Genomic DNA, 70729 nt, shown 5'->3' on the forward strand with positions numbered 1-70729 from the left:
CGGCAGACTGACAACGTTGATGACTAAAAACCAACAAAGTGGCGAGGGCGACCCCGGCTTTCAATTAGCCGCTGCTGCTGTAGTGTAAATAACTGGAGCACTGATGGAATCTGTGGCTTTGTTTACTGCAGGATTGTCAGAGAGAAATCCTGGCGTGGTGAGTCACACTGCATTTAAGAGTGTGCAGAGTAAGAGAGGACACAGAGGAGGAGGAGGAGGAGGAGGAGGAGGAGGAGGAGGAGGGGATCGGCCAGGAAAAATAAAGCGCTATCTCACTGATGGGAGCACAGATTCCTGTCTGGAGTAAATTACCAGCCGCCGTGGAGGGAAGCGCCCTGTGTAGGCCGAGCTTGTGATGTGAAATCGCTCCCGCAGCTCCGGAGTCCCACAGGGACGCGAGCAGGGCAGCCAGCAAACGAGTGGGCAAACAAACAGCGCACGGAGTGACACAAAGTGTACACGGCGCGAACAACCCGGGCCGGAGGTTAAAGCGGCAGGAGGGATGGAGTCTCCGGGGTGGCAGGGAGTGAGCAAGAAGCAAGAGTGTGTTTCACAGACGGAGAAAGACACAGATGGAGGCTCTGCAGTGATGCCATGATGTTACAGAGAGAACACGGCGCTCCTGCTTCAGCCATTCTTCCTTTGATCAGGCAAAATTAAATATTAAGGTTTCACATTTCACCCGAGCTGTTAATGATGATGATGATGATGATGATGATGATGATAATGATGATGATGATGATGATGATGATAATTGAACCTCAATTTTATCTTGTTGTCTTTCTACTTGTATATAAATTGTCAATTTTCCATTCCACATTTTCTGGTTAAAGTTGTCACAAATTCAACTGAATAGCTGAATACTTTTATTTCTTGGCTCTTTTCCCTCAGACTCGGTTTATTGATCTCGTCATGCAGTTTGGATTTAACCTTTATTCTTTGCCAGTCACTGAATCTTCCCACATCTTTGTACCGATCCGCTTGCTATGGCAACTTTATTTAGGTCTTTCATGTTTTATTATGGACTCATGTGATGCACAGCTAATTCTACTTTGACCTTTACAAACAAGAGATTGTGCATTTACGATTAGAGTTACAGGGCATAAACCAAGCATTAAAGTCTTATACAAGTCATAGACATATGGTAGTGAAGCTTTTTACCCACCACATATTAAACATTCTGAATGTGATAAAACCATAGTCATCACCAGAAATTGATCGATAGAAGATCAATCAGATTCTGCCTATACTCTTACAGGATTGTGTGTTTGACATGTTATCTAAGTGAAAGCATCATATTGGAAATGCATTTTGCTTTTTTGTGGCAAAGTTCAGCCAAATCCACAATGGAGCTTTCTGTTATTGTATCTCAACCAAAAAGACCTTGAAATTAAGCCAAACCTAAGTGACGAGCCGGTTTAAACACCTTTTCTTTTAAAGAAAATCAATTTTCCCATTTCTGCAAACCTTTCTGTGTCCTCCAGTGAGGCGGCTTTTTTTTTTTTGACAAGATCTCTGCCAAATTTTGCTCTTTATGGCTCTTTTGACTTTCTTCTGAAAACTATTCAAGCACATCAGGGCTGCAGGTTGATATTTGCTTTTAAGGTAAGCGACTCACTCAACAGGAACGTTTATGAATCATTCTGCAGTCGTTTATTAGTGTTTAGAAGACATGGGGAGGTTTTCTTGTTGCCTAACTGCATGTGGACGTTAACATGATCTTAACATGATAGAGCTGCAGCATGTGTTTGTGTCCCCCTATGAAGAATGAATCTGTGTTTAAACTGCAGCTCCTTCTGTGTTTGCTGCGCAGGGTTTGTTTGCCTTCACGGTCTTGATTGACTTGTAGCCTAAAGGTACGTTGTGAGTTTCTGTGAGCCTGAGACTAACCACACATTTGCAACGGAACTCATCGTCATCATCATCATTAAGCGTAATTTACATTTTGATTAAAGAAATTACCGAGTGCCTGGCTGCACTGGAAGATCTCTGCTCTGTGTATTTGATTTCAAGCCACTTAGTGACAGTGAGCGAAGGGAAAATGAAATGATGAAACCGTGATTGAAAATGTACTGAATGTGAGTTCAAGGAGACTTTGCTGGATTTAGTTTTGTATTTGCGTCACAGAGTTATCGTCACGGATGATTGTATTTAACTGAAATGAATGTTTGCTCTAAGTTAACTTTCTAAAGAGACGTGTCTTAAGATTTGCTGCGTTTACTGGCACGGCACTTGGATCATGTAAACAGAATTATTCGTTTGGGAACAGCATGAACTAAAGGACAAGGGCAACGATGATGAAAGTGAACAGGTTATAATCTTGATCTCTCCTTTCTGACAAACGTTTGATTCCAACCGTTGCCTTTGGGCTGCGTGTCAACACGTCAGATCTGAGTGGGCTTGAGTGGAGTCGTTGTCAGCTCTGATCAAGTGGTGCGTCTTAATAATGGTGTGAAGGCGAGCGGGAACTGAAGTGCAGCTGGATACGGAGCTGACATCAGGCGCTCTCTCTCTCTCGCTCTCTCTCTCTCTCTCTCTCTCTCCAGTCGCATCCGTTCAGGTTGACCACATTCTGGATTGGATGTTATTATCTCCAGGTTCCTTTCGGTTCCGCGGTGCTTGCCCACGTGTAAGGCATTGCTTTCGACTCCATGTTGGTTCTCTCCTCTCAGGATCATCTCACCACATTCATTTGGGCAACAATAAAGACTTGAGGTTTCCAGTCATGTTCGAAGCCCACTGGGACAGAAACTGAGCTGTATTCAGACCCGGTCTCTTGGTGATGGTGCCAAATTGTAAGCAGTATTGCAAATTAGTTGCAGATGAATGGATAAGTTTAGACTGCTGTGGTCGCTGAGTGTGCAGTGGGTACAGAATGAAGTGCCAATCTAAATGAGATCATGTCGTGCTTTGCCATCCGAGCGAAGGAAATATGCCTCCTGCAGCAGGGAAATGCAGAAACACGCTTGTCTCTGGAATGATCTCGCTGCTCGTGCTTCCTTTAATTATCAGTAAGAAACCTCTATCGGAGTGATAATAAGGACTCCAGGAGGAGGCTGTGTCTATAGGAATGGATACCTCTGCCTCTGGAGCTCCCACAGGGCGAGTCAGGTGAGCAGAGACGTAGGAGAGGAACCAATGCTGAAATCCCATCCTCCAGATTCAATAACAAACTGCACATACTGGAATTCAAGAAAGCTTGGAAATCCCATTTTGAGACTGTTTGATCTTTTTCTTTATCTAAGTGAAGTAAATCTGATCAAACACCATCTGCACTAAAGTGTGACTGCTTTTTCTGTTAGGGAAGTTATCAAGTCTATTCCCAGCCACAAATGTCCAGAAACAAGTGAGATATTGAAAAGAAATGAACACCATCCTGTCCATTTGCAAACCCTTGGTACGACCCAGCAGAGGGTTCACAATACTGGGTGTTAATGCAGCACAGTGGCCCTAGATGACAAGCATGAGACTCGTTCACTGAAAAGCAAGGTAGTGCTCCACCACCTCCAGACACACTGACACAAAACTCTGATGGTGTCAGGAAATGGTGACAAAATTTAATTGCTTCTGCGACCCAAAGTCCAGAAACCGCTGCTCATTATCTGTGTGAAGGCTGAGCAGAGATGCTACGATTGTAAGGTGATTGTTTCTGTCCTGTTTTAATGATCACAAAAATCCTCAAATAATTGGCTAGAATAGTTAGTAAATCTACATCCAAGTCCCTTTGAATACAAGTGTGAAGTCATTTGGTCATTTTGAAGAAGAAGAGAAAAGGGGAAGATTGTGATCTTATGGGAGAATTTTCTAGAACCAAACAATGTGAACATTTCTCAAATTAATTTTCTTTTCAAGAAAGCCCTTTGCATTTTCTTGAACTTACACATTTTTCTTTGTTCCCTGAAGTTTTTCCTCTATTCAAAAACAAAATACTCCTTTCTTCTTTCACATGTTTTTGTAGAACCCCAATTTTTCTAAAAAAGAAATATTCAGACAACTGCTAATGAATCAGCACGGCTTTTAAGGTGGTAAATAAAAACAAAATGCAATTAAAAGCATAATGACATAAAGCACTTCAAACTCCTGGTGTTAATATGGAAGGTTTGATAGGTTTCATTTATGAAGTTTTTTTTTGGAGTGGGTGAGTTGTTGGTTTGTGATAAGCACTCTATTAAATCTCTACTTCAGCTCTCAACAAGAATCTTAATCTTAGAAAACCAACAGACTTGGCAGAAATGTCAAGATTTTTACAAACTAAAATGTGCAGTTCTGTATCAAATCACATCAAATGTATTCACATAGCCCAACATCACACACACCGTGTCTTAAAGGGCTTCACAGGCACAGGAGGAAAGAAAGATTCCCTCTCCACCAAATGCCAGGTGTGCATTAGGAACCACAAGTGCGAAATCCAATAATACAACAAAAAAAACACAAGAATACAGCAAAGGATGAATAATAATAGTAGTAACATGAGTCCTCTGAGAGGCTGAGGGACAGAGAGTACTTGCGGGAATCTTGATGCCTGGGCAGCAGTCCAGGCAGATGGGGCACGTGTGTGTGTGTGTGTGTGTGGTTGGGGGTTTTTACTGTAAGTTGCAACTGAAATTCAAAATCAAAGTGATATATGGCCAGAGACCTCAGAGGTTTAATGGATTTTGTAAATATTCTGGATCACCTCACATGTTTAACTGTAAGTCAGTTGTTGTTGCTGGGAGATGGTGGAATGTTTAACTTCTTGCCCTGGAGGACTGTGTTTGTATCTGTGTGGATTCAATTAGTCTCTCCGGTCACAGCCTGCCACAGAAAAGGTCAAATAAATCACCGGCTTGCTTCTTCAGGAAGAACCTCACGTCCTCCTTCCTTCCACACCGACTCTGATCCTCCCTCTGTATAAATACTTTGCTTCATCGGGGCTCAATCTCTGGCTCCAGTCTCTTTAAATCAGCCTTTGAAACACACAAAGTGATCGTGTGCAAAGGTCCTTTTCTCATCAGATTAACTGCTGCTCCACCTCAAACTCCTAAAACACTGAAATGTTGTAAGACACAAAATGGGAAGTTGTAATGCTGCTTCCTGTGTGCATGGAGTGTTCATACAGTTAGAAAACAGCCCTTGAAGAAGTACTGTCCTCAATTTCATGAGTGGTTGTTTAATCCTGGAGTTCGGCAGCACATGAGTTATCTCTCTGTGGTGCCAAATGTCTTTTGTCCCCTTTGGTCCGGGCAGCCGGTGCAGCTGAGGACAGCAGGGATACTCTGGAGCTTTTACACCCTGGAACTGGCAACAGTAGCACTACAATGATCGCATTCACTTTTTATCTAATTTGTTGTTTGGCCCACACGGGCGACCCCACGAACCCATTTGTGATCAATTTGACTAATGGAATAATCAATTAGTCTGAAGCAGTGAACACTCATTGTGTAAAAATAGTCTATTGATGGCTGTGTTTGGAGGTGAAAACACACTCATATTACTCTGCAGTCAAAGCAGCTTCTGCATCGGGCCTCAGGCTGCACATCAATACACTAATATCATAACTCTCACAGGAAACCTGCTGATTATGATGCATCTGCAGCCTTCAAAACTCTGGAGTCTAAGAAACTTGCAATTTTACTTTTCAGACAACAGGAATTTCATTATCCACTTAAGATGTTATATTGTAAAAATAACCCTTTACTGGGCAGAGCCACTACTTTTGCTCATGAAGAGCGCTCCATTTTTCTGCCAATTTTGCAAGTTTTCGTAATCGTTTTGGCCATCCTAACAGTTCTACAAACTTTATGAAGACAGAAAAACGTTATGAGGGAGAAGTTGAACTGAAAGGAGGATAATTATCCCAATCATTCTACTTGTTTATCATCATATTTATTGAAATCATCATCATCTAGTAAAAGCAACGGAAATAAATTCCACAAATATATATTTGAGGATTTCAATTTGTATTCCTTTTTGTTTCCTCTAGTTCTAGAAAGGTCGGGATAAGAAGCGTTGGGAAAAACTTGGGTGACAAATTTAGCTTGTGAAAAATCTTGAATCTTTGAAAAAAAGAGTAATTTAATTATTTTTTCTTACAGCAATGTTCAAATATTTATTTCAAGAATTTCTTCCCTCTTGCGTTTTTAGATACTTTGGAATCAAGAACTTTCCAGAAACGAGGGGAGGGGCTTCGTGTGTCAATCAAACCTTTCCCCAAACACCAAAATTCCGGAAAGACAACAATCAACAAACAAAAGCAGAGGTCTGAGGGTTAAGGATTGTAATTTAAATGCAATGCAGTGCTATTAGAATATGATTTAACCAAACATCAGCCTGTAACATTATGTTGCTTTTGTGTCCATTGCTTTTAAAAACTAAAAATCTCAGAAGTAAACTATGTGCAAACAGATATTGGATAAGAGGCCATTGTGAACAAAAGATAGAGACACCGTGTGTGAATGCAGCCCAACAATCAACAGATTCCATTTCATTACACAACACAGACAACAAGTCAAGGGCAAGTGTCTGCCTGTCTGAGGCTTTCTGAGTGATGAAGACGGAGCAAATCAACAGGTTTTAAAGCTACGACTGCTTGAATGTGAATGAAAAGCTGAACGCTTTTAGTCGGATGAGAAGGACACCTACACCACATCGTATAGCATCAAAGTGCTTCGGTTCAACCATTTAGATTATTAAGCTCTGGGGGCTCAAATGTTTGAAAAGGAGGTGAGGGTTATTCTTTCAAAAATGTCAATTAGAAAAATAAATAAAACTTGAGGAAAATTCTTTAAAAAAAACGGAAGGAAATAAATCTTTACGAAATTGTTGTTCTTGGTTCTAACAACGTGTAAATTCAGGAAACATTTCTACCATAAGAATCTTGCAAAAATGGATTGATTGGTCTTTAAACATTTGAACAGACCAGCAGTAGACTTGGCAGGCTCGTCCAGATGACTGAATGATTGTCTGCCATGTTCAGCAGTGCATTTTTGGTGCAAACTTCAAGCCAGTTACAGGCACTTTGATTGGTTCATGAAGGTGTTGGATGAATGAAGAAACCGCAAGTCAGGAGGTCAAAACACTGAACAAAAAGCCACCGTGTTAACAGCCGTGATGGAAAACTGCCTTTTGTCTTGGATTCTTGAAGACACTGAATCCGTCCATTATAATGAGGTCATCCTTTGTAGATGAAGGCTTATTGTAAACTAATCAATGAGAGAATGAAACACTCAGCATGGTTAACAGGCCCGGATAACAAGAACTCCAATGTTGTTCTTAAAGTCTTTAGCAAATCCCTAATTAGAGTGAAATGGAGGTTAAGAAAGCGTCTGTTGCACTATATAGCAATACAACAGAAGAAGAAGAGTCAATCCCCCTCCCCTGCCCCCCTCGGCGGCTTCTTTTCTCCACTCGGCTTGGAGCCATCCGCCGAGGTAATTAACTTCACTGACATGTTGTGAGTTCTCGCCTCGCGCCTCACGCTGGATGTGCAGATAGTCTGATTGAAAAACTCCCATTTAGGTTTCAATCTTGAAATTAGCCACAGCCGACAACATTGCTATGGTAATATTTGCTGATAATCACGCTAATTTTACACTTGGCAGGAGATAATAGTGGCAGCTTATCCCCGGCAACGGGTGCTAATTGCTAAACTTGTTCTGAAAATACCTGCTGAAGCAAACATTGAGATTCTAGGGGGGAAAAACACTGGAGTATTAGCAAAGTTAAACAAGGGAGAGGATTAATTCAGTCCTACAGTTCAAACTTTGCCAACAATACTAATTCTCTGCTGCACAAACCTCCATGGCTGTGGGAGAAGAAGTACTCCAATCTGTTTACTTACTCAGGCTGATCACAAAGGAAGAATCCTCGCTTTAAGCAAAGGTGCTGAACTGAAGGAAGTGTTGGCAGTAAAATGCACATGGATACCAAAATAACTTCATATGTCTGAAACCTGGAGACTTCAGAACAAAACAAGGTGCTGAAATCCTTTTAGTTGCTACTGCATTTGAATATTCTTAATTGTCCGCCTGTGATTATCATTGAACAATCCCCAAGGTTCCCTGACAATATGTTCTCTGCTTATTACACAGCTGCTTACTAAAGGAAGAAATCATTCCACACACAAATGAATTTGTCACTAATTACAAGCTCAGACAGCTGAGAGTCGTCCACTGTGTTCCTCTCCACAAAATACATTCTAGAACATCGACAACAGATTAAAAAGTTTAAATACTGATAAAGACAAAATCTACAGAGTGAATTCGCCATTTTTTTAAATGTACAAAAATCTACAATACATGGGGAAGAATATAAATCAAAAAATAAATCTGAGTCTAAAGTGGGTGTTGTTATTTGCAAAACAAAGACAATTCACTTGAAAGTAGAAAAAGCTGCTGTCAGACTCCAGAGGGTTAAAGGCGCCTGGTTAGCGATCATCATTAAACTAATTCTGCCAAATTGCGTCTCAAGTTGAGAAAGGTTGAGAAACTTCCTCTGACTTTGCTGCTAGATGGAAGCCCGAGCGCCACGTTTTTTAATTTACGGCGTATTTTGGCCTCCAGGTGAAACGATTTAAGAGCCATTTCCTTTCCTGTCAGTAACGTCGCTGGGAGGCGGGAGTGAGCTTTGGGACGAGGTGACTTCAGGTAATGAAAGAAGAATTTATGTTCTGGGAGACTTTAAGGAAAGTCAAATTCCCCAAATGAATGAATGCAGCAGGTTAGCTTGTATCTACTGTGTGTTGTTTCTTATATACCTGCAGTGACACCTTTATGGAGGAGTTAATGTCTCTAAATTAAATGTTTGCCTAATGTTTCTCTGTCATAACCAGTAAAGGTGAAGTGTGTCGAACAAGGTCAGTCTTACGAAACACAAGGTTGTTCCTGATAGAAACAAATCTAGTCGGACCAACGCTGCCCTGAAAGCCTCGTGTTTGATTACGTCTACTTCCAAAAACATGTGGGTGTGTCCTCCTGTAGTGGCTCCTCCCACTCCCTGCCAGAATCCTTATCTGTGTCGTATTTCATCAGGATGGCTCGGAGAGGAACTCAGATTGTCAGACCGCCTTTTGATTGCAAAGTTGATAGAGCGCGATCACGCCGTTAGAAATTGGCGATCAATCATTTGTTCATTTGTCACATTTAAGCCACAAGCGTTAAAGGGTTACACACAGAGCTGAAAGTCACAGCTCGAGGGCACCAAACTGGTGGGAGATGTTGCAATAAAAGCTTTGACAACAAATCAGCGGGTGAAATATGGCTGCAGTGATAAATATGATGTTATAAAGCGTGGGTGCAGGCTGATGGTTACAGATGAACCCTCACGCCCGTAAAGACACGCAGTCGGTTAAAGGGCTATAAAGCATTTCCACGGCCGCACACAGACAGCATCTGTCGGTGCAAAACCGTTATTCTGCTCCTCTAAACGCAACAAACATTCATTATTAAATAAGCCCTGGCGAAGTGCTCTAACCCGGGCTGAACTCATTACTGCACTCAGCCCCGCAAACACCGAGCGCCACAGCCACAGAGACAAGAAATACGCCTTTGTCCCACGCCGTAATCACCCGTGTCAGAGTGATATAAAACTCCATATAAAAATGGAATTGCTGAAGATTAAAGAAGATGACTGTGACGTTGCCCTACATCATCTCCTTTGGGTGAGGATTGCTCGCCGCCATTAGTATAATTGGAAGCTTGTTGGAATTCAACGCAAGCATTTTATTGGTCGGTGAAGGCGTCGTGTGCTCGCTTGCGTCCTTGCGTGTTGTCAAAAGAGCAGAATCAAACTTTAAACCTACACGTCACAAGGTTCCACCTGTTCACATCAACGTAAACACTGTGAGTACATTCACAGCAGTAAGAATGTGACCCAGGCTTTGTTTGGACTTCAACTGGACTGAGTTTACCTGAGGGGAACACCTGTAGCAGCTGTCAGAAAGTTCATTGGTTTGCATTAAAGCAGGTTTTTCCTTTACTTAAGTCAAATTATTTGATGACGCCACAACGCACTGTTCAGTTCAATACCGACTGGACAAATATTCCTGAATCTCTATGAGGACTACAATGTTTTTAACACTTTGAGTACTTTAATCTAGATACAATCCACCTCTCTCCTGGAATGCTTATGTTTTAAGTTCATTCATGAAAAAGCGATAAGTATCCCACTAATTACTCCTCAGGTGACATTAGCACCATGTGGTTATGTACTTCAATTTGTATGACATTTTCCTTTCATATAGACCTGGAGCCCTTCACAGCACTCTGGCATGTGCACATAATATTTCCCCTGCTTAATGGACAGAATAATGGTGTGTTTGCACCCACGGCGCTCCTTTTCCAATGAGTGGTGACAAAAAAGGCTTTACAAGCACTCACTGCTGTTATCGACATGTTTACCCCCTCTTTATTTTCCTCCTATTTTCACTTTCAGTTATTGTCGTTTTTATCCCAAACACAAATCTGTCCCACCAATTTTGTTACACTCTGGTCGAAAACATGTTTGCTTCTCTGCTTTACACGCTCCACAGCCTTCGACATCCAGCAGCAGCCGTTTCCCGTGGGGATCTGCCATTCATGTTGCTCCCTCTGAATGTCAACAAGCACAAGTAGTTTGTAGGAAGTATGTACACAATCACACACATGCCGTGTGGGGAGGGGGTTTTTGTTTTTTTCTGTTTGCATCGCTGGCAGTGCAGTCGGACCTTGGTCAGTATGTACACATAGAAACTATAAATGTAAATGTTTTCTAGGCTGCAGTTTGCGTGTATATTTTGCTTAACTGAAGCTAAGTTTGTGTTTATTAAAGAGGAGGGCTTTTTAAAATGTAGATGTGTTATTTAGATAAGTACAGATAAGATAACAGATTCAGATACAGAGATCTCATTTCAATGCAATCTGTGATGATCAACACGTCTCAGTCACGCTCTCTCACTCATGTTCAGTCAGCAGCTGGTTGTCAGCAAGATATTAAGATACTTCTGATTTTTACTTAAATAAAAAAAATAGATTTTGATGGACGAGTGTGTGAAAATGAAAATGAAAATGTTCTACCACATCAATCGATTTGCAGTAAATGTTGCCTCTTGAGAAATTTCAATGATGGGTTGGTTCATTATTTGGTTGACTAATGTAAAGGCTTTAAGCGAGAACATCCTGCCAATAGAACCCCCCCCCCCCCCCCCAAACTCTGTTTTCAGCATGGTTCTTAGTAAGGGAAGCTTATTCCAGGAAAATGCTGGTTAAATCCTCAGACTGAAAGAGAAACACTCACACTCGCAACAGATGCATCATGGAACAAAGCATCTAAGCACTTCACTGCTCCACTGAGCTGCTAAGTGGCCGAGGCAGACAAACACAAGGGTTACGCCAGAAAAGCGTAATAAAAATTCGGACTCAATCAACTTTTGATCAATAAGGGCTTAATAGAAAAAGTTTCCCTTTATTTCCATAACTAACAAACAAAAGCAACACAAAAGTAGTGCGATATATATCTAAGGTCCATGGAGAGAAAGTCTGTGGGTTCAGAGCTAAACTGGAGAATTTGGAGAATCCATCGGGCAGCTCTGTGAAACATTTAGAGATAAAAGCGTCGAGCCAGATCTTTGGAAGCTTTGAACCTTTCTCTCAGGATGATTACCTTTGTAGTGTGAAACATATCAGGGCCGTGGTCACCAGGGTTCATCAACCTGTTCAAAGTCACATTCAACACCTTTCAAGTGCAAATATTCAGACAAATGTTGGTGTAACTGTGGACCAAAGTTTGTCATTTTGAATAAAGGCCCATACCTGTACGAGGATCCGTGAGTGTAGGTTTGGGCACAATTTAACATTTTGACAAAAACGTCACTGTAACCATGGAACAAAGTGGTCAATCTCAAACATGACATCTTGATGGCACCAGGATGGATTCCTGCACATTTGGGGAAAATTAAAATTTTGGTTAAATTCCCCCAAGATGTCAGTGTAACCATGGACCACATTGGACATTTTAGTAAAACGGCTTTATCTTGGACAAAAATAGAGCAGGAGTGCAAGAACTTCAAACAGAACACACACACACACACACACACACACTAAAAAGTGAATTATCTAACCAGATGCTGATTTGTTTTTATAAAGAAAATGCAACTACAATTTCATTTTAATCAATTTTGAAGCACTTTATTTAAAATGTTTGCATTTTTCAAACCTTGGAAACACCACATTAGAGTCCTTCTCTACATTTCCTTCACTTGGTTCCTTGCTTCCCTTCCTCTTTCTGACTGCATTGACAAACAGAGTAGAGTGTTTGTGTAACCTAACCTCTAACACAGCTGCTTTGTAAATGAAAAACATAAAAGTGGCATAGTTCTGTTAATTTCCTGAAGATCTTACATTTTGTAATATTGCTGGCATAGCACTTAGGTCCCTTTACTTACATCTCCATCATCTCAGTAGATTTTCTGTACATTTCTAAAGTAAACTGAGCAGTCATCCATTGTCCGGCCCCTCTGGTTTCCTTCTGGAGCCCAGGAGCCTAAAGTATAATTAAGGTTTCTCCTCCACCAGGCTTCATATTTCACACAAACACACTTTGTGCAGTAATAAGTGCTGACACACACAGAGCACAGGCCGGAGACGCTGAGGCCGCTTTGTTGGGGGGCCCACAGCAGACTTTAGCCCCGGGACCCCTCAGCCCATTAATCCAACACACACTTCCACCTCTTTACATTGATCAGCTGTGGCACGGGACAGCTCTCTCTCTTCACCGCGTGACGGCGACGGCGACGGCGGCAGAGGAGGTTGCCAGGTGACGGCGGCCCCGGCGCTGAAGGTGGCCGAGCTGTCAGAACAACACGCTGTCTGGTTGCTGCTCAGAGAAACGGCTGCTTCCGTGCCCCGGGAGCAAAGAGTGGCGGGTGCAATCCCTCAGCACTTTACCTGCGCAATGCATTCTGGGTAGTGTGTAGTAGAGAGTAGGCTTTTGTAGATCTTGCAGGGGGGGCAGACCTGTGAAGAACACACCATCCTTACATTAACTCAGTTTCCAAGAAATGCTTCTCCATCCTGTTCCCTCACACACACACACACACACACACACACACACACACACACACACACACACACACACACACAGGCTGCAGTTAGGCCTTGTTTTTGCTGGTTATGACTGTAACACTAATATTTCACATATATGGCAGATGGCTGCAACCTAAAAAGCTTCAACCAGGGATTCAGCCTCCTGCAAGCCTGACAGTCTGAGTAACACACACACACACACACACACACACACACACACACACACACACACACACACACAAGGGATCGCAAAACGGGATTTCCCCCCACACACAAACACAACCAAAACACAAGTGTCACTCATCCGGGGTAGAAATGGCAGCGGCGTTCCCGTTAATGATCTGTTTTGCTCTCTCTCTCTCTCCCTCCCTCTCTCTCTCTCTCTCCCTCTCTCTCTCTCTCCCTCCCTCTCTCTCTCTCTCTCCCTCCCTCTCTCTCTCTCTCCCTCTCTCGCTCTCTCTCTCTCCCTCCCTCTCTCTCTCTCTCTCCCTCCCTCTCTCTCTCTCCCCCTCTCTCTCTCTCTCTCTCCCCCTCTCTTTCCCTCTCTCTCTCTCTCTCTCTCTCTCTCCCCTAACAAAACTTAATATTTACATTTTCTTCCATTCTTTAGAGCTCAAGCAGCCGCCGGTTTGTAGGGCGACAACTTCTAAACTAAAGCACCGCCTTTTATCGCCACATCGAGCGAGCGAGACGCCTCGGAAGATCCTTCAGGCTCACTAGAAGCTTCCAGCACAGATCCATAATAAAACTGTGTGTGTCTGTGTGTGTGTGTGTGTGTGTGTGTCTGTGTCTGTGTGTCTGTGTGTGTGTGTGTGTGTGTGTGTGTGTGTGTCCCCTCACCATGTTGGTCTCCAGGCTGCACGTCGGCCGCGTCCCACTCGTAATTCTCATCCACTGACAGCTTCCTGCTGGAGACGGCACAAGACACACACACACACACTCCATAATGAATATAAACACAGATATGAGTGTCGGCGCGCACACACACTCACACACACTCACACACACACACACACACACACACACACACACACACACACACACACACACACACTCACACACACACACACACACACACACACACACACACTCTCAAACACACACTCTCTCAAACACACACTCACACACACTCACACACACTCATTAGCGGATTTCATTTGAAACCTAATTCATTTCCCTGCCGCTCTCTGTTTCTTGCTGTCAAAGCTGAAATCTATTTATGATCTTAATTGCAGTTTTTCAGCATAATATTTTTAAATATTTGCACATCAGGACTGAAAGTGTTCGCCTCTGATCTCTGTTATGACATCAGGGGGCCGCGATTGTTTATGTCTGTCACTCTGCCTCCTTCTCTCCTTCTCTCCTTTCTTCCCTCATTCCCTCTCTCTGCCTCTTTCATCTCCTCTCCTATCTGTCCTCTGTCTCCTCCTGCACTCACATCTTAAACTCTTCAGTCTCACTGCGCACAAACTTCACTAGCTTCCTTCATACCTTTGGCTCAGTTTCCTTTTGTGCAGGCGTGCGTCCTCTGTCCTCTCCTCTGTCCTCTCCTCTGTCCTCTCGTCCAGTGTGGTGGACATGCAGAGGGACATGCGCCCGCTGGCCGGCTCCATGCTGCCCAGGCCGCTGCTGGCGTAGCTGCTGTAGTTGCTCCCCGACTCCAACACCTCCACCTGATCTCTGTGGGCGTCGGCCTGCGAGCGTCTGGCGGCGTCCGTACTCTGGTAGGCGGTCGGCCACTTGGGGGCAAAGACGGTCGTCTCTCTTTTGAGCTCGTAGTGGAGAGGAACATCTGGGTTTGATGGAGGTGAAGGTTTCACAGAGGGAGGTTGTTGTTCTCCATCCTGGGCTCCAGGGGACCCGGGACCAGCCGGAGCACGGGCGGGGCTCTTAAGGATCTTTGCGGCGCCGTGCGGCCTCCGGAACAGAGTGTCCGAGTGCTGATTGGAGTAGGAGCAGTTCTCCTCGCTCAGAGATTCTATCCAAGCGTCCGGCGGCAGGAAGCCGTTCTGTCTCCGCCCCCTGAAGTCCAGACTCAGACTGCGCTGCTTACAGTCCCAGAGTTTAGAGCTCTGGGTTCTGGATTCTGCCCCTGAAGGACCGGACAAAGACGCCGACCTGTCACCGCCCCCCCGAGCTGCGGGACCGTTGAAGCTCCTGGTTTGTTCACGCCAGCCTGTGTGTCTGAGCGGGCGGCCATCTTGAACGTGAGAGGCGATCCTGTGGTGCAGCATCGGCTTCTTCACACACGACTCAGACTCGGGCTCGTCCACGCTCATCTCCCGGTGTGTGTGGCTGTGATTGTCCCTCTCTGCCTCTGAAGACGTTTCTGGGCGCTCGGTGCTTTGGAGCGGCGGCGGCGGCGTTGAACGGTTGCCGTGGCAAAAATGGTTCCGTCTGCACGCCTGAGAGCAGGAATCATACGTTTGCATTTCAAAGACGGGGGCAGACAGTCCGCGCTGCTTTGAGGAGAGACGAGGCAGAGTCCATCCGTCCGTTACAAACACGCCGGCCCCCTCGTGGCGGCGGGGGGTCTGTCTGCTGCCTGACTGAACAGGAAGCTGGACGTGGAGATTACAGCGAGAGGAGGGGCTCACGGGCGGAGAGGAGCAGAAAGGATCCAGGGCGAGAGGAGCGACCGGAGCAGGAGACTCCCACTGGATAGAGGAAGACCCGGAAGTCCGCTTGTCGCCGTGGGAGAAGCTGAGCGGCAAGGTGCTGCTCTGACATCGCCACACGCGCTCCTCCTCACTGATCTCCCTCATCTTCCTCCTCACCTGGCCCACGCTGCTCCTCTCCAGCGTGAACCTCCTCAGCTCCCTCTCCAGCCGCTCCCTCTCCCGGGCCAGCGTCAGGCAGCGGCTCAGGTTGCCTCGCTCGCGGTCGTGCTCCATCTGAAGCACCAGGCTGCTGGCGGTGGTGGAGGGGGGCGGGACCAGGCGCTTCAGGAGGGGGAAGGCGGGGCTCTCGGGCCGAGGGCCGCTCGCCACGCTGAGGACGCTCGCCGTGCGCAGGCTGCAGACGTCGGTGTAACACTCGTAGTCCAGGGAGCGCTGACGCAGGTGAGGCAGCTGCTGGGCCGTGGACCGATCCGGACTGGGACAGAAAGCTTCCGCCGCTTTACTCGGAGACAGATCCACAGACAGGACGTACGCCGCCGGCTTCCTGTCCGAGCGCAGAGACGCAGACCTGCGGACGTCGGCGTGTTTGGAGAAGCTGTCCCTCAGGCTCTCTCTCTCGTCGAGGTCGGAGCCCAGCGGGGAGAAGCGTCCGTCCGGGCCGCGGGAGATCAACTCCAGGTGCGACCCCGCCGCCGCCGCCCTGATGGGCGTGGACTCGGCCCTGGTGAGGCGGCCTCTGCTGTAGCTGGACGGGAGGTGCGTCCGGCGATACTGCTGCTCGGTGTGGCCGCCCTTACTCGAGGAGGAGCAGTCGGTCTGCGAGGAGGAGGAGGTGGTGGCGGTGTGGGTGGAGGAAGAGGAGGTGGTGGGATACAGAGTCCGGGTGTGGAGGAGGCTTTGCTTCAACAAACTGTCTGGACTGTTGCTGCCTGACGTCCTCCTGAAAGACAGAGAGGAGGAGGAGGAGGAGGAGGAGGAGGAGGAGGGGGGAGGAAGAAGCAGCGTAGGCGGAACAGGCAGAGAAATAGAGACCAAGGAGAACAGAGTGAGCAGGAGGTAAAGACGAGTTAGCGTAGAAGCTAGCTGAAGCATGAGTCTGGTTGAGGAGATACTCACACTGACGGGGGGCATTTGTAGACGGTGGGCCGGCGCTCTGAAAGAAGGGAGGAAGAGGGACAAGATGGAATCAGAGTCCATTAGGAGAGCAGAAGACTGAAGACATAATGGAGCCTCTTAAAGGGCCGGGAGCACAGAGCCTTCATCTATCAGCCGCTAATGAGCAATGACCCTAATTAGCCAAGAATGTAAATGACATCAATAACTCCTACAAGGGAGAAGAGGAGGAGGAGACGAGGCCCAGCTGAACGCCCGCCAGTGTGTTATTGAATAAATGATGACGCGTGATGGCGTCCATCAGAGTGAGAGGAGCAGCGCCTTACCGTCCTTCTCTCCCCGCCGCTGCTGCCGCCGCCGCTCCCTCCTGCGGTGGAGGAGGCAGGCCCACACCAGCAGCAGCACCAGAGCCACACACACCAGGGCCGCCGCGCTCAGCACGCCCGCCAGTAACGGCGTGGAGGTGGAGTCCAGGAGGCGGGACCTGGACGGGTACATGGCCAGCCCTGTGAAGTCAAGGGTTAAAAATGAATAAAAGTCATGTTTCTGGGTTCATTTCCTGTTTTGTCCTTTAACTTCCTGTGATCCTGTGAGCACAGCGTTCAGGTCAGGGGAGAGAAGAAGAAGAAGCCCCCCAACACACACACACACACACACTACATTACTAGACATTACGCAACACCTCATGCACATTCAGGGCGCCGCTGCTTCCTGTCCGATCTGACCACGTCCACACACTGACTCCCTCACATGAGAGGAGCGAGACAGACGGATTCCTAATTGGGCCTAAAGACGGACAAAGTGACTTCACGTCAGGAGGCAGACGGATCAAACATGGCCGCTTTCACGCCGCTTGCATCAGGCCGCCGCTCTGAAGTGAGGATGATTAAAGATGACATCGACCTTCAGGTGAGACGCTGCTTCAGTAGAACAACATGTGTGTGTGCGTGTGAGCTCGCTGTGACACGGCCTGCGTCTGCTCCTCCGCCGGTCAGAGCGTCGGCCGTGTGCGCGTTGACGACGACGGCGGCTACGATCCCGGGGCCGCTGGGATTTTCTGATCCCTCTGTTTGATCTCGCCGCGGCCGCGTCTGATGAAATATTCATGTCACTTTAGAATCAGACAGACTGAGAGAGAGCGAGTCCCGCTGCAGACCGGCTTCAGAAGTTATGAGGGCGGAGCTAACTCTGTCACTCAGGCTCGGCGTGGACGGCGTCCCCCGGGGGGCCGCGCTCTCATTCTGGCTCACGTTGGAATACAGAGAGCGGGAGAGAAGAACGGGGGGAGCAAGAGAGAAGGAAAATACAAGACGGCAGAAATGAGAGGGGGAGAGGGAGAGGAAGAGGGGCAGGGAGGAAGAGGAGGAGAGGGGGAGGGGGCAAGGTTGTTCTCTAACACCTACCTATTGTGGAGACATTGACTGATGGACTGGGCTCGCTCAGCAACTCCCCTCGACGAGATAGCAGCCGCAGCTCGTACACGCAATCCTGCCATACACACACACACGCGCACACACACACACACACACACACACGCACAGGGGGAAGAACGGAGGATGAAACCACACTTTGTCACACAGATCTGTGCCTGTAATGCTAATGAAGCTCATCTGGATCGGTCCGGGCCGTACGGCGGGGGGGGGGGGGGGAGACAGGAGAGTGAGACAGGAGAGTGATGGCTGCCATGTCTGTTGCATAATGAAGACGCTTCCACAGTAACAACATGGAGGTGCAGCCTGGCTAAGAGGCGCTCTGCTCTGTGATGAAGCCCCGCCCCCTTCTTACCCTGTGCAGACCCGGCACCACCGTCTGGCTGCTGTTGGCCCCGACGCCCTCGTCCAGATTCACCCACTCCCCTCCGTCGTTGCGGGACTGGAGGAGGAAGCCAGACACGGGGGGCCGCTGAGGGTCGGGGCGGGGCCACTTCAGGACCACGCCCTCTGAGCCCACACTGGCTGACAGCCACGCAGGGGGCGTCGGCTTACCTCCCCACGCTGGAAGATCTGAGGGGGGATAGAATGAAAGACCTTCATCTTCCTCGGGCAGGAGAAACAACATCAGAGAGGAGTGTGTGTGTGTGTGTGTGTGTGTCCTCAGCCGCTTGACACTGACCTGAGGTCCTGATGTTGGCGATGTGGCTGAAGGGTCCCATGCCCGCCTTGTTCTTGGACAGGACGCTGAGCTGGTATTCCGTGTCGGGGCTCAGGCCCGTCACCAGCACGGCGGTGCCCGAGGCCACGGGCACAGAGAACCAGCCCTGCTCCGGCCCGCCGCCCGCCACCGAGACATTCTTCCACCTGCAGAGACGGGGGAGAGAAAAGGGTGAGAAGAAAAGAGCGGAGGGGCATGCTGGGAGTGAAGCAGGTTTATTCATCTTCATCTTCATCTTCGGCTCCAGATTCTCTGCTACAAACGCCACCGTTGTCTCTTCTTCTACAAAGGAAACTACAATGAAGGAGATTTAAGTGCAGCTGAAGTTCTCAGTCTATTTCACGTGACGTCATTCTAATCAGCGACCCGACGCTCTCAAGTCCTTCAAGTCTTGAGTGCTTCAAGTCTTCATCAAACTGGGTCGCCTTAACCAAGGAGGAGTCTGAGTGAACCTGACTGATCTGCACTCTGTTTTCTGAGATTCAGCTGCTGGACAAATGGGAGCAGACTGAATAAGCCTCAGAATAGAGAGGGTTAAGTGCAGCGGCAATGTTCTCTTGATTTAAAGTTGAATGAAGAGTCGGAGTGAGAGCAAAGTGGCTTTCTATCAGCAGAAACAGGTCCGGGGCTTTTCCTGCCTCATTTCTTTTACGAGTGTCCGTGTTTACACGCAGACCCTGAAGGCAGCGGGCTGAACCGTGATGCTACACCAGGGTCCCATGAGACCCTGGTCTTCAGTCACGCCTTTCATTTGCTTCTGATTGAACTTGAACAGGTTTGCAGGTGAGAGTCGTCGGGTGTTGTCCTGCATCTTTGGGTTTGCGTGCTGAGGAGCGACGGCACCTAAAGGCGAGCCGACCGGGCGGCAGCGGCGGCGAGAGGCAGCCTGAGCCGTAGGAGGTTGTGTATACTGACTGACTGATCTATTTTAAATATGTTTTTGATGTCATTTATATTTCTGTACACGCTGCTCATAGCTCCAGCGTTGACCCAGATTGGTCTGGAGGGATTAAGCCTCGGCTCTTCATCATTTCAGGAGCGCTCGCTGACGTGAACTGGTTAATAAGTCACTGAAGGAAGAACAGGCGGAGTTCCTATTGAGTGGCTTCCTCTGGCTGTCATACATGCTGGCCATATGTAACTCCTTCACCTGAGTCTTTAAGGCACGCACACACACACACACACACACACACACAGGGAACGCTCTCCTTCCTGTCCCACCTGACATTCCCACTGTGTTGTCTGGCCACGTTTCTGCTGCCGGCGTATTTTATCCTCGCTGCCACGAGGCGATAACAGATAAATGAATTCCCCATCCCAGAGATCAATAGAATAAAAACCAACGCGGTAGACGGCTGCCATGGTTACAGCCCGGGGAGAAGGAAGCGGAGGGCTTTTCACCCACCAAACTGAAAACGTCTGCGGCGATCCTCCATCAAAGCCCGCCTCCCACGACACGTTGGCCTGCGTCGCCCCGGGGGAGACGGAGAGCGAGGTCGCGGCGTGGGGACTCGTTCCTGTAACGGAGGGAACAAACAGGAAGTCAGCCAGCACTTCAAACCTCCTCACAAAGCTGAGTGTCACTCTGACGAAGCAGGTCTCCTCACCCAACACAAAGACGCTGGTGCCGGCCTTCACTGAGGCCACGCGGTTGGAGGCGCTGCACTCCCACGCCCCCTGGTGGTCCTTAGTGAGAGGCTGCAGCACCAGAGAGCCGTTAGCCGCTACGGAGTAAGACGGGCGATGAACGGGCGGGTCCACCTGCCAGGGAAACAAAGGTCACTGACTCTGAAGCTCCACTCCCACATGATCCAGGCTCCTGGTTTAGGTTTGTTTGCTTTAGATTTGTGAAAGCAGCGACGAGTGAAATGATCAGATCTGAAGTTTAGCTAAGAAACAAGCTAACCCTGTGTTTCTGTCTACATGTGACTTTGATAGAAACCTACACAGTAAATATAATAAATAAATATAATATAACTTATGGACCTTGAACAGATACTTGAGTGATCGCTCTGTCTTAGTTTAGGAGATCAATAATCAATAATGTGGGACTTTCTGAGCAGTGAGTGTTTTGGTTTGAAGGCTCCTCTGTAGCGTCCTCTGTCTCTGCTACCATCTAGTGGCAACTTAGTGTTAATGCAGGCTGAGCAGTCTGAATGTTTGTCTACGGGTTAGAAATCATGTTTAAAATGTAATGTGTGTGTGTGTGTGTATGAGCCTTCCTTAAAGCGCCCCGAACACTTCATATTAACCCTCGCCGCGCTGACTCACCTTCGTCCAGGTCAGCAGGGTCGTCGGGTCGCCGTTGCCTTGACACGGGACGACGAGGGTCCTGCCAACTTCCTGTTGGTACCGCGTCTCTGGGGTGACGCTGAAGGAGGGGGGGGCCTGCAAAGAATCACAGCAACACAGCTGAATGGACGACACACACACACACACACACACACACACACGCTGCAGATTTTTAAAACTGGATTAGCGGCGCTTTGAGCCAGATTATCTTAATAACAAAAGGATTAGTCACACAATTAACTCCTCATTTGTGTGCAGCCATTGTAGTGAGAAGAAGTTGACTTCTATCAGTGCCAGAGAATGGAAAGGTCAACGAAATGTCCTCCCTGTCAAGTTTGGTGACGGCTGAATTGAGTCTAATTAAAACACAGGCACAGAGGAGCGTAGAGGAGCATAGAGGGACGGATGGGAGCATAGAGGGACGGATGGGAGCATAGAGGGACGGATGGGAGCTCTCTGGACGCTCAGGAGCTTTACAGACGGGACTGATTCTGCCTCTGTCGTCGTCTCTCTGCTCATCAACAGGCTCAGGCAACGAGTCACGGAATGATCCATCCGTATAGGCCACGCCCCCTTTTGTGCCTGCCTAGATTGCGCAGCGTTTAGAATTACAGAATCTTGCCGGAACGAGCCGGAAACAAGTGTGATCTGTGTTTTTCTGATGTTCATTAGCGCTTTGGAAAGGTTAACTTGTTTCCCACGCAGCCTTTAAGAGGCCACCTGGCTCTCACACACACACACACACACACACACACTCACCTTCAGCAGCACTCTGGTTGGCTGCGATGAGCCCATGCTGCCGTAGCTGTTGTACGGCGTGCACGTGTACACGCCCGCCGCCGCGTCGTTGACTGTGGCCATGAACACGGAGCCCTCTGATGTTAGCCTCCATCCTGGATACTGGAGAGAGAGGAAGAACGTTACAAGGGAAAGGAAAGGAAAGGACAGGATGGGCAAACAATGGACATAACACACACACACACACACACACACAAATAAGGTTTTGACATCTGCCATCCACCTGTTATGTAAAAAGTGCTGATTGATCTTCTCCCTGCCTCTCGTGAACGTTCACATTTTTTATTTCCTCCTCGAGTGACAAAAGTCCTCTGAAGAAGTTTTGCATTTGAACATTCTCGACTCATTTCTCCATTAAGGCAGAGCAGAAGTATCACGTTGTGCTTCAAATGCACAAAAGGGTTCTCTCTGGATTTAATGAAGTCAAAACTGCTATTATCCTCACCAAAATCAGGCTGTGAGGAGCTATTACAGTGGATCTGTGAGCTCATTATACTCAGGCTGGAATTGGAATAATTGGCAGAACAACATTCCGATTCCTGTCCCGCACTGCGTGAATCTCTCACATTTCCTGTGGCGCTGCCTCAGCCCCTGCGTGTCCGTCCTGTTAAAGATGAGTCTAGCGTGTCAGTGAGAGTCTGGAGGGGCGGGGCAGGGGGGGTTGAGTACACGGGGCCGTGCTTCCAGGCGGCGGCGCTCTGGCTCGTCGGCAGATAACAGAGGTGATTGATGAACATTTCGCTTTACAAATCCAGCAGCCAGTTTCTGGAGTGCCTGTTTGTTTACCTTCCAATGCGTCTCAGCTGAAGGTCCAATTTAAGGTTTGGAGAGCCTTGTTTACATAATCCAGTGATCTCTCCCTGCGTTGGCATATTGCTGCCCCCTACTGGCGCTGTGTGGAACTGCATGAAGACGCTGCTAACCCAACGAACCAGACTACAGAGTGAAGCGATCTGAAACGTCACACCTCAAGGTTCTGATTGGCGCTCTGAGCTTTGCTGCTAGCAACGAGGACGGGCGGCGAGCAGGACAATGAACAAGCGTCTGTGTGTCGGTGGCTTGTGTAGCGACTTCTTGGAAATGTCTCAGAGCTCAGCGGCGTCCGTGTCTTCGTCCTTGACGTGATAACAAAGACGACGTTCAGTGCCGCTAAGACTTACAGGTCTATGACAGAAGAGGATGATGAAGATGTTTGAGCCAAAGTGAAATCAGTGTTCGCAGGCTTGTGTGTGTGTGTGTGTGTGTGTGTGCTCCCTCCCTGTCCTCCTCATCTTTTTATGGTTTCTACAGCCATGCATCTCTGCAGTGGAGTGGGAGTGATGTTAAAGGAAGCGGAGGGGTCAGAGGTCAGGCAGGAGCTCCCCGGGGTGGAGCTTCAAAAGCTTTTAGCCTGAGCTCGCTGTCACTGTCCATTAAGACACACATGAGCGAGCGGCTGTCACTCAAGGCTCTAATGTGGGGAACGACGACCCGAGCGTTTGAACCCAGGAGCGACGTCTCGTGATGGCGGAGCTTCAGGTAAAGAGACGAGGAGGAGAACGAGGCGTGCTGGGGGAGTCGCCATTACCAAAGCCAGATCCAGAGGCTCGCCGTCCTTCCTCCAATCCACGCGGAGCAGCGGGGGCTCGGCCCGGGCGGGGCAGGCGACCAGGCCGCTCAGACCGGTGGGCAGGTAGGATTCCTCAGGCATGTGGAGCGCCTGAGCAGGATCTGAGCAGAGGGAAGAACACACACTCTGGTACTTCTTCCTCTTTCACACTTTTCTTGTTTCCATTCCAATCACATCTGGATATCTAAGTGTGTAAACCAGATTATGAGAGTGATGGAGTGCTGGACTTGTGTAAGTAACCTACGCATCACTGTGAGTTTGGCGGAGGCGGACGGCGGCGTCAGGAGCCCGTTGGTCGGCACGCACGTGTAGTTCCCAGAATCCAGCGGGGTGAGGCTGGAGATGAGCAGAGTCCCGTCCACCACGATCTTCACCCGGGTCTTCAGAGACCTTAAGGGGAGAGAAACAACAATCTCTGTTAATCTGTAAGCGAAAGAGAGAGAGTGAAGTCATCCCTCTGACTTCCCTCTGACTCACTCTCTGCTTCCAGGCGTTAGACCAGTCCCGTATTCTGCACCGCCTCCCCCCTCCCCCCTCGAGGCCGTCGGTGTGACCAACAAACTTTATGAGACTTTGTTAAATCGGCGACGCCAAACCTAATCTGATGCATCTCCCTGATCCTGCTGCTTATCCCACACTTCCTCCATTGTGTCCTATCTCCTTTATTGATCTCTGTTATCGCTTTGTGGAAGCACTCAGTGCACAAAAAGCACCATAAAGAATAACTTTTGATTTGATTTGATGGAGATTTAACAACCGCCCCTTCCTCTGTGAAGATTACAGCTGAGGAAAGAGAAGGCTGAGTATTACACACACACACACACACACACACACACACACACACACACACACACACACACACACACACACTTACTCCATGTGATAGACGTTCTTGCCGTCTTTCAGCCACAGGTAGGTCATGTTGCGGGGGTCGGCCTCAGCCTGGCATTGCAGCTGTGCATTCTGGGACATGTTGAGAGAGGCGCTCTTAGGGGGGACGACGATGACCGGCGGACCTAACGAGGCACACACACACACACACACACACACTGTAACTTGAAGTCCTAACGTGCACACACACTTCAGAACTGTGTTAAACTCACACACTCACATTTCCCTGCTTATCGACACATGCAAAGAGATAATGAAGGAGGTGCAACACACACACACACACCATCAAGTCCCACACACACACACAGAGGCTGCTGTAGACCCCATGTATGGAGACGGAGGGAGTAAGAATGCGGTGGAGCTCAGTTTGATTTGTTTCGATACTCTGTTATATGACGCAACAGGGAGAAACAGAAAGGGGAATGATGGGAGCTTGAAGCGAGACACACACACACACACACACACACACATCAGAGAGGGCAGTAACTCGGCAAACAGAGAGGCAGGGAGACGGCAAACAGAGAGCGCGCTGACCTTTGATCTCCAGCTTGGTCTCATGAGTCACGTTTCCCTCAGAGTTGGAGGCGTGGCAGCTGTACACACCTGACGACCGCCTGCTCGCCGCTCGCACCGACAAAGTGCCTCCCTGCTGAACCTGACAGGCAGACAGACAGGTGGAGCAGAAGACAGGTGAACATATGAACAGACAGGGAGACAGGGAGAGAGACAAACAAACGGATGGACAGATAACAGATAGTCAAACAGACAGACAGACAGACAGACAGACAGACAGACAGACAGACAGACAGTTTGATGTGTTCTTCCATACTCACATGATACACACAGACACACACACACACTCACACACATATATAGTGTATATATATCAACCTCATCATTTCCTGTGTCAATCACTCTGCCATCCTTCAACCAGGTCACAGTTGGAGTGGGGTTGCCACGGGCAACGCAAGCCAGAGAGACGGGACTTCCCACCAGCGTCTCCACGACGGCGGGCGGGGCTTTGGTGAAGGTGGGCGGAGCTACACAGCAACAGGTCAGGTAAATGAATATTGTGAATATTTCATCGGACAAATCAAATCCATCTTTCTCCCTCTCCCTCCCCCCTCTCTCTCTCTCTATCTTTCTCTCCCTCCCCCCCCTCTCTCTCTCTATCTTTCTCTCCCTCCCCCCTCTCTCTCTCTATCTTTCTCTCTCTCTCTCCCTCTCCCTCCCTCCCTCCCCCCTCTACCTCTCCTCTCTCCCTCGCCCTCTCTCTCCCTCTCTCTCCTTCCCTCTCTCACGAGGTCACAGCTGTTTGCCGCTCACTTACCACAGTAAGAGATGAAGGCACAAACATAAACACACATTGACTTCATGGTCACATTCACTCCTACAGGGAGGGACTTGTTTGTTTGTGCTCTGCTGACTCATCACACCTGCTTCAACCACCGTGTGACGCAAAAGCTACACGACAAAAACAACAAACAACAAACAACAACCGGCCGCATCTTTTACTCTGAAAACGCTTTTCAACGCCTGTAAACACATCCAGGGTCTTCAAGCACTAATGAGTGATCTGAGTCTGTGACTCTTACAGGTGTGTGTGTGTGTGTGTGTGTGTGTGTGTGTGTGCGTCTGTGTGTGTGTCTGTGTGTGTGTGTCTGTGTGTGTGTGTCTGTGTATGTGTGTGTCTCTGTGTGTGTGTGTGTGTGTGTGTGTGTGTCTGTGTGTGTGTGTCTCTGTGTGTGTGTGTGTGTGTGTGTGTGTGTGTCTGTGTCTGTGTCTGTGTGTGTGTGTGTGTGTGTGTGTGTGTGAGCGTGTGTGTCTGTCTGTCTGTGTGTGTCTCTGTGTGTGTATGTGTCTCTGTCTCTGTGTGTCTGTGTGTGTGTGTGTGTGTGTGTCTGTCTGTGTGTGTGTGTGTGTGTGTGTGTGTGTGTGGTCACGTTTGAAGCCATATCCCCAACACACAGAGGTAATCTATCAGAGTGATCCCCCTCACCTGACTCACACACTCACACACACACACACACACACACACACACACACACACACACACACACACACACACACAGACTTTCTCTGAGTGTGTGGCCTGGCTCTGTTTTGTCCCGGCACGTTTAGATTCCTACGCTTCACTCTTTTATCAAAAGCAGACAAACTTCAAAGCGCCGCAAACAAAAATGTTGCATATTTCATATTCAGATTTATGATTAAAGCTTTGAGTCGTGCAGAGATAAACGTTAGTCAGCTTTAACTTCCTCCTCACCCGGCTGAGCAGGAAGTCACCTGATCCACGTACACACCAGAAGAAAGTTCAATAAAAAGTTTAAAGACGTTTACAGAGCAAAGCAGCTGATTAGGATTCAGCTGCTTTGCCCTGAGATCAGCTTCAGGCTTGTTACCGTAGCAACAGAGGGAGTTTAGGTTGAGGGTATTAGTTAATTGTAGTTTTCATGAAGGTGAAGAGCATGAATACATTTATGTAAACTGTACAGCAGGTGGCAGTAAGCAGCTGTAAGTGACACGTGAGAAGAGGAGGAGGATGAGATCAAGAACAATAGAGTGAAGAATGAGGAAGAGGAGGGTTTTGTTCATTCTACTGGATGGTGTTTCATTCATCTGAAAGGTGTTTAGGATGTTTCTATACGATCCCACACAGGGCTGAACCTCAGTGAGCCTCACCGTGCACACTGAGCAGCGTCCAGGTGCTGTTGTGCGGCTCGGCGGCGGCGGCGGCTTTATCGTCCATTGAGAAGATTCGACACTCGTACGATCCCTGATCCTCCAGCTGCAGGCCCTCCAGCTTCAGGGCCGCCGTCCGCACCAGAGACACTCGACCTGCGGAACACAGGGAGGGCAAGAGAGAGAGAGAGAGAGAGAGAGAGAGAGAGAGAGAGAGAGAGAGAGAGAGAGAGAGAGAGAGAGAGAGAGAATAAGGAGGTGTGGAGGGCATTTCAATGGAGTTGGGTTGATTCAGACCCTTGGCATGGTGCGAATGTGTGTGTGTGTGTGTGTGTGTGTGTGTGTGTGTGTGTGTGTGTGTGTGTGAATCACAGCACTGCGGGGAGAGAACATAATCCTCCAGCCTCTCCTGCCATCATAAACACACACACGCACACGCACGCACACGCACGCACACACACACACACACACACACACACACACACACACACACACACACACACACACAGATACAAACAGAAGCTGGCACGCATGCGCACATCAAACCCCGGCACAACTTTGAAATGCGATCTCCTGGTTGCCAGGTGACAGCTCCCCGGAGCGCCAAGTGCTCGCCAGATCAACCTTTTATCTTCTGCTGTCTCTCACACACACCCACCAGACACACACACACACACACACACACACACACATACCCGTCACTCTCTGCCAGTCTGCACATCTCGCTCTTCAAAAGGGGAGAATATCCACCAAAGTGACGAAGAGGAAGCCTCAGTCGGGCACTTTAGCCCTGAAGACGTAGAAAAGGCAAACAGGTATCTGGCTGCAGTGCACACACACACACACACACACACACAAACACACACACACACACGCCTGTTTGCCACTTGTTTGCCTGTAAGCTCTGATGTAATCATTAACCGCAGCGTGTGTCCCTGCCGGAGGAAGAGGAGGGAGGGGGGGGGGACAGTTTTGCCAATCAAAGAGGGAAGCAGGAAGTTGGACTTGGGAATGCTGCCAGGCGATAACGTTTCTCTGTTTACTTTTCCAAGCCACAAAACGGGGCTAAATCCACACGGGAGAGAATGGAAAGGAGATGGAGATGAGCAGAATACACACCGACGTACGCACAGGGGCCAGGGTGTGTCACAACCTGACCTCTGACCCCTGGCAACGGTGTGTGTCCACCGCCCCGCCCGCTCCTGTTTACTGGCTGTGTGTGTGATATGGGTCAGAGCCGCACCTGAGAGGAAAGGTTTGGCCGGGATGTGTTACTGGAAAGCACCGGGGGGAGGGAGGGAGGAGGAGAGAGAGGGAGGGGGCGGGGCTGTGTAGAAGGATGACCTCATGCCACCACTGCCCGCAATTGGAAAAAGCACGAGGGCAAACGAGGGGCAGATTTGAATTTGAAACAGATTTGAGAGGTAAATTGTGTGTGTGTGTGTGTGTGTGTGTGTGTGTGTGTGTGTGTGTGTGTGTGTGTGTGTGTGTCTGCGAGGGGAGGGAGGGCGGCAGAGGAGCTGAGAGAGAGCGGCAGTCAACACGAGCTGCAGAGCGCTCAGCGTGCAAATCAACCAGGAGCAGAATTCAATTTAGGTAAATTTCCCCTTCATTTAGAAACATAAAGAGAAAACTCTTCCTCTCTCCATCGCAGCGTTTCCCTCGCTAGTGGCCGGAGACGGCGAGGAGGCACAGGACAGGAAGTGGGGACTGACAAAATAAAGCTTTAATTATGCACCAGAATCCCTCAACATATACAACAAAGTCAATCTGTGTATCTAAACACACACAAACCACACAGACACACACCGACTACACACTATTGGATACTTTCAAATAAAAACAGAAATGTGACGCATGACGCAGGGAAAATGATACTGACAACAGGTACAAGCCCCGCCCCCTGCCAGCCGCTGTGACCAATCACAGCCCAGAGCCCCTCCTCCCTCCACTGTGCTCTTACCTCCTCACCCCCTCTCCCCAGCTAACACACACACACACACGCACACACACACACACACACACACACGCGCGCACACACACACACACACACACACACACACACACACACACACACACACACACACACACACACACACACACACACACACACACACACACACACACACACACACACACACACACACACACACAGACCCTTCAGTGTGCTCTCGGGTGACAGAGAAACAGAAAACCGTTCTGCGAGAGAAAACGGCGCCATGACGCAACGCCACACTCACCAAATGAAAAGCTCCATCGCCAAATGAAAGATCTGGGTCTGTGAAAAGGCCGAGCGCTCCTTCACAATAGAACGGAAGATCAAATGCGCCGCTCGACGAGTTCGGCGTGTCGGGCTGGAAGGCCGTTTCTAATCTCTTCGGCAGTTTTAACACAGAACGTTTCCGTGACCTCTGACTGACAGAAACGCCGCTTGAACTACATTTCATCGCCGCTGTGAAATGACCATGAAAGTCCAGTTAGCGACCGAGGGAGGAAGGGTTTGTCTGTTTCACAGGCGCCTTCCAAGCTCACGGGCTCAGAACGTTACAAAGAACAGTCAATCACCGTGAGAGAGACAATTTAAAACACACACAGACTTCGGATGACGGTGATTTGAAGGTCCAGCTGACGGACGGATGTGTTGATGGATGCAGTTCCATAGACTGGGAGCTCCAGAACCCAACGGTCCTGAGCGGTCCAGAGGGAAACCCAGAGGAGTCCGGCAGAGCAGGTTGGAAGGGAGAGAGAGAGAGAGGGATTGTAGAGCTGCAGGAGTTCAGAGAGATGGAGGGAGCAAGATGAAGGGCTTTGATGTCAAACCCCCCAACTGGACAGGGAGCCAGTGAAGCTGAAAGAGGACGGGGGTGATGAAGAGAGGCTGGGTGAGGGGTCTGAATGATCTGGAGGCTGCCAAGGAGTTGATTTGACAGCGTTGGTCAATCCCTGATGTTATGGTTTGGGCTGTGAGCTCGAGGGGCAGTCGGGTATCGGTTGGATAAGCCCGCCCCCCCTCTCCCCGCGCCGCTTTTCGCTCTGCTGAGGTTTGACCGCGCAAGGGCTCCAAAGCTGAACGATGTCGTCTCTCGCTTATCAGAGGAACTCCCGCTGTATAGGAAGCCAGTAATCCGCCGCCCGGAGGGGAGGAGTGCCGCGTTGAGCTGCTTCAGCCGGGGATGTAAAGTGTTATTTCTGCACTCAATCTGGTCCCGCTGATGGCGATGCGAGTTACGCGCCCGGCAGCTCGCCAACGTCGAATTTATACAGCTGTGTTTACATATAATAGACTCAGCAGATGTGTGTGTGTGCGGAGGGGAGCGAGGGGCTTTGTGTTGTGTTCACAAAGCTGACTGTAATCCTTTGATCTTTACCGCTCGATTACAACAAATACATTAAAACCTCTTTGTGCGCCCTCGGGGGACTTCAGCAGGGATGTGTCACCTCTCCTGCTCGCTGTAAGGCGGCGGCGTGTGCGCGGTCACGTGTCGAACATTATTGATGGAGGTCGCTCGCAATTAGAGACCTTCCATTTTTATCCATTAAGGCCGCAAAGAGGGAGAGGAAACCTTGAAGGACAATGAAGAACAAGCAGAGTAGAGAGGAGAGGAGAGGAGAGGTGGGGGCGGTGTGCTTACAGTTTAACTACTCTCGCTCTGCTAAATAACAAACGTACAACTTTGAAATTGCAAACAAACGGCCGCCACAGAGCAAAGAGGAAACTCTGAGGTTCTGAGTTGACGAGAGCTTTGGGGGGAAAATGGCGTCCAGGCTGATAAATGTTTACATAAAACTGAAAAGACTGCTTCTGTCACAGTCCTGCTCTCGTTCTATCTTAGGACTTGTACTTGTATTTAATGCTGTGGTGTTGTCACTTACACTTCATTGACTTAGGTAAAGGATTTAAATAGCTCGTCTACATGTGCGATTGGTTACCAGCGGTAGCAATCCGTGTGTAAAGACCTGCTAAGAACAGTTGGACATCGGGTCTGAGCCTGAAGCCAAAGCTGAAACCTGAGAGACGGACGCAGCCCGGAGAGGTGAAATCCACACCGACAACTTCCAAAGCAAGAGTCCGTTTCCCATGGAGCACCTGTCGCCTCTAACAGCAAGTACCTGTGAGAAAGCTCGACCTCGCCACCTCGATTGGACAATGAAGCTTTTTCCAAACCTTTTGTGGGTCTAACGAACAGTTTGTGTTTGTCACCAGAGAAGCCGGTGATTAGCGTACTTCCCCCTCGCCGTGATGTTCAGAGCAGGATGGTTTACCACGGGCCTGAGTCTGAACAACCTAAAGTGTGTTGTGGTGGGACAAAGGCTAGACAAGCGTGAGGGTTTGACAGCAGCAGCGGCGGAAGTGCAGAGCCACAGCGAGGGGAGTTTGAAGGATCCTCTTCAGAAGCAGTGACAAAACCCTTGTGCGCTGCGTTCTCCTACTTGTTTAGTTGTTTTTTTCCACGAGCGCGGTGCTGTAATGAAAGTCTGCCCTGATGTCGCTTACGATAACTCATCAGCCAAGGTTCATCCTGACTTTACTGCTATGCAAATGGGAGCGTGTCCAATTTCCTGCTCTGGTCAGGGAGTGGCATCCCGCTGGAATGAGAGAGAGGCCTCGGCTCTGAGGTCAAAGTAGTTTCTGATCCTTTTGCAAACACACACACACACACACACACACACACACACACACACACCCTGGTGCACCGATTGTTCGTCTCTGTAGTATGGATAGTCTATAGATTGCCCTGTTACACAAACACAATGAATGAATCACATGAATTTCTCTCTATGGCACTGAGTCTATCAATCCTATTATAACCCCTGTTCTATGAGAGATGCCAGCTAAGATCAACCAGCAGCAAAGTTGAAAGAGTTTGGAGAGAAAGTCATTATCTCTTTATTTTAAAAAAAACATCATGGTTTGATGCTTTCTGGCGGCAGCACTTCAGTATGGACAAAACTCTTGCAGAAATTCTAAAAGGTCTTCGTAAAAAAAGGTTCAGAAGGTTCAGAAGGTTGAGTTTGTCTCAGTGGAACAAAAAAAAAAACACAGCGGTGTCAGGAGGAAGATGTGAGCCACCCATACATGCCAGCCTTTGTCTACATTAGCCCCATTGTTTATGGCTTTAAAGGATAACAGACGCCACACAAAAGCTAACCCAGCTCCACTGAGGATCCTTTTCTCCACAGGCTCCCTTTGTTCCCCGGGCTGTGGGCAGGAGGTGAACAATAGGTGATGATGCAATGTGAGAGTTTGAGCTTCTTTTTAAAAAAAGAAGAGTAGCTCGCAGTGAAAGGCCAGAGAGGTGCGGCTCTGCATCCACGCTGACAGACAGACAGACAGACAGACAGACACCAAACACCGATACCCTTTACGTTCTCTCAGCAAACTGAAACTGAGCCATGACGCCAACGTTTTCAAAAACCTGTAAACCTTTTTTTTTAGTCTGGGATTCAAAATTCCTCCTTTCTTCCTGGTTGTTGTTGTGATCAAGTCTGATTCTTTCTAAATGGGCTCCATATGCAGGAGTGAACATCTTCTTATCCCGGTCCAGTAACGTGTACGTCAAACTCAATGACAATACAAATTCTCTCCTCGCCACCGTTATCTGGGAACGCAGGGCCGCCGCAGCAGCTCAAGCGTCCTGCATTCCGAGACAAACAAAGCTGAAGAGCCACCAGACCCTGCGTCTAATTTCCTAGCGATCGGCAGACTTGAGGAGCGTACAAGAAGCGATTACGCCCACCGAATGTATTAACCTGAGACATTTCCTCTGACTCTAATCTCACATCACATTGGATTCACTCCTCACACAGAGAGAGTGTGTAGACCCAGAGTGTGTCAACCTGCCCGTGCTAATTGAAAGTGAAATGTGGAAACTTATTTTCCTCCGTGAGGCGGTGGTATCTCCCTCAGTGCAGAGATGTGTCAACACAAGCCGCAGACCTAGCACAGATTCCACCAATTGTCAACAGTAACGTTGGCGCTTACAAAGTCTGAGCAGATTGCAGTTTGTTTGTCAATGATAAAAATGTAAATTCCCCCTCAATGTGAAGATTTTTAAGCAGAATTGACAGAAAATGCCTTAGCCAGGTTCTTGGGTTTGATATGCAGATGAGTACAGAAGGCACAGAACCAGCAGCAGCAGCAAGCAGGAGTGTGTGTGTGTGAAGGCTGGAGAATATGAGTTTGATCAAGGCGTCCTACATAAAAAGGTTGGAAATATAAAGAAGCTACAGCTGCAACTATCAGTCAGTGTTTGTTTAAACTGGTGCAAGATATTGATCAGAATCTCTCAGATCCGACTGGGTTCAAAATGTTTGTGTTGTTTGTTTGAAAAACGTCTCAAAAAGCTCAAAAGGATTCGAGTTACCTTCATAAGGAACAACAAAACAAAAGAAACAGTCACATTTCAGAAGCTGCTACAAGCAAATATGGGTCATAGTTTCTTGCGTTGGTTCTAACGAATGTGCGCTCACCCTCATACTGCGGATTCACACGAGGGGCTTGGGAGCGAAATTTGATGAGGACGGGGAAGTCGGTGCCCCGGCGCACCCATTCCACCACATTCAGGGCCGCAGATACGGAGTCGGGAGGGAAAGCGCCGCAGTCCAGCTCCACCGTGCCCCCCATCTTTCCTCGCACCTCTGGACCGCCACCTTGGCTGATGGCTGTGGGTCAGGAGCAGAACAAAAGAAATGAAAAGCAGTTTGGTCTTAAATAGGATGAAATAAAAAAAAAGGCCTCATTATTCTGGAGAATGAAGTGTAAACGTCAGGGGACAGGTGAGCAGAAGTGACACTGAGGGGTTTCTAATCAAATAAGGCAGAGGAGATACTTACACAAGACTGTCAGCACGGTGAAAATGTGGATATATGCTCTTGCTGCTCTCATATCTGTCATTCACGCAACCTGCAGCATGTTCAATCTGTTGGCAAAAGAGACATGATTGTCACGATCACATTACAGCTCGGCTGAATCCAAGACGACAGCCGCCTGCGACAGACTTCCCATTGTAAAGGCGAGTCAGGCTGCCTCTTCTGTCATAAGTGTACAGACGGGGGGAAGGACTGTTCAGGTCTTAATACAGCTTTCCAATTACTGGAATTCATCCCATATCATTACACAAATGGGAAGCACCGCCTCCGCTGCCAGAAACTCCCTGGCCCCCGGATCCTTTTCTGAAGGTAAGTGTCATAAATGTCACATAAATCTCACGAGTGTCACCAGCAGAGTGACATCTAAGCGTTTTATTTAGTGAAGACGCCGGCCGCAGCAGCCGGCAGACTCACCACTCAAGGACAGAGATAAGGCGAGCCGCCACCGCCGCCGCCATAGAGGAGAGTAACTGAACGTCAGGATAATTCAATCGGCTCAAAACAATTCGTTGTCGAGGCTAAACTGAAGCGAGAGAATCAACGTGGCAGCTGGAGTTTAGAATCAAACCCAAACAGCACACAAAGCCATCACAGTGAGCGTCCATCACCTGCAACAAGCCCTCAAAAACCAGGTGTGTAGACGGGGAAAGTCACATCTTAGCCTACATCAAAACAAGCTCTCACACGCGCAGCTATGTAGCTTAGCCAAAAACAACACAAGCTACGGGAGGGGAAGTCACTGACAAGCACCGTCATAACTGTTGCCCAACTTTATCCAAAACACACACGCTCTCACACTGACCTCTCCAACAAACCTACTCCCCTGAACATATCCCAGCATGCATCACTCCTCCTGGTCACAGAGTCTGTACAAACACATTTGCCCCTTTACTCTGAATTTGAGCCTGTTCAGGATTCTTGAGACTATTCCCCAAGAATCCAACCATTTGTGACAAATCAGAGTGTAATTGTCACATTGTCCCTTGCAGACAGCAGTGATTATCATTTGCATTCCGCCGACGCCCACACGCCCACACGCCCACACACACACTCGACAGCTCGTTCTCCACAATGACAGACTGAGGAGCCGTAAACAAGCTGTGACGGCAACAAACTTCACAAAGTCTATTTACGGACCGAGAGGAGCTATACTAACATGATGATGGACAGCAGAGGATGGGAGCTGTAAGTTAATCATCTGAGCCTCAGATATACTGTGGGCGTGCACACAGGTGGAGAATGAACTCCAGGCTGGGATCAGATTGGACAGGAAATGGACTGATTGATTGGATCAGCAGTGGGAACGATCACGAGTCCATTTCTCCATCTCATTAAACAAGAGCAAAGGTGACAACAGCCGTACACACACACACTCATCAAGAGCTGAGCCACAGACAAACAAACCAGCCGCTATCAAGATAAGTAGCAAGAGACCGTGTGCTGCTGTTTACCACACAGTGTACACTACACACTGTACACTACACACTGTACACTACACACTACTGTATATTGTATACCACACACTGTACAATACACACTGTACACTACACACTATACTGTTTACCACACACTGTACACTGCCTACCACACACTGAACACTGAACTACACACTGTACACTGTTCACTGTATACTACACACTGTATACTACACACTGAACACTAGTCTACACTGTACACTGTATACTACACACCGAATACTGTAGTACACACTGCATACTACACACTCTACGCAACACTGTACACTGCACACTGCACACTGTACACAACACTGTATATTACACTCTGAACACTGTAGTACACACTGTATAGTGCAGACTGTATACAACACACTGTGCACTGTATACTTAACATGATGACTTACTCTCAATCATTTACCACCAATGTCAAACATGGCAGACAGGAAGGAGCTTCTCACAGCTGGAAGAGCAGACAAATGAACCCTGGTGGTTGACCTCCAAACACAATCCTGCAGATTAATACTTCAAAAATGTACAATTTTGAATCGTTTCATTTGTCAGAGAAGTTTGCTTTTCTAAATGTGCCGATATCTGGTATTCAATCATCAACCTGAGTGATAATGACGTGTGCAGGCGTGTATCGTCTGAAATATCCAGGCTGATATTTTATTAGAGCGTGTTTACTCTCAAATCCAATTAATCTTCCCTGATGTCTGCACGTCCCTTTGAAGCAGTAAATACATGAAGGTGAGCTGAGCCTCATCACAAAGGACCTCGCATGTTTTGGATTCCACAGAACATTGCTCGAATTTCAGTCAAAAACAAACAGTTATGAGTCCCGTCTCTTTGCTCACTCCTCATCACGTTCAGTGAGAGCCTTAGAGCTGCTGGGACTCTCTCTCTCTCTCTCTCTCTCTCTCTCTCTCTCTCTCTCTCTCTCTCTCTCTCTCTCTCTCTCTCTCTCTCTCTCTCTCTCTCTCTCTCTCTCTCACTCTCTCACTCTCTCACTCTCTCACTCTCTCACTCTCTCTCTCTCTCTCTCTCTCTCACTCTCTCTCTCTCTCTCTCTCTCTCTCTCGCTCTGTGTGCTCAAGGCTGCATGGCCGTAAGCGAACAAAGGCTGAGGAACGTCGATGCCAACTCGCTCTTTATGAACGGTTACTGCGACAGTCAGCCTGACGGTCATGGAGGTTTGGAGGCCATGGGTCCAATGGTGCTCATACACACACACACACACTCAAATCTACTACTATAATTAGAGAGTATGCGTGTTTTAGATAAGAGACTATGATAAGATATGTTTTGGATTAATGCATTAATTACGTTGCCACTATTTAAGATCATCAACACTTATTAAGCTTGAATTACGCGTGGAGTGCGATCAGGCAAAGCCAAGCCAAGGTAACACATCAAGATGATTACCCTGCGGCTGCTTCTCTTCACCAAGTGGGCGAGGGTGACAGAACGGCCCATTCAAGCACACACACACGCACACACACACAAACACACACTGCCTGTTGCTATGGCTGAACAGCAGCGACTCTCCTTCTGTTTGTCACATACTGAGCCGATATTGAGGCTCGAGAGACTCCACATCTTCTCTGTGCTCATCAACCCACTGCGCCCGGTTTACAGCCATGAATCCAGATGAGAAGCCACCAGCGTCTGTACACAGATTAACCGGATTGACAAGGGTTATACCTCCGCCAAGGCCAAGTAGTCCAACAATTACTCCTTCTCTCAGTGATGAAATCTAACAGGTTGTTGACAAGACTGATGATCGTCCCAAGCCCACTGCTCACCAAACAACAACATCAGTGGATGGATGGAGATGACTTACAGTTCAAAAGCTCTCGGCCAAATTGAAACGGTGGTTATAAGAGCGCCACCTTCCCTGGATAGTGTCCAACCTGCTCGCCAAGTTTCATTGACTTCAGCCAACAACCCTTTGTGAAATCCTGCTATCACACAAACACGACCAAGAACAGAACAAACAAAGCGTATCGATCAGTCACTAGCTGTATTTGGCTCTCGTGTGTGTGTGAATACAGACGGCTATATTCAGATAAGTGACATCATCTAAATGACCTGATCAACAAACAATGATGTCATCTGAACGAGTACTGTACGTTGTGTGCTCCGGGCATAGAAAACAAGAATTGATATCACAAACACTCTTGACAACACAGCACTCTGTCAATATTGGAAACCATCAAAAAAATGGCGTCTGCCTGGAGGTGACAGACACAGAAACGTCAGTCAGGAGCACGCCGCTGACAGCCGCATTTCAATCTACATGCGGAGGGACGGGCTGATGAATGGCAGCCTGGCAACGGTGACCCATTTATCAGCGGGCCTCCCTCGCCTTCACTCTATCAGACCTGAGAGCTAAAGATAATAAAGGCTTCCTGCATGTTTGCTTTCAGATCAAATTCCATTAGTTTCCCAGCGAGTAAATGCTCGCGTATGTTTCCAATGTCCCGGGTATCGATTAGAGGACACAAGACGATGACACGGGGGACATTTGTTTAGAGGGTTCAGAGGGGTTCAAAGCTGCCTGCATCTGCCCGCAAACTGAACTAGACCACCGTACAGATAAAGAAACTACAGACACAAAACCACCTGCAGGACGAGACACAAATACTGGTGCAGGAACGAGTAGACGTAGGAGCGGGTAGACGGAGCGGGTAGACGTCGGAGGGTAGACGTCGGAGTGGGTAGACGTAGGAGCGAGTAGACGTAGGAGCGAGTAGACGTGGGAGGGAGTAGACGTAGGAGCGAGTAGACGTGGGAGGGAGTAGACGTAGGAGCGAGTAGACGTGGGAGGGAGTAGACGTAGGAGGGAGTAGACGTAGGAGCGAGTAGACGTGGGAGCGAGTAGACGTGGGAGGGAGTAGACGTGGGAGGGAGTAGACGTAGGAGCGAGTAGACGTAGGAGCGCGTAGACGTAGGAGCGCGTAGACGTAGGAGCACGTAGACGTAGGAGCGAGTAGACGTCGGAGCGAGTAGACGTAAGAGCGAGTAGACGTAGATGGATTTGGCTTTGTTCACAGCGAAAGAAGCCAAACCCATCGTCCCCGAACTACCTGAAGGCTTGGTATTCGAGCCTTTACCTGTGTGGCGTGTTTACATCAATGTGTACATTCAACACATTCAAATTTGAGTAACACATTTGAATTGGATGTATTGTGTACTATGTAATCGGGGCCCGGCACAGATCAGCCTATCAGAATACAGCAGGCTTCTCAGCACTTAAAGAGACAGTGGTACCTCTCGCTTTCACTCAGTGTGCACAGAGGTGCAACAGCCAGGGAGAGGAGTGTATGCGTCTTGTTGTTTGGCACATTAAAGCCAAAGCTTTCTAAACAGAACAATGACCAAAAATGTGTTTTTATCTTTGAATTCTGTTCCCCTGATGCTTTGGAGAAAAACACATGATTATATGTAATTACAAATAATTGCAACACTGCTACAATTTATTATTTGTCGTCACTTTACTACATCCCTGTGTTCTGTGTGTGATAATTAAACTTGTGAGTGGCTCATTTGGAGCAGGGCCGCAGTAGTTCTTTGTGTTGATTTGAAAGGTGATCTTTATGGAGCTAACACATCAAACTGTAATAGATTGTAAGGAGCGGCGGTATGAGCGGGAGAGGCTCGACCTTTACAGCTTGGAATTATGTACAACTCTGATTTGGACCAAAATCTCTCTTTTGTGAGCCACTTGAGCAATTTGGTTGGAGGAGCTTTTTCAACTACACTTAAGTCCTTTTTATCTTTCATCGCTGAGACTCAAAGGTCACGAGTTCTTTTATTCCGTCCCACTCAGGAGCAAAGACTGTTTCCTCCTGCAAATGAATGTGACTGCTGCTCAGCGTCTAACGCGCTGAGGAAGAGCAGGAAGAAGGAGAGTCGATTGCGTCACTTCTCTCCACCGTTTGCCCGTTTCACTTTAACTTTCAAAGCTTTACAGTAGGAATGTTAATTCCCTACATGAGCAGTTGAGATACAGGTTGAGAACTTTAAACACGGCGTAAAACCAACAGAACAAAAAAAAACTGTTACAACCTTCTGGTTTCTCTTTACAGGTGTTTTTATTCTATGTTATTTTCATTCTTATGTTGTTTTAATCACTGTGGCCTTGTTATTTCGGTTTTTGCTCCGTTGTGCAGCTTTTATACAAACTGTGTTGTGAGTTTGGTCGATGTTGTCAGGCGACTAAAGTCATTTGGTTAAAACTGCGGTCTTGCTCCATTTCAAGCAGCTTCCGGTGTGAGTCGGGATGTGAACCCTTGTCTCAGGGGAGGACAGACGGGAGCACAAACTCCTCCCTACAAGCTTTACTGCGCCATGACAATGCCACTCACTTCCTGCTTCGGCCTACAGCCTCACCGCTGAGCACACAAGCGACCTGTGCGTGTCATTCTAACGACGCTGGGTTTGGCAGAGGTCTTTTCCAAACCCTTCTGGTGGGAATACTGCATTTAGCTTCTCTGAGACTTAAAGGTGTTTTTATGCTCCAGCTCTGCCCTGTATATTGGCTTGATCAACCCAAGTCTCCCTCTAATCGGCCTAAGTGTCTCTTAAAGGCCTCACTCATTGGCTCAAGTGCGCCCCGAGTGCCTGATCCGCCCCAACACCCCTCTGGTTAGATGGAGTGCCACAGCAATGTGACAATAGAATAAAAATGCGTACAACTGACAATATCCTCCAGTTGTGCAGCGGTGTATTTGCCTGCTTTTAGAGCTTTTGCGTGCCAAAACACCCACTTTCAAATTCAAACACTCGGGCAGCTTTCAATCGCAGTAAGAACCCCTGTTTGATGTGCACTTAAGGGAAAGCACAACTGAGCAAATAGAGTAAAGACAACACACACTAAAGAGGTTTCGACTGCGACGCCCTGGCACATCAACACAGAGTACAAACATTTGGTTTGTTTCATCTCTGTGTGCAGGTAAATCCCCATGAAAGCCACAAGCTTGTGCTGATTCAAACAGACTTTCAGGAATAAAGGGAAGATAAAAGGTAGTTAAGGGTTGGATTGTGTCACAGCTGGAGGTATTGTGACATCACTTCTAGTTGTATTCCATTACTTGAAGGGTACTAGCTGTACTTTAGATTACTTACACGCATGTTCTTGTGTTGTATATGTTTGTTATTCTGTGTTATGGGGAAGCCGGTTTCCAATTGAGTTCAGGATTGGAACCGACGTGCAGAGTGGAAACTTGTACACCACTTTGATGTTTCCTTTTAAAGTTGGATGATTGCTGCATGTCCCAGGTCTTTGCCACAGACACTCAGGAGCGATATGGAGTATATTCTCTGCAGCAAATGAAGTAAAACATGCAAAACTCCGATATGGCCCTTTAGTAGTATTTGCAGAAAAGAATTTGCATGGATTTCTGCATGCTTGAGGTAGAATATGAGGACAAAGCAGAGGTATGCGTCACCCACTCACACACACACACACACACACACACACCTCTAAAGTTCCAAACATTGGGGGGGGAAATTAAAAATTCCATTTTCCAGTCATCTGCTCGCATCTGGCAGCTGAGTCGACTTAATCAAGCCCGACAGAGTCTGAAAACACTAAACGAGTCTCAGCTGGGGAATGATGATGAATATGTTTTTCACGTAATGAGTGAAATAAGGATAAACGGAAGAGATGAAAGGATCCAATTTTCTGTCCCTGCACACAAACATGCGCGACAACAGGAATCGAGCCCGAGTTGGGGAAATCATTCATCCCCTCACGTCACTGTGAGGCTTCAGCAGAGATACACGAACAAAAACACGCAGAAAGTCAATTCATCTAGAAACTTCTGTGAACTTTGACTGAAGTTTATGACTATTAATGATGAATTTTCGATCTAATCTATCTAGTACTTTACACTGTCATAAGGTTACACACCACACCTTTATTGAAACATGAACTCTGACACACACACAGGCGAAAACACACACACACACACACACGTCTCATGGACAAACCAGCTACTTAGCGTCTCAAGCGAACTGTCCGGTTTAATAACAACATAAATAAGTGAGTAAATAAGTCCACACACACACACACAACTGCAGCGCTCATCCTCTCCTACCTGTGACTCGGCTTACTGACGGCGCGGCGGCCGGACAAACGTCCAGAGGTCACATCCGTGCGCTTCACACACACTTGGGGGAAACGACGCCAAAGCAGATGTGTTGACCTCCGAGGCGCTTTAAACTGCAAACACAACGTGATAAACAATCCAAACTGAAGATACCGACGTTCCTCCAACTCCAACAGGTGCGCCGAGGCTGCGACTGGCTCCCTGCGGACCTGCTGCTCCCCTGAGCCGCCTCACCTCCTCCCTCCCTCCTCCCTCCTCCCTCCTACCTGCCTCCCCCCTCCCCTCCGGCTGTTGCCGCCGTCCCACAGAAAGCCACCCAAACCCTCAATTAAACTTCATTGGCACAATATCCTTAATTCTACCTTAGTTTACCCTTTGAGCTCTTGAGTAAAAAGGAGGATTTGTTGGAGCTGAACCCGAGCTGCTCACATCCATCTTGGAGGAGGGGAACCACAAGGGGGCGTCCTTCACCTGACGTTGGGAGGCAAATCAGCTGACTGAGCCGGCAGCTGAGGCTCACACATACTTTCAGGAAGTAAAGGATCAAATGTCTCCTCCGTGTCCCTGATGGATGAAGGTGCAGGTGATCTACTGTCATGTTCAATCATAAAGCATCGACGCCACGACAAAGTTCTTATATGAAACAAAGTGGGAAACGTTTAAAGAGCTTAGTAAGTGCGTAAGTAAGTGAATTAACGAAGTGCAGCAGGTGAGTGTAGTGAACCGTAGAAGAAGAATAGTTACCTCTTCCATCCAGTACAGGAGAAACCAAACTAGTGGAGTTCCTGCCGTTACTTCCTGCTACAGTGTGAGTCAAAGTATCAGCGCCGTGAAGAAGAAACGATACAGAAGAAGCAGATCAAGAGTAACAATCATCTTTGGTACGAGCAGAGAAGAATTCCAAAAAGCTCCTCGGGTGAATGTTGTTGCACTTTTGTCCGTTTTTCATTTTGTTTATCACTGAATTATCACGTAAATGTAAAGTTGCTTAGTTACCTGCAGTGACTCACAAACACAAACACAATCAATACACGTTTACTGTGGAACATCAGGACGCACTGGAAGCATCTTATAGACAAAGAACCAAAAAAAAGGACCAACAAATTTAGATTTCTACTTTTATTTCAAGCGTTTCTATGTAAAAAATACATATATTTCTTTTTCTTTTACATTCAGAAATACACACAAACAACACAAGATAACAAACTACAGTCACTGATCTTTGGATTGCACAGTAAATATTTATGATTTGGAAGAAATGCGACTTCCAGTGTTTGGCCTCAGCGTCACTCTGAAGTGAGTCAATACTTTATAAACATCTGCGCGATCGTGCAACAACGCACACACTGCACAGACATGAACGCCGTCAGTCATCTGTGTGTGTTTTGTATAAGTTAAGTAAATCAAAGTGTCGTTTCTCCGCTCTGGGTGCCAGCAGTCGTTGCCCGAGTGGCGAATACAGTTTACAGCAGAAACATGAGGTCGCTATTGTGGCGAAGAAGCAGCTGCTCTTCCTCCTGATGAGACGGTCAGGGAGAAATACTGAAGAGTCTGAAAGTCTGATGAACCGGGGGAGGAGCTTAAGGGTTAACGGGAGAGTTTACTAAAGCGGGAGAATTTAGAGGGAAATTAAGTTAGAAGTAGGTCAGTGATGTTTTTGTAGATATTGACTGATCACTAACCGGCACAGAGCAACAGAACACACGCCTCTAAGCGTCCCTCTATGAAGTGAGCCGAGTGTCACACACACACACACACACTGAGATACTGAGGCATGCTCCTGTGGTTCTGTAACACCGGAACCCAGTGCGTCTCAAACCCAAACTAACCAGCAGGGAACGAGCTCAGCTCCTCTGACAGTAGGCTTGGCTCAGTCGCCGAAATCTGGGATGTCATCGTAGGAGTAACCACGGTAACCCTTGGACGCGTAGTAGGCGATCCTCAAGTGGTAAAATCCGGGGAGGAAGAGGAGCGCCCCTATGATGATGACGGGGATGGTGCGGTCCGGGTGCTTTAAACAAAACAAAGGGAGAAGAGGTGAAGCTTGAGGCGTCACGGCTCGGGGGGCCGTCACCTGCATGCAGCCCGGAGGACAGAGCCGCCTCTGTCCTCGTGAAACCGTGAACCCGAGCCTGACGTCCCGCCTCGCTCGGCCCCCCGTTCAGCTCTGGGATAGGTTCAGTTCTCCTCTCATCACCAAAGAGCCCCTTAAATAAAGTCGACCTTAGACCAAACCCTTTAAGTTAATCATCTTTATTCCATCACAGTAAAGGCTAAATGATTCCTTCTGGGAGAAACAATGGTTTGTGTTCAAGCGAAGGCTGCGGATGGGAGGAGGGATGAAGGAGGGATGAAGGAGGGATGAAGGAGGCGTTCTGGCCGAGTGGTCTTCAAAGGAAACCTTCAAAGGATTCATGGCATGAAATGAAAGCGTCGGAGCATCTTAGAGGAGAGAAGCCCGCTAACTCAAAGCTCCATGTCTTCCTTCGTTATGTCAGAGCGTAAACTGCTGTGGTTTAGAGGAGCGCTCGGTAATGAGAGAGCTTCAGGGAGCGGAAAGACTCCCTAATGTCCTCACTCACGCAGAATGAGGGGCCGATGGGGCCGCGGGAGGCCTAAACGCGCTTATCGCCCACCAGCGCGCGCCACACACACACACACACACACACACACACACACACACACACACACACACACACACACACACACACACACACACACACACACACACACACACACACACACACACACACACACACACACACACACACACACACACACACACACACACACACACACACACACAGTGACTTAATTTGTCTGAGCTATGGTTTCATGCGAATCGCTCCGCGCGCCAAACACGAGCAAACTAACCGCAGGCACGGGCAGCCGCCACGCGCCGGGTCAGCTGCTCGCTTCGGCCACCAGATGGCGCCGTTGTAGACTAGGTGTATGGACGCTGCAGTCTGTTGCACATTTTTACTGTCGAACGTTTAGACCATATGTTGCTGTACTCGTTCCTGTCACTGCTCTGGCCTGATGCTCTCCCTGCCTCTGTCCCTCTCTCTCTATGTGTTGACTCCAGTGTGTGTCTCTCGTCCTCTTTGGTCCCTGCCCTCGTCCCTTTGCACCACCTTGGTTTCCTTTCCTGGTATCAGACATTCCGTTTAAACTCATAACTGTGAATCAAATTTAATGCCATATCACATTTTCCACAAACACAACCTGCAGGATTCACATTCACATCGAACCCTGCCGCCATAACGACAACAGTAAAAGGCGTGGGAGCGTCGACTCCCACCTGCTGTGAAGCCGCAACCGACAAATCTGGCAGAACGAGATACTAAATATAAGAACAATCATTAATGTTCACACTGAAGCTAAAAACTGCGCCTGATAAAAGCCGGAGCGCAGCAGAAACCCTGGCGGCCGGACAACAGCCTGGGATTATTACTGCTTAATTGCAGCCGTTTAAAGAGAAATTGAACAGAGGAGAGTCGCTGTGATAACGGCTGAGTACGTCTTGGCATTGAGTGTCGGAGGAGGTTTTGGCGTTCCATCTGTGTGTCTGAGGGAAGCAACATCTGCAAAGTGAGGGCGTGAGGCCAAGCTGGAAGCTAAGGTGGTCACATGGTAGCGGTACATCAGAGGAGCTCCTGGGTGACGATGCGAAGCTGGCGAGGTCACAGAAACACAACAACACACGTCTCCTTAGCACATGGATGAGCAATGTAAATGTTAGCGCTTGTTGTTGTGAGAATTTGCTAATTTCCAGACACTTAATACAAGATGACCTCATGGCAACAACATCTCTGAACACGTTTCCCCCCCGGGGCGGAGAGAGCGGAGAGAAAATGCAAATGAGCTGCAAATGAGGCCACAGAGTAATTAGAGTTAAGCACCGTGTTTACACAGACAACTCAGGTCTCATGTGACTGTTCTTCTTCTTCTTCTTCTCTGCCTTTCCTCTTCATCACCAGGTTCATACACACACATACTGTATATACGATCCGACCACACTAACTCTAGGCGATCTCGTGCTTTTGGACCAAACTCACCTCCACTATTATGGATCCTGACAGAAGAAGGGCGCCGAAGATGATTAACAAGGAGCCGATCAGGAAGAGGAAGATGGCCAGGGCGATGGCCTTGTACGGGACCTTCGGAGGACTCTTCTTGAACTGTGCAAAGAGTGAAAGTGTTGGACAAACACAACATTCAGTTCCTTCTGTTTGGAGAGAGGATTGGGGCCGGACAAACACTTTCCATTGTCTCCATTGTCTCTCCATTGTCAACACATACACATTAACTCTCCTCTCGTGTTTGTGTGCGTTTGGAACGTCCGCCTTAATTAAAGACACACACGTCTCACCTGCAGGTCTATGTAGCCGTCGTCGTCGGCAGCCAGCCTGGAGTACTTCACCTTGTTGTTGGAGAGTCCGCCTGACGACATGTTGACTCTGTTTGCCATCAGTTTGGGAGCAGAGAGCTGTGGAGGAGAGACAGCGAGGGGTTAATCTGTGCTGGTGTGTGTGTGTGTGTGTGTGTGTGTGTGTATGGAGCAGATTTTGTCATGTGCAATTGTTGGAACTCTGCTAGTTTGGGTGACATCACTGTTGTGTATTTAAGAGGCCTTACAGTCTGATATCTCAGCTAAGTGACCTACAGATTAGTTACAAAGACACACACACACACACACACACACACACACACACACAGTGTACTTACTACTACGGAAGCCTGAGATTTTAGAGTCAATGTAAAATATGATTAAGTATCTGTATCTGTTATAATATGACACACAATACTATAATAATAATTATTATTGTAATTATAATAATATAACGATTGGCACACTTAGCCTTAGACGAACGTTAGTGTCATTAAACATTGTGTGTACATATTGTGTACATTGAACGGAATTACGTTGCAATTGGCTCACCGGATAGTTACAGCTGAGAAAACAAACAAGCAATGAATAATGTAGATATAAATATGTACTGTACTAAATATAAATATACACATTTCTGTACAGCGGGATGTTAAGAGTACGGGAATGCTATGCTACCTTTAGATGGCACAGAATATAAGAAATGATTGCACTTTTGATAAATATGAGATATAAAACTATATGAAATGATTGCACACCCGCCGTGTTCCGTTAATAAACTCGTAAATTGTTGCAGATGTTTGCTTTTCTCGGGGAGGATCCAGGATTCAGACTCTTTGTGTTCCATCGGAGCTTCTTTGTTTGTTTACACGAGGAGCCTGTTTTTTAACTCTTAACTACACGGTTTAAATGCTTCACTTGTGTTTTGTCGCGTTTGCTTGATGCTACAGAAAGATCAACATGAAGAGAATCCCCGCCGAACTAAACAAGCTAACTGTGTGGAAATGTAACTTTAATGGATGTTTGCGCTGCGGACGTTCTGTTAGCTTGAGCGTTAGCCTCTTACGAGTTAAGCTCGTAAATCCGAACTTAAGTTAGCGCCTCTGCTCCAGCTTCATGAAACTAACTATGGAGACCTGAACTCCTCTTCGTCTCACCTTCAATCGGCGCGTCAGCACGAACAGCTAATGTGGCTGTTAGCGGCGGAATGTCCGTCTGTGCGGAAACTTTTACAGCTTCATGTTTCCATCCAGAGATATCAACCACTTCCGTGTTTACCTTCTCTGAGCATGCGCAGAACGGTGCGGTGACGCAGCTCACTGCAAGCGAGCGAGAGAGAGAGAGAGAGAGAGAGAGAGAGAGAGAGAGAGAGAGAGAGAGAGAGAGAGAGAGAGAGAGAGAGAGAGAGAGAGAGAGAGAGAGAGAGAGAGAGAGAGAGAGAGAGAGAGAGAGAGAGAGAGAGAGAGAGAGAGAGAGAGAGAGAGAGAGAGAGAGAGTCAGTCTGTTATCTGATTGGCTGTGAGTGTAGACTCTCTGTGTGGAGCGCAGACAGGCACAGAGGTTTGTGTCTACTAAGAGTATGTTATAGTAGACAGTACATTAGTGTTATATAAGATAAACACATCTTAATATGAGTGAATTAAATCAAAAGAACACTTGATACTCACTCAAGTGTTTTTATTGGATTTTCCTTTATTACTCTTTGTCCTCTTTCTCTATTTGCCTGTTGTGTTAGTGGTGTTTCCCTTTCATTAAATGTTGATAACTTAATGATAATATTTAATTTCCTCAGTCTTTGATCGCCTTGGAATTTGATATTCTTCTTACTCCACTAACAGAGTGTGATTGTGTTCCCCTGGCTATGATTGTTCATTCAGTGAAGTTAGAGAGAATGCTGCCGATTAGCCGTGTCAAAGTAATCAAATGGAACTGTGATTGGAATGAATAAATAAATAATGTAACTGAATCAGTTTGGGGCCCTGATAAAAGCCTGCTGTAGCCTGGGCTCAGAACTAATCAATCAACAGAGCTATTATCTGGAACGTACAATAACACATTTGACTATTTTCACAAATGCAAACAACATAAATTGAGACACGGGCGGGACAAAGACAGCGGGCGAGGTCACTCCAGTTATTGGTGTGCAGGTAGAGACTCCAGGGAGAGAAGTTACTGAGTGATTGACAAGGTCGTGGAGACAGAGGGCGGCGGGAAAGCGTCTGTATCCATCCTGCCAGCTGACACAGCAGGCGCGCACACACACACACACACACACACACACACACACACACGCCTTTCTTGTCCCCAGGCAGCGTTAATGGGAGCAATCCATCAAAGTGACAGAGAGCTCACAATTTGTAATCTGGATACTTTTCTGTAACATTCTATACTTTTCATTTGGTCTGCCAGACAGCTGCGGCAGCGTCTCAGATACGTACACACACCCACACACAGACACTCACACACACACATTCATTAGTCTAAATCCCGTCAGATAATCTGGAGCTGCCACAGGAAACAGAAGCACGTATCTGTTCAGTCTAAAGTTGTATGAATTGGCCTTGCAGACAGAAAACAATGAGGCTCTTCTGGAGGAGCAACACGCTGCTTTGTTGTCTTCTTAATTATCATCCCATTGTTTGAGCAGCCAGGTGAGTCTCTTCTACACACACATGTCCTCGCACAAACAGCAGCATGGAAGCGTTTTGTGTGAAACAGTGATGAAACGTGTTCATGTTTAACTCACACATTGATGATTGATTTTAGGATGACACAGAATTTGACAGTCAAGATTTTGACCGAGTTCATCCCACTTCGATCCCCGATCAGAAAGAAAGCAGACAGTTCCTGCTGGTGCTGAGCTGAGGGGAGCGTCGTGCTAATTAACCCCCAGAACACACTCATCTGAGGCAGAGAGTGACATCACAGGCCAGGCAAGAGTCCAGAGGGTTAATCCACATGAAAGCTCTCTGAGGAAAGATGTGGACATGAATAATATTTATGAGCAGACGGATCCCTTTGCTTATTCAAAACAGATCTGCAGTGAAACAGCAGAGAGACCAGTTTGCCAGTGAAACAAATGCAACCTCAGTACTCCAAACAATCGATACCAACATTCCTCAGGTTGCTGCTGCGCTCGGCCCTGGCCAGTTATTGCAAGCCACGGGCTCTGTTGCCATTTCAATTCCGTCTGAGCAGTTTTCTTTCCTCTTGCCTCTTCTGTTGATGTAGCCCATCCATCCCCGTTTGTCTGCGGCCCAGAGGCTTTGTGACTTAATGAAACAAAAGCGCTCATTTGGAATTCCCAGGAACGAGTCCCCCTGAAAGTCCACCCCCCCCTTCCCCCACAATCTAATCAGGATTGACATCACGTCTTTGGCCCGGCGCAGGAGAGGAGAAGACGGCGGGCATTTTGTGGAAGTAAACGTGAGCGTGTTGTCAGTTGATCCGCGTGTGTTCATGGGGGGGAAATGAACTGTGGTCCACGTGGCTCCACTTCATTACAGCCTCTGCCCCCTGTGTGACAGCAGGTCAGCACACTGATTAGTATCTGGCTGCCTGGACCCACAGTCACACGACGCGGTCACATTATAGAGGTGTGTAGGTGAACGCTCCGGCCCTGTAGCTCCGCCCATTACACCAGCAGAGCTCTACACATGAAGAGATGATCCACATGCATGTATTTGTTTGTTTATTTTGGGAGGAATCATTGAATTAGTGTTTGTTTTATGTAGATTTTCTGCCTTTTAGTCAACGGTTCCACCTTAAGTCCCTGATTTTCTCTTTTGAATGGATATTTTGCAGGACTCGGTTTCGGGCCCTTCCTTCTTGAGACCCTCAACTTCACATCCTCCTCTTTTGTGACTTAACCCTCACCACAGTCTGAGCCTCACTGAACTCCCTCTTCTGTTGACAAACAGCCAAGTCCGGCTGAAGTCTCAAACCCCAAGTCTACAGCTCTGCCTCATGATGGTGAAGCCACCGTGAGGAAGAGGACGATTCTCTCGCCGTGTTTAATAAATCACTATTATAGCTGAGTGCATTAAAAGCTTGGAGCCGTTCCTTCACAATAGCTTCTCCTCTCCTCATCCAGGATGCAGCTCAGCTCCACTCCTGCATTCAAGCAGCAACCTAGATGAACAATTAGGTGCCCTAATCTCACGGGGGCAAGCCTTTACCTCGCCCATGAATAAGTCAGCATTTATCCGGCCCAAGCTGATAACAATGCAAAGTGTTTCTCTCTGCCAAAAACAGGAGCCAGAGCTCTGTGTGTGTGTGTGTGTGTGTGTGTGTGTGTGTGTGTGTGTGTGTGCGTGTGCGTGTGTGTGTGTGTTTGCATCCCCCTGGCAATGAGAGGAGAGAGAGGGGAAGCAGGGTTTCCCCGCCCAAATAAGGACGGCCTCAGTAATGTGATGCTTAGAAACAGAACTTTTAAAGTGAAGTATTTGTGAGTGTATGGAGGGAAACACACCGTACACAAGAGAGGGAAGTGAGATCCATCACCCAGCAGAAAGTCGTTACTAAATGTAACTTAAATAGATGAACAAAGCAAAAACAATGAGGATGAATTGTCCGCTCTGACGCTGTGTGATGTTTAATGAGTTTGTTATAATGATGTGATTTTTCGCAGCATTGCCTTTGTGCCATATTGTCTATTTACGGGCTGTGTGTGTTCTGCAGTGTATGGATTTTATGTAATGTGGACTTATGGGTGTGAGATGAGGGCTGTGCTGTGTTTGGAATGGAGCGGCGACCTTCACGTCCAATGCTAACTTCTCCTCGGAGGCCGACGCATTGAATCGTAAATCTTTAGTAAAGTTTAGCGCCGCTCGTCCCGTCGTTAATCAACATTACACTCGCTCGTATTCTCCGTTTACGAGATGAACCTCGTTAAGATCACGGTGTGTGTGTGTGTGTGTGTGTGTGTGTGTGTGTGTGTGTGTGTGTGTGTGTGTGCGTGTGCGTGTGTGTGTTTGTTGGTTCATTTGTCCTTTCAGCGATTTGAGTGCTCGCTGGATTCACGCCGTCCACTTTTTAATTCTACGCATGAGTTGAATGAAGCGGTTGATCGTTCGCCGTGCAGCAATCGCCCGTTTTACGTTCTTGTGCTCAGTGCATTAACAAGTCAGAGAGCATCACAACTGTAACTGTATCAACAATTACTCATCCACAAAGCTGTTTCCCATCATGCCCTGGGGCTACACGGGCCCCGGTTGGTATCCAGGAGGAAATGGGGTACTTTGTATTCAGTGTTCAACATCAGGACTGTGTCGTAAAAAAGTGTCGTAAACCGACGCCAACGCCCCCAGTTTAACAATCCAACGTCTGATGAGCTGAAACAACAAATCACACTCCTCCAGTTTCCCTCGTTCTCCCTCCTCTCAGTCACTCGGTTGATCAGGAACAACACAGACGACAACAACACCGTTCGTACCATAAAACGGTGTGTGTGTCAGTGTTAACCTTCATATGAGCGATGGAACAAAACCGCCTTGTCTGCCTTTTCTTTCAGTTACTGATCAATATTTCGGAACACAACCACACATATTTGTTTGTGGAAACCAAAGTGTGAGCGGCACGTGGTGGCATCAACAATGTGTCAAGATTCATTCCATTGAAGAGCCCCTCCTCTGGATGTGGCCTGGTGGTCTTGGCTCACACTGTGATTGGCTCTGTGTCTCAATCACATTCACACACACACACATTTCTACCTGGCTAAATTGATTAAAGCACGATCGACTCCAAACTCAGCACTGAAAGTTGCGAGAACAATTCCCCACAGAGAGCCAGAGTGTGTCCCGGATCAATACACACCGCAGCAGCTGAGTTATGAGACAGCAAAGTCTTTTGAAGGCGAATGCATCATCCCGGGCGTCTGTGGGGAGAAAAAAAACAACAGCTTTGAAGTGAGCGCTGCAGCTGTGACAGATGTGACCAGAGAGCCCGTCAATCACTCAACCTGAAACAATAACCTGTGAGCACAAACCGTCCACTGTCCTCGGGGCGTTAGTGATGTAGCGAGCCCCTCCAGGCCTCACCCGGGGGGGGAGGGGGGCCTCGCTGCATCTGATGCACCCGGGCGCAGTGTGAGATAAGGTGGCTCGTCCATCTCCGCTCCTGGTGACTGCTGGCTCAATCACAGACGCAGAGTGGCCACTTGAAAACATGTGGCGATGGATGAGCTGATTGTTATCGTCGTTACTTACAAGGGATAACATGCAATACCAGCACATCACTGGGTGTCCAGGTTGTGCTGTAGAGGGAGGAGTCAGTGAGATAGTGCTGACTCAGACTTGGAGTCACATCAGAGATAAGGATTTGGGACTCAGATTGCAAAAGGGGGACTTGACTCCATCTGGGTGTTCCAACAGTTTTCATCTGAAACCATTTAAAGATAAGACAGCAGCAGACACATGCTCAAGAAGAAGAAGAGGAAGAAGAAGAAGAAGAAGAAGAAGAAGGAGCACACACAGCTGTAACAGCAGAAGTTGTTCTAAAGCCAAAATACATCAAACTCTCATTATTGCTGTACTTGTCTGTGTATTAGGTTCAGATTGGTTAAAAGAAAAGGTTTCCAAGGTTACACCACACTGGACCTGACCGAACCAACAACCTCACACAGGCAGAGCAGCTGAGACAGAGCAGCTGAGACAGGTGCACACACCTGCAGGGCTCTTTACCTTCAGATGTTTCCATGTCTCAGTGAGTTTATTTACTTGCTCTTCTGTTCTCTGCTGCCTTTCATTCAATCATCCCTCATTTCTTCTTCTTCTGCACTGTAACTTTGTCTTATTCTGGCGTGACTTTCAACTTACAGCTGCACCGTGAGTGCATTGGATTTCATTTGCAGTGTTTGGTGTTGATCACTTTCCGCTGCCGCAATCGGCACCGCTGCATAATGAAGTGGCCGGAGCGGTTCGGGTGCGTGGGCGGGGATGGGGATGGGGCGGCTCAGGGCTCTGGGTGGGTTTAGCTCCGCGGTGCCTCAGCGTGGCGGTGCGGGACGAGCGGAGGGCTGCACCGCACGGAGGCTTTCACACGGAGCGACACGCCGGAGGAGGTAAGACTCTTTTCTGCTCCTCATCCTCCTCCACTGCTCCTCTCATGGAGCCACAGGCATCCTGGTGCTTTGATCATGCGGTGTCTGAATGCTCACTGCGGGTCGCTGATCCCCGTTTGGTGACATCTGTTTCCTTCACCATCTCATTTGTGTCCGTCTCACCCTTGTACCTCATGGTTGAGCTTATCTGAACAGCTTTCAAACACAACACAGAAGTCCTGTCTCTGTCTATTTGGATAATACAGCATTAATCAGATTTATATGCAAAACAAGAGCCTGGGTCTTTAAAGAGAAGGATCTTCTGTCATCAAATCTTCATTTGGGGAGAAGAAGAAAATAGCACGAAGGCAAAAAAGGACAACAAAAACAGTGAGTGTCCTTCCTGTCTGAGGAAACAGATTCAGCTCAACACTGAAGGTATTTACAGAACAACCTGTGAAACATTCAGTGTTTCAGAGCTCAAACTAGCAGCTGTTTATCTTAGAAATGTCCAGACACTTTGGCACAAACTGGGATACACACACACACACACACACACACAGTGTTTCCAAAGAATGACAAATGAAGTGCAGACAGATTCACCTGCAGCAGTGGATCTGAACTGTGCTTCTATTGATCTGTTTAATGTCAGAGGTGCTCAGAAGAATGATGATGATGATGATGATGATGATGATGAAGATGATGATGATGATGTTCAACAAGTGCAATTGACGCTCAGGAATGTTGCTGCAGAAAAGCATTGTTATGTCACGTGGCAACACACACACACACACACACACACACTCTGACACATGATGATTGATGACCTTCCTGCACACATCTGCAAACATCAGCCAGTGACGGTCACACTTATTCGTCAGAAAACGATCTATAGGTGTTGCTTATGGTTTACAGTTTGGCGGAGGTGTCTAATGTCTGGTGTGGAAAGGGTTCCAAAGGTTTCTCACGTCTCTGTTTGACAAACCAGACCAACACACAGTGACTCTTTACTCTCCAGCTGCAATGTGACGATGAGACTTTGAACTAAATCAGCGGGCAAACCCACTGACATCATTTGGCCAATCAGACTTTCACCTCTTCGCAAACATGACAACGGTTCAGCTGGGAACCAAAACAACAAATATTTAACCACTTTGACACAGTTTTACAAAGAGATTCCACCAATCATATACAATCTAAAGCCTTTTTGTTTGTTCATCGTCACCAAACACACAAGGCTTGTTTGTGTAAGTTTCACACACTCTTACCTAGAATAAAGGACAAAAACATTCTTGCAATCCAAATCTTTTTTTTTAACCTGGATCCTTTTTCCTTTTTCCACGTAGGTCTGCCAATAACATAAGCAACAACTCACACAGGCTTCACTATAATGCAAGGTGATCGTCCTGCTCTGGAGGGAAAACATGAAGAGAAATGGACTGAATGATACGATGGGGTAAGAGAGAGAGAGAGAGAGAGAGAGAGAGAGAGAGAGAAAGAGAGAGAGAGAGACGCAGTGCAGGAGGAGCAGGGGAAAACATATCGGGCAAAAGTCAACAAGTAGATTTAACCAAGTGTCTTAAATGTCTATTTTCTGCTTTAACACGTATTGCAGAGGTAGACCATTGTATTTACGTGTAATTCTTCATCATAATCTCTGCTGCCTGGGGACTAAAACCTCATACCTCAGCCTTATTTGTCATTATTATTATTATAACTATCTAAGGACTTCCAGAAAGGGACAGTGGTGAGTGATGCAATGCAGCCCGTCAACTAATCCATAGGCAAGTAAAGTTGGAAGATTGGGATACAGGGAGCCAGTATGTACATTAAAGTAGCAGCCTTGGTGCCTTTGGGCTGCTGACATGAGCTACATGCAAAGCAACCATTCTGAACCAATCAGCTCCAAGATATCAGACGGCTTTGAACCTAAAGACCTGTCACACTACAACGCTTTATCATAATCCTAACCATAAACACTGCCTGACGTCTGCACAAAGTCTAACATGCCGTGAGCTGTGTTACCTTAACTAAATGATTTCCATGTTGCCTCAGGTGCCTCAACATCATGGAAATCTACTTATATGAAATGGTAAAAAGCAGTTTTTCTGGTAATCCTTATATGACGTAGCTCTAAATCAATCTTGACACCCAGATCTTTAGCTTATTGATCTAGGATAAATCCTGATGAGGTTGACTTTCCTGCCACTTTCTCTCTCCACAGGGCTTCTGTCCTCACGAGATGCTGCAACATACAGTCGATTATAATCAGCATGAGAGACAGGGCTTCAGTGATTCCTGGTCACACTGGCACACAGGGGAAGCATAGAGCAAATAAGAAGAAGTGACCCTAGGATTGATCCCTGAGGAACACCACAGAAGTTCTCGCTAACATCATTTCTTACTTTCACTGGTGTTGTCTCTGCTCTGTGTTGAGCCTTAACTCCAGACTGAAACATTTGTAGTTTACACAGCAATTTAACAAACAATTTAATTCTTTAAAAACAAAGTGCTGTAAAATCTGACTTTAAACTGGCATATCTAAATGAAGGAAAGCCCTGTGACTGGCAACTTTGCACAAAAAGAGCAATTTAGATAAGGATTGATTGATAGCAGCTACATTCTGTTCATGCACACGGGCTGAGAGAGAAAAATCGTTTAGACGCAGTAATCTGTTTTCTCCAGGAGAAATCTCGTTTCAGCTGAAAATGGATTCCAAATATCAATCCAGCTTCTCTTCATCCCAGATATCCATCTGCTGCTTATTTCCTTTCAATTCCACCTCCAGCTGCTGAAGTGAAGTCCCAGCATCGAGTGTTTGTTTGGGTGGATTTGGTTCCACCTCACAGTACGAGTGAACATGTGACTGCGCTCTCTGAAGCCTTTATCACCGCCTCTTTCATTCGCCGACTCACCGGCGTTTATCTCGCTCAGTGACATCCCGCATCTCCGACACGTACTCTTAAAGTGGTACTGAGTGGGAATATCAGCGTCTGAGCCCCCCCCTCCCCTCGAGGCTCAATTCTGGGCCTGTCACCCAGCTGACTTAGAGACGCTCAGGGAAGCCACCGCAGCCTTCAGATAAATTTACACTCGCATTAAAAATAAGCTTTGTGTTCTTTGTCATTTTGCTCCCATAATGCCATGAATGCCCACAAGGATCATCTGAATGTCGGTGTGTTTAACCTCTGCTGTAGTAATATCACACAAGAATACAAACAAAAATACCCCCATATAAATGCCATGCCTTTAAAATTCTATTTAATAAATTGTGTGAGTTAAAATGTATAAGAAGTCAAATATATGCAAATATAAACTTTTGAAGTAAACATCCTGAGGAGGGGCCCCCTGAGCGTACATGCTACATGCTACATGCTACATGCTCATCTTACTGCAGTTTTCTCTATCGTGTCATTAACGTCAGCCTGTATGTTGATGGAGCAAATGAACTACAGGTGCTGTCTGTGATTACAAGCCTGATATACACACGTGTGCATTTACAGAATGAACTCCAACAGTCACTTTAAACATTAAACAGCCAGGATCGCCTTCAAATAAGCACCGCCTCAAAAAGACAAGCTGAGCTCACCATAGCTTCACACTCCGTCAGTCGCAACAATGATTTCTTGGACATCTTCTCTCTGCTTTAGTCGCTTCTGGAATCGGCTCCTCCCACCACGAGCTGGGCTCTGATTGGACACAACCAGGAGGTGTGACAGTTCGTAAGGCTTTAATCGGGGTAAAGTGAAAGAATATGTATTACATCTACATATGTCTGTGTCCATTCTAGGTCAAGACACTTTGCCAAAAATAAAATAAAATAAAATAAAATAAAATAAAATAAAATAAAATAAAATAAAATAAAATAAAATAAAATAAAATAAAATAAAATAAAATAAAATCATGCATTTAAAACAATAGGGACTGGCCCTCAGTTTGAGTGATGAAGTTGCTGGTTGCTTGCACACAGGAAAGCAGTGCTGAAATGTTTAAAATGGAAATTGAGAATGTCCCTGAGTCCATTGAAGCGTAACCTGTTTTCCCTGACTCTGCTTTAATGGAGGCAGAAGAGAAATCGGCTCGTCTGAAAATAAACAACTGACTTACCCTTTAATCATAACCGCTCTCTGTGTAATGGTGTAGTGACCTTTATCGTGTTCTAGTTTATATGTCATTGTCAAACAAATAACTCAACCTAAAGCAATATTCTGTCGATTTGTTTTTAATGTTCAAACTACGGCACAGATGTGGTTTTAAAGTGATTTGTGTGTGTTCACTTACCAGCTCCTCAGGCCGTTCAGTGGAAGAAACTGTTGCCAAAATACAATTGTCTTCCACTGTGATCAAATATTTTGGATTCAAAGAGATTTCTCCAACCACAGAGACGTATTTTTCTCAGAGGACTCTGTTGATTCAGATTTTTCAGCAAAGTCCCCACACAACCCTGTACATTCTGTATGTTGAAGGAGTAATGATCCCGTTGGTGTATTTATAATCTGCATTGGTCACAGCCTCGGTTGGTAATTGTGATGTCTTCTTGTTTTGACAGGTTTCTGGCTCTTCATCATGACTGAACATGAACCTGAGCTCCAAAACCAAGTGACTCTCCTTATTCTCAAATCTGTCAAATGATCTGCAAACTATTCTGGACAAACTGTCGCAGCGTTTCCCTCGAACTTGACCGTTTTTGAAAATACAGCCGGCGCTGCTTGATCTGTGGAGGACTGGCAAGAGCTGCTGCAAACACAAATTAACTGCGGCAGAAGCTTTTATCTTCATCCTGATGAGGAGAAGAAAAGGACGAGAGTCGACCCCGCAGTAATTACGCACTCACACGAGGACTGACTGTAATTAAATTGGAAGACGTTTAATAGCTTCATTTAGGCAGAAGATTACAATGTTTCCTGCAGGTGAGAACGTGAGCGTTTCCTCTGTAGGGGAGAGCTGCACCAACTGCTCCTCCTCCACCTACCCACCGGTGGACGTAACCAAGGTGGTGGTGTTGGGGATGGTGCTGGTGCTGTTTGTGATATTTGGAGTTCTAGGCAACATCCTGGTAATCTTGTCGGTGGTGTGCGATCGTCATCTACGCTCCGTGACGCACTACTTCATCGCCAACTTGGCGGCGGCCGACCTGCTCCTGAGCTCGGCCGTCCTGCCCTTCTCCGCCACCTCGGAGGCCCTGGGCAGGTGGGTGTTCGGGCGGATCTTCTGCAGCGCTTGGGCCGCCATGGACGTCCTCTGCTGCACTGCCTCCATCCTCAGCCTGTGTGTGATCTCCATCGACCGCTGCCTGGCTGTCAGCTACCCCCTGCACTACTCCGCTCTGGCTACAAAGCGCAGAGGCCTGGCCGCCGTGGTCGCTCTATGGGGGCTATCGGCTGCCATATCCGTCGGGCCTCTGTTTGGCTGGAAACAGCCAGACCCAGACGACGAGACGGTGTGTCAGATCACAGAGGAGCCTGGCTACGCCCTCTTCTCAGCATCCGGATCCTTCTACATACCTCTGACCATCATCCTGGTCATGTACTGCAGAGTGTACATGGTGGCACGAAGGGAAACTGAGAGCCTGAAGAGGAGCGCGCAGGGAGGAGTGGTCAAGGCTGAAGGGGTGATGCTGAGGATCCACAGAGGGACGACCTCTCAGACGGAGAGGCAGGAGGACGAAGAGGAGGCCATGAGTCAGAAACGCTTGGGCTTTAACCTGACCAGGCTGCGGAAGTTCACCAGAGAGAAGAAGGCAGCCAAGACCCTCGGCATCGTTGTGGGGTGTTTTATTCTCTGCTGGCTGCCGTTCTTCCTGGTTTTACCCATTGGTAGGTAACGTCTTCTGCTCGTCTTCATCACATCACACTTAACACTCACTGACACTTCACAATGCTTACTCGAAGGCACACACACACACACACAGAAACACAGAATCACAGCAGGTTCTCACAATGTAGGACATGAAACCACAACTTTGTCATTTTGCACCGACACATATCTTTCAGCTTCTCAGGACACCAAAGCATAATGTCATAATCGTTGACATAATGCTGCTTGCTGCCTCTGACTGGATAAATAAGCCTCCGCGGGGCTCCACGCTCCTCTCCGGCCGTGCTGTACTCCCGCTGTTTGCCTTCTTTAGACAGCATCAAGAAATTCAATTACCAGAACCCAAAGAGAACAAACAAACCCCCGCTGTGGAGCAGAATGGGTTTCGACTCGGAGATGAAATGGAGGGAAGCAAACCGTCGCTCCTTCCTATGCTGGAGTTATTGTCGATAAGGAGGAGGAGGCTGGATGCGTGCAGACGTCCCCCAGACTCCCACAGCAGCGGCTCAGAGTACAGCGCAGGTTCAGGCTCAGATTCCCCGCCTGAGGGTTTGAAGAGCCACAGCTTTTGAGTGCCTTGTGAAGTCAGTGGTTGACTTCTTCAACGCGACTTTGAACGCAGCTTAGGGGTTAGCTTTTGTTTGGCCATTAACTCCTTCAGAGAACGTGAGACCTCATAACGTACCAGAAGACGGATGTTAATGCAGGCGTCAGTATCCAGATAATATCTGCAGATATAAAGATTACATGTTGTTACTCTATGATTTGATTTTCTACATTTATAATGAAGTGTAAAAGAGGCCCAAAGATGACAGCTGAAGTGTTGAAGAGGCTCTTTACTAAAAAATCGAGGTAAACTTTGGGTGTGTTTGCCAGCTCATCATAATTGAGTAGAAGCCTATTTTACACACAGAGACGATGTAAATAAGCCTTTAACACAAACTCAGATTGACTGTCTGTCTGGTGTCGATCACAGCTTCCAGTCCTTCATTTGCTGCTAAAAACGACCCTGTTTCTGGTTCTGAGTCTACTTTAATGAGGCTGTTCTCTGTTTTGTCCTTTAGGATCCATCTTCCCGTCCTGTAAACCCTCTGAGACCGTCTTTAAGATTACCTTCTGGCTGGGTTACTTCAACAGCTGCTTGAACCCCATCATCTACCCCTGCTTCAGCCAGGAGTTCAAGAAAGCCTTCCACAACATCCTCCGCGGCCGCTGCAGGAGGACCGCCGGCTCCCACTACTCGAGTCCAGGCAGCGGGATCCATGTCGCCTCTGCTTTCTCCGCCCAAACCCGTGAGGCCGCTCCACCGTGGAGCTGCTGCGGGGGGCTCTCTGGCTCCTGCTCGTCCGTGGGTGGTGCGGATCAGACACGGACAGCTCGGGCGCAGAGCAAAAGCCTGCTGAAGATTTGGTGTTTAACCACAAGGAATGGAACCCCGGCGCTACAGGCGGCCTCCTCTCACGACTCAGCAAAGGTCTTACACTTTACTCTGGGCAGCGTCAGAGGAGAGCCGGTGTGACCCGGGAAGGCTCGTTTGGGATTCCATAGGTTGTGATTTACATTCAGTGCCAAAAAAGGCGATGCTTCCCGATCTTGATGATCGCGAACCAAAACCCTGCATGTTGTTTACATGGTTTAGTCTCTGTGGGTCTGACGCTGCTACGCTGGTTCCGGTCTGAACTGAAGTGGTCTGAGGCGGAACGCGATGTGTGTGTGTGTGTGTGTGTGTGTGTGTGTGTGTGTGTGTGTGTGTGTGTGTGTGTGTGTGTGTGTGTGTGTGTGTGTGTGTGTGAGAGATCCTTTGTGATATTGGGGATGGACACTTGGTTTTGTCTTCTATAGTCTTACCTCATAGTAGTGTTGCTATGGTTACCTGAAAGTCAAACATGTTTTCAGGTTTGATACCAAACATAAAATCGAGACAAACAGCTGACATGACCTCATCCAAACTTTATGACTGTTTTTGTTCCAAAAATCCCTGAAAGTGACAAAGATCAAAGACAGAATTCAGTCCAATCATAAACCACAACCCAACATTTGTGATATTTACAGTGATCAATCAAACCTTTTGATATAAACTCCTGCAGGTTAGGCAGAGTGACTGACAGCTGAGATGATCAGAGGGGCGGAGTTTGTATCAACATGATGAAACCCAGGACAGAAGTATGGGAGGAGTTTATGAGTGAAGGAGCAGCCAGTGAAGGAGAAGATCAGAGCTACAGCATCCAGGTCATAGAAGGAGACCAGACCCTCCTCATAGTCCACAAACACGCCCACCTTCTCTGGCTTTGACTTTAGACTCAGAGGGACAGAAGGGACATCACAAGCTGAGAACTCATCTTCATTCCTCAACATAACAGTCCAGTAACCTTCCTGAGGGCTCAGAGTGAAGACTCCCTTCCTCTCGCTCGTCTCTCTGGTCACTCCTAAAGACCACGCTGTCTTTCCTTTGACCTGAACCTCAAAGTAAAATCTTCCAGAGGAGAAACTCTGCTTCCCTAAAACACAAACACCTGTATCAAATCTCTGTGGTTTGTCTGGGAGATTCTTCCACACATCACCACGGTGAACTTGTTTCTCATCATCAGACAGGATGAGTAGAGGATGAGCTGTATCAGGATCCAGAGTCACGTCCACTGCAAACTGCTGGATCCTCCTCCGCTCCACCTTCTTCAGCAGCTTCATCAGCTCTTCACTGATGGTCTCATCCAGCTGAGCCACAGCTTTCACCACACTCCCCTCATGTGACCTTTGATGGACTCTGACCTGTGTCCAGTCCTTAGTGGGAGGAGCAGAGCTGATGGATGAGAAGCTCTGGAGGAGGTGGAGGTGATCTTCAGAGAGTAGGAGCTTCTCCGCCTCCGCAGTTCTCTCTCTCTGCCCAGAGAGTTCCTGCTGCAGCTCTTTGATGAAGTCTTCAGTCTGTTTCTCTGTGCTCCTCTGCTTCTCCTTCACAGTCTCCATGAAGTCGGCCTGGATTTTCTCCACAAGCTGCTTCAGAGCGGTGAAGACCTGATCTCCATCTGCTCTCTCTCTGTCTGCAGCTTCCTTGCTGAGCTTTGCTGACTGTTTCATCTCCTGGATCTTCAGCAGTGTCAGCTTGATCTTCTGCTGAAGTTCAGCCACCATCTTCTCCAGCTCAGACTTCTTTCCTTCATATTCTTCTTCCAGAGGAACAAACTCATGGTTCTTGTGGTCTAAAACAGGACAGATGAGGCACACGAAGGTCTGGTCGGTCCTGCAGAAGAGCTCCAGAGGTTTCTTGTGCTTCTTACACATCCTGTCCTCCAGGTTGTCCACAGGATGGATCAGCTGGTGTGATCTCAGGCGTGCTGCTGTCAGATGAGGCTCCAGATGAGTCTGACAGTAGGAGGCCTCACACTTCAGGCAGGACTTGATGGCCTTTAGTTTGTTTCCAATGCAGACGTCACACTGAACTTCTCCTGGTTTGGCAGCTGGTTCCTCTGATCTTCTGCTGGCTTCCTTTTGACTAGACTGTCTGAACTCAGCGGCCATCTGAGATATGAACGTGTTCACGTCTAGCTCAGGTCTTCTGTCATAAAGCTTCTTACACAGAGGACACACACACTGGACGTTACTGTCCCAGTGTCGAGTGATGCAGCTTTTGCAGAAGTTGTGTCCACATGGTGTGGAGACTGGATCAGTGAAGACCTCCAGACAGATGGAGCACAGGAACTGATCATCAGACCGCAGACAGCTGGCAGCAGACATGTCTACAAACTGAGAACAGACGAGAACATGAGTGAAAACATCTCTGGAGGACACAAACACTGATTGTTGAGCAGGATGAAGAGTCTGGAAGTCTTAAAGCTCCTGAAGTTCATGTCAGAGTGAAACAGGAGAGACGACTTTGTTCTTGATGGATATTATGATCAGACTTGGGTTTGTCCTGAGGGGGCGCTCAAGGAAACGCCATGAAAAGACTTCAGGCTCAGCTTCAGGCTCAGATTCATGAGGATTGATTGTGTATTGTTTAGGTCCTAAACAATACACAATCAATCAGGGGTGTCAAACTCATTTTAGTTCTGGGCCACATTCAGTCCAATTTAGATCGAAGTGGGCTGGATTAGCATAATAACTTATGAATGAATCTAAATGGACAACTCCAAGTTTTCCCTTTGTTTTAGTGCAAAGAAGTACAGGTTCATATTGCAAATGTTTACTTTTATTAAACTATCTTTTTTACAAAACATATAATGAACCGGAAATTTCTTAAGTCAGTGGTTCCCAAATTTTTTCTGCAATGGCTCCCTTCTGTAGATAAGAATACTTTCAAGTCCAATTTCAACAATAAACAATAATAACAATAAGGTCAATTTAAAACAACTCGTCAAGATCTAGAAATGATTTTCAATGTACACACATTTCCACATCTGTGCAGAAATGTGAACTGAACTGACTCTAGCCATGGATAACTCCAAAACAAGTCTTGAAAGAACAGAGTTTAATTCTGGCTGGACAGTTACAATATGCTTTCATTGACAACAATACAGGAGAGAAATAACAATGATTAATAATAATGTGCTTGCTAAATGGAGAGAAATTAAAGCGAAATTATAATAACAGAAGAAAAAGGCAAACTGTTCAAAGACATTTCCAGAACAAACACGCAGCATTTACTGAAAAGTACCAAGCACGAAATGAACGTAAAAATTGAGAACATCGCAAGGCACGGAAGCTGTTCACAGACGGAGATTACATGAAAGAATCATTAAGTAAAATATCAGAGAATCTGTTTTCGGAAAATCACAAGCGCCGAGCTGACGCTGATGGGGAAACGCTGCATTTTTGTGGCGGGATGCCGTCACTTTACGGGTCACAATATCGACATGCGTTGTGGGAAATGTAGTTTCTAGCCTGACGCAGCTAAACACTCACTTCCTGCCGCTCTTTCCTACTCTGATGGTAAAAACTGCCCTGTGTTTACAAACACAAACGTGTGTGAACCAGAGCCAAGCCTTTAAGACTGCAGCAGTGACGTAAGCCGTGTGAGAGCAGCTCAGCCTGGACCTCATGCTGCTGCTGAAACTGACAATATTCTGTCTGCACTCACCAGCGTGTGGCAGAGACGCTGCAGAGACAAACTTGGACAAACTTCTGATCCTCCGGCTTCTCGCCTGCTGCAGTCGAGGCTCTGCTGGACTCTTGCCTGACTTCCGTTTCAGGAATGTAACGTTGTAGCTTCTCCTTCCTCCTCCTGTAGCTGTGTTGTTGCTGCTTCTCAAAGTTACTTCCCTTTTGTGACGTCAGTGTCCTCGAAACGGCCACGAGGTGCAGTTTGCCGCAATTGACACCAGATGGCGACACGCGCGCCCGGCTGCAGATCAGCTGATCTGATGTACAACAACAACATTCCATGTGACGCGACAGAGCGTGATTTTCATTTCCGATCTATGGAGGATGCGACATAATGAATAACAGAAAAAGAATGAAAGCACAGAAGAAAGTCTCTCATCAAGTTCCTCACTCTTGGGCTCCATGTGGTCGGTGCTCCTCAGCTGTTCTGCGCGTGTCCGCCTTATGGAAGAAGGGTTAGGTTGCAGATTTGAACTTTAGGATTTATTTGGGGTTTGTTTTTGTTTTTTTGAGACTCTGTTGAATTTTCTTGAATCCAGAACTTTTAGTAGAATTTTTTTTATTTTAAATCATGCCTTGTCTGTTTGGAGCAGGAATGCAGGTTCTCATGAGTTCAAATGTGTCAATCTGCCAGTAAATGATTGGTTTCCACCTGGACATGAGTTTGACTGTGTTATCTTTGTGTGTGTGTGTGATATGGAGGATGGACACTTTAGTCGTGGTTTTGTCTTCCAGTCTTACCTCATAGTAGTGTTGCTATGGTTACCTGAAGTGAAAGTCTGTGCTCAACTATTGCTCACATGAAAGTCAAACATTTTTTCAGATTTGATACCAAACATGGAATCACTTCAAGACAAACAGCTGTCTTGACCTCAGCCAAACTTTGATTGCTTTTGTTCCAAAAATCCCTGAAAGTGACAAAGATCAAAAACATTGTTTCATATAAACTCCTGCAGATTAGGCAGAGTGACTGACAGCTGAGATGATCAGAGGGGCGGAGTTTGTATCAACATGATGAAACCCAGGACAGAAGTATGGGAGGAGCTTGTGAGTGAAGGAGCAGCCAGTGAAGGAGAAGATCAGAGCTACAGCATCCACGTCATAGAAGGAGACCAGACCCTCCTCATAGTCCACAAACACGCCTACCTTCTCTGGCTTTGACTTTAGACTCAGAGGGATAGAGCAGACATCATAATAATCTCCATCATCATCATCATCATCATAATCTACATCATCATCATCATAATCTCCATCACCATCATCACAATGACAAGTATAGATCTGATCTTCATTCCTCAACATAACAGTCCAGTAACCTTCCTGAGGGCTAAGAATGATGCCTCCCTTCCTCTTGCTCGTCTCTCTGGTCACTCCTAAAGTCCACTCTGTCTTTCCTGTGACCTGAACCTCAAAGTAAAATCTTCCAGAGGAGAAACTCTGCTTCCCTAAAACACAAACACCTGTATCAAATCTCTGTGGGTTGTCTAGGAGTTTCTTCCTCACATCACCACGGTTAACTTGTTTCTCATCATCAGACAGGATGAGTAGAGGATGAGCTGTATCAGGATCCAGAGTCACGTCCACTGCAAACTGCTGGATCCTCTTCAGCTCCACCTTCTTCAGCAGCTTCATCAGCTCCTCACCGATGGTCTCCTCCAGCTGAGCCACAGCTTTCACCACACTCCCCTCATGTGACCTTTGATGGACTCTGACCTGTGCAGAAGTTGTGTCCACATGGTGTGGAGACTGGATCAGTGAAGACCTCCAGACAGATGGAGCACAGGAACTGATCATCAGACCGCAGACAGCTGGCAGCAGACATGTCTACAAACTGAGAACAGACGAGAACATGAGTGAAAACATCTCTGGAGGACACAAACACTGATTGTTGAGCTGACGTTGCAGCTTCTCCTTCCTCCTCTTCCTCCTGTAGCTGTTGTTCTCTCACTGCTTAGTGAGTGAGTGAGGAAGGTTGTATTATTACTGTTGTTATTAAACTTTATACGTCGACCCTGAGGTAAAATAGGCAATATGAGGTACAAGTAGATTGAAATTAAAATAGCAGGAAGCCTCGGCCGCTGGAAGCTGTGAGAACATGGCACAGTGGTGTGGAGGCAGAGTCCAGGATGGCATCAGTGATGTTGATGCGATGACCTCATAGGTACAGTTTTTACAGGATGATGTCAAACAGCAATGTAGGCTACTACAGATCGCATCATAGGCTGTGGTAAAGAGAAGGAGAGAGGAGAGAAACAAAAAAACAAAACAAAGAGAGGACATCCGACCCAGAGACCCAACCCAACCCCACAGTCACACAACCCCGCAGACACACAACCCCAAAGTCACACAACCCCGTCCTGGCCCGCCTGGGATGTAAAATAAAATGAAAAAATAAAAAGGAACTGTTGGGTGTTCAGGTTTTCAGTCACTGGTCTGTCAGAGCCTGTAGATCTGTGAAGTAAGAGAGAAATGGTTGTCATGACTGATAGAACTTAACAGTGCGGCCCCTCCCTCATAGTGCCCATGCACACAGGGGGAACAGCACTGCCACCTAGTGTACACAAGTGTCCCTACATCATCTGCAGCTCTTCCTCACTGTGATCTCATGTGCGAGGTCATGGGTCGTATCCCAGCATGCACCAGGTGACAGGCAGGCTCCACAGGGGAACGACCTGCTGATGTTACAGGATAGTAACAGGAAAGTAGATAGGAAACTCCACTCCTGCATTACAAGCAAAGGTCAAAGGTAAACAAGTATCCAAGAGACCACCGGTTTAATATTTCACACATACTCTCTTCTGCAAGTGGAAATTCTAGATTGCAATTGTAAGAAACCTCAAAGTTTACAGTATTTTTATGAATTTTTAAGGTGAAAAATACAAATTTCTGTTTTTCTGAGTTCATCTATGTTGACTTTAGAGCTGCAGTCTGCAAAGTAAACACAATATAATCACATCCATCAGGTCAATGTATGAATTTACTAAGTACATAGTTCAAGTCCAAGTACAAACTAAGATTCTCTAGTATTTATGTACATAGGTACTTTACTTTACTGGCTTATGTACATTAAAGAGGAGAATATGTGGAACAGGTGGAACAATCTGTGTCCACTTCATGTAACCGGGCCTAAATAGGAAACATTAAGCAGTCAAAGTTCAACCAAGAATCTGGTTTGCGAGTGGACAAACATCAGAAATCAGACACAAAATGGTTTGATTTGTTTTCCTTGTTTTTTAATTCTTTTGAAGTCCTCGTTGTTTTGGGATTTGACACTTTTCCATAGTGAGCGAGCATCCCAGAAACCCCACAGCCACCAAGACAAACACCATCACACAGGTTCACTTTCACAGGGGGGCGGGGGAGGCAGGGGGCGGGGCTTACAGGGGGGACGAGTGGGGTCAGGGGGTTTACAGCATTAGCAACCTCAGAGCCGGAGCTCGTCTCAGTCTGCAGCACATTGCGTACATGTCACTCATATATCATTAGCATGGCATAGAAAAAGCATCCAAGCTGACAGAGCATAACAGGAGTATATATGTGTGTGTGTGTGTGTGTGTGTGTGTGTGTAAATTATAGAGGCGTGGGACACGGATACAGCACCAGCGTGCACAGCTGGATTTTAATAATTCTGCAGGCCGACAGCTGTGTGTGTGTGTGTGTGTGTGTGTGTGTGTGAGAGAGAGAGAGAGTGTGACATTTTTTTCAATATATTACGATTAATTTTTTTACATTTTTGTTTTCAAACAGTGGCGCTAACACTCCATCACATCCCATAATATTAAGGTTAAGACTTAGTTTATGGTTAAAATTAAGAATAAAGCAGTCATGGTTATGTTAAGATTCAGCCTATAGGAATGAATTGTTCTAACAAGTAATGTGCTACAAGTGTGTGTGTGTGTGTGTGTGTGTGTGTGAGGCCTCTGGATTGTGTAGGAATGGTGCAGCAATGTCATATACAAACGTGTACATACAGTGTGTGTGTGTGTCTGTGTGTGTGTGTGTGTACGAATAGCACCAAGTCAGGACGGGTTGCTAATGGCAACGGCCACTCCAAGCGTTGCCATGACAAACAAAAAGCAGAATTCTGTGAGAGTGGAAGAGCTTGTAGTCTTGGCAACAACCGGAAAACAATGGGAGGGCGAGAGAGAGAGAGAGAGAGAGAGAGAGAGAGAGAGAGAGAGAGAGAGAGAGAGAGAGAGAGAGACTGAAAGGAAGGAACGTTGTGGAAGATCCAAGTGCTTCCCGAGCCTCTCAGGTTCTTTTCCTGCGGCCAAACTCTTATTTTATCCATCAACACTTTCCTGCTTAAAGTAAAAATTAATGAATTAGAATTTGTCTTAGGGAACATAAAGCAGACAAGTGAGACTGTGTGTGTGTGTGTGGGGGGGGGGGATATTTCCCTCCAAAATGTAACGGAGCAAAATTCAAAGTCTCCAAAAATTTTAATAGTGACGCACCACGACGTCTGAAATGACTTAACAAAGAGAGGCTAGAGTGTGTGTGTGTGTGTGTGTGAGTGTGTGTGTGTGTGTGCGTGAAACATAAATGATTTCCCATTCCTGGCTTACAGAAACATGCTTGTGTGATGTCGGCGTCGCCGTGGAGATTGAACATTTCCACATTCCCGTCCCGTCGCCTCGGTGAACCTTCAGCGTTTGTTCGTCTGTCTGCTCTGAATTCCTTAAATACAAACTCAGTGTGTAATGCTGCTGCTTTGCCTTCTATAGGCCTGGAAACACAGAGCCAGAGAAACACTCCAGCTACCGTGTGTGTGTGTGTGTGTGTGTGTGTGTGTGTGTGTGTGTATGCGTCACACCTGGCTTTGTGCATCTGCGTTGAGTCAGGAGGAAGAAAAAGTCTGCAGTCGGACGTGAACGCTGGCCGAGATCTCTGCGACATCAGAGCGAAAGCAGAAAAAGAAAACGCCTAACGTCAACCTCTGCTCAACCAAAGCAGATCATGCAAAAAAAAAAAAAAAAAAGGGTCGAGAACAAACAACCGGCATCACGTCCACAACAGTTAAAGAGTTCTTTACAGGGAGCTGCAGCTGTCCCATCCCTCACACACCAACACTGCACACTGGTCAGAAGTACATTAGCTCGTGTCTACTTTCAAGCTTTAAATCAATAGTGCTCGGCCCTCAGGCACCTAAGTACAGAATGACACTAAAAAGCAAGTCGACAACAGTTAAAAACTCTAAAACATTAGAACATTTCAAGATATCGAGCGTTTTTCGTCTTTACAGGGCCTCTGCCGACAGGAGAGACCCTACGAAAGCACAAAATCTGGCACCTTTGAATCGGTTAATCCTGGCTATTTTACATCGTTTTTATCTTACATCCTTACGTACGCTTACCTCCATAAGAACAACAACACAAAATCAGTACAACTTCAGTGGGTTCAGGCACATAAGAGAAGAACGGAAAGATCGGAGAGAACGGAAAGAACGGAAAGAACGGAAGGAGGGAGACGACAAGTAGAAAAGCGTCACGGCAGACAAACGTTTGCTGCTAAGGACGCAGGAAAGGAGACTGGCCAGCTTCGGACGGCTGTAAGCGACGAGTGCAGACCCCCACGAGCGCCGACGTACCGCAATTCGCACAAACTACAAGCGTCACCGCTCACGCACTTTGGATTACAAAGCGTTTCCACTAGGGGGCAGAGCCGACGCCGTCTGCCTTTGGTTTTGTACTGCCCCCCGTAGGTTCACACAGGTATTGTCATTTAGTAGGACGCACGCAAAAAACAATCGTAGGACGTCAAGTCGTGGGAACGACTCAGACATCTCTCTCTCTCTCGCTCCCCTCTCTCTCCCCTCCTCACTCTCTCTCTCTCCCCCTCTCTCTCACCCCCTCTCCCTCTCTCACTCTCGCTACCTCCCCTCTCTCTCTCCCTCTCTTTCCCCCCCTCTCTCTCTCATTCTCGCTACCTCCCCGCTCTCTCTCCCTCTCGCCCTGTCTCTCTCACTCTCGCTACCCCTCTCTCTCTCTCCCCCCCTCACTCTCTCCCTCTCTCTGCCAAACGTGGGATGTGGTTTTTCCCTTTTGTACCGCACCAAAGCCACAGGTGTGAAAACAGCAGATGGGTTCCAGAGCGTCTGGAGTCCAGGCTGAGGGACGGAGGGTCGCAGTGGCAACCAATCGATGACGTAATGACTGTAGCAGTGTGTGGAAAACGTGGAAACGCAGCGGAGAGCGACGCTAGCGTACTTGGACGTGGTAAAAATCAACAGTCAACAGCTTGAAGGAGGTATGACAGGAGCGCTAAATGTCAAGCTAGCTACGGTTTGGCTTGGTTCAGTTACCCTACATCCAAAACAAACACAACCAAAGTATGAACTCAGCTTTGTCACGCTTGACCTTTGTGTGAAAACCACAATATAAAACAAACATAAACAGGGAGAAAGTACAGTATAAAAAAACTAAAGAACAAAGTCAAAAGTGCTCAAATAAAAGGGATTACTTTTTTTTTCTTCTTTTTTTTTCTTCATACGAGGCAGACGTTTTTTTTTTCCATTTAATTTTTTTTCTATGTGTGTCCTCTGGGATGTAGTTTGGGGAGTGGTGGGGGGGAGGGGGCGTGAAAAAGCAAAGGAGGATGAGGAGGAGGTGAAGGTTTGAGGCTGACGGGGGTCGGGTGAGGCAGGTTTGGCTCCCCGCTGTGAGACCCCTCAAGCTCCCGCTGGCCGTCCTTCCTCAAACCCTCGTGGTCCTCCTCTGTGGCCCGTGGGACGTGGGCGGAGCTCTAACCCA

General features: G+C 47.4%; 4 protein-coding genes and 1 long non-coding RNA gene across 6 annotated transcripts in view; 1 reads left to right on the plus strand and 4 right to left on the minus strand.

The window, feature by feature from the left end:
- Nucleotides 1–12128: 12128 nt before the first annotated feature.
- On the minus strand, nucleotides 12129–41842 carry igsf9a (immunoglobulin superfamily, member 9a). 2 transcript variants are annotated; one of them, XM_076159977.1, is made up of 21 exons: nucleotides 41623–41842; nucleotides 34029–34114; nucleotides 33666–33857; nucleotides 27195–27350; nucleotides 25404–25552; nucleotides 25047–25167; nucleotides 24496–24637; nucleotides 23866–24011; nucleotides 23580–23722; nucleotides 21974–22114; nucleotides 21194–21310; nucleotides 20530–20683; nucleotides 20328–20439; nucleotides 18884–19068; nucleotides 18557–18774; nucleotides 18175–18259; nucleotides 17098–17277; nucleotides 16775–16811; nucleotides 14529–16598; nucleotides 13878–13942; nucleotides 12129–12968 (listed from the first exon to the last, which is right to left on the minus strand). In XM_076159977.1, exons 2-21 carry the CDS (start codon nucleotides 34087–34089, stop codon nucleotides 12805–12807), a joined length of 4638 nt encoding a protein of 1545 aa, XP_076016092.1. In that variant the 5' UTR covers nucleotides 34090–34114; nucleotides 41623–41842; the 3' UTR covers nucleotides 12129–12804. The 2 variants fall into 2 exon arrangements, with proteins under 2 accessions (XP_076016092.1, XP_076016091.1); XM_076159976.1 differs by having other exon boundaries at nucleotides 13878–13945.
- A 902-nt stretch (nucleotides 41843–42744) lies between these two features.
- LOC143008285 (transmembrane protein 230-like) lies at nucleotides 42745–47327 on the minus strand. Its single transcript, XM_076159970.1, has 4 exons — nucleotides 47182–47327; nucleotides 46007–46123; nucleotides 45693–45815; nucleotides 42745–43645 (listed from the first exon to the last, which is right to left on the minus strand). The coding sequence occupies exons 2-4, from the start codon at nucleotides 46103–46105 to the stop codon at nucleotides 43505–43507; spliced, it is 363 nt and encodes a 120-aa protein (XP_076016085.1). The 5' UTR covers nucleotides 46106–46123; nucleotides 47182–47327; the 3' UTR covers nucleotides 42745–43504.
- Nucleotides 47328–53008: 5681 nt separating this feature from the next.
- On the plus strand, nucleotides 53009–60581 carry adra1ab (adrenoceptor alpha 1Ab). The gene is made up of 4 exons (XM_076159958.1): nucleotides 53009–53084; nucleotides 54410–54519; nucleotides 57613–58879; nucleotides 59945–60581. The coding sequence occupies exons 3-4, from the start codon at nucleotides 57961–57963 to the stop codon at nucleotides 60397–60399; spliced, it is 1374 nt and encodes a 457-aa protein (XP_076016073.1). The 5' UTR covers nucleotides 53009–53084; nucleotides 54410–54519; nucleotides 57613–57960; the 3' UTR covers nucleotides 60400–60581.
- A 1797-nt stretch (nucleotides 60582–62378) lies between these two features.
- Nucleotides 62379–64207, minus strand: LOC143008277 (uncharacterized). The gene is made up of 2 exons (XR_012964577.1): nucleotides 63955–64207; nucleotides 62379–62621 (listed from the first exon to the last, which is right to left on the minus strand). It is a non-coding gene; the product is annotated as an uncharacterized LOC143008277 (long non-coding RNA).
- Nucleotides 64208–69919: 5712 nt separating this feature from the next.
- dpysl2b (dihydropyrimidinase like 2b) overlaps nucleotides 69920–70729 on the minus strand; it is a 12699-nt gene continuing 11889 nt past the window's right edge. The window contains exon 14 of the mRNA XM_076159957.1: nucleotides 69920–70729. This exon is cut by the window's right edge and continues 84 nt beyond it. Within this exon, the coding sequence (XP_076016072.1) occupies nucleotides 70722–70729 (8 nt within the window). The 3' untranslated portion in view covers nucleotides 69920–70721.

The sequence above is a fragment of the Genypterus blacodes genome, unplaced genomic scaffold (genome assembly GCF_046128005.1).
Source record: "Genypterus blacodes isolate CSIRO-AG114 ecotype Tasmania unplaced genomic scaffold, CSIRO-AGI_Gbla_v1 ptg000101l_1, whole genome shotgun sequence".
NCBI classification, from domain to species: Eukaryota; Metazoa; Chordata; class Actinopteri; order Ophidiiformes; family Ophidiidae; genus Genypterus; species Genypterus blacodes.

What these genes read in the sequence shown, in the direction of transcription:
- LOC143008285 (XM_076159970.1), bottom strand. Translation starts at nt 46,105, where the DNA reads ATGGCAAACAGAGTCAACATGTCGTCAGGCGGACTCTCCAACAACAAG. An exon ending in ACGGCTACATAGACCTGCAG is followed by an intron (nt 45,816 to 46,006) that starts GTGAGACGTGTG and finishes CTCTTTGCACAG; the next exon opens with TTCAAGAAGAGTCCTCCGAA. An exon ending in CAGGATCCATAATAGTGGAG is followed by an intron (nt 43,646 to 45,692) that starts GTGAGTTTGGTC and finishes TTTTGTTTAAAG; the next exon opens with CACCCGGACCGCACCATCCC.
- adra1ab (XM_076159958.1), top strand. Translation starts at nt 57,961, where the DNA reads ATGTTTCCTGCAGGTGAGAACGTGAGCGTTTCCTCTGTAGGGGAGAGC. An exon ending in CTTCCTGGTTTTACCCATTG is followed by an intron (nt 58,880 to 59,944) that starts GTAGGTAACGTC and finishes TTTGTCCTTTAG; the next exon opens with GATCCATCTTCCCGTCCTGT.
- igsf9a (XM_076159976.1), bottom strand. Translation starts at nt 34,089, where the DNA reads ATGACAGATATGAGAGCAGCAAGAGCATATATCCACATTTTCACCGTG. An exon ending in AGCCTCTGGATCTGGCTTTG is followed by an intron (nt 22,115 to 23,579) that starts GTAATGGCGACT and finishes CTCTCTCTCCAG; the next exon opens with TATCCAGGATGGAGGCTAAC. An exon ending in GCAGCCTGGAGACCAACATG is followed by an intron (nt 12,969 to 13,877) that starts GTGAGGGGACAC and finishes TGTTCTTCACAG; the next exon opens with GTCTGCCCCCCCTGCAAGAT.